We start from the raw sequence: 72,089 nt of genomic DNA, 5'->3' as shown, positions 1-72,089 counted from the left end.
CGTAATGGAATAAAACCTTCTGGTGAATCTTTCTTCTTTGTTCAAAACAGGGAAAGGTATGGTAGCTTAATATAGCATACTTACAGTTTCCGGAATTCATTTGATCGTAATTTTATCTTTGCTCCTCTCTTCTGGCAGTAAACTCCATTGCAGTGGTGTTGGCATTTTCTGTCTGTCCATTTTTGTTTATTTAAAAAAATAATTATTTTTTCATATTCTGTTGTTTGAGTTTTGCTGGAACTTTCTCTCGACCTGTGCAGGCTAGATCCATGTTGTACAAGAACATATCTGCTGGGTTTTGAGTGAAAATGGCTCCAGACTTGAATCAGGTGGCACTCACCTCTGGCAGATGTCTCCCAAAATGTGTTTCATTCCTTTACATTACTTTCACCAATCATATGCCTTTACGTGATGCCTTTGGTGTTGTTTTGCTGTATTGTGTTCTTCTGATGTCCATTGTATTTAAAACCCAGGAATGCTGAATCTCCCATCTGTCAAACAAATGTACCCTTGGTTACCAACAAAGAAACCTTGAAATTTTGAGGAAAATATCCATGGGTTTAAAAGAGGCAATTCTCTCCCTAATGGTCGGTATCTCCCAAAATGTTTGATGAAAACAGCTCTAGATTTGAGGCAGGTGGCTCTGGGTGCTCCAGTCTCCCATGAAAAGTCCTCCTTTTCAGAACTATCTTCTGTGTCCCAATCCCTTCACTGAAGATAGTGGGCATACTGTATGAAGGGGAAAATAAATAAAATGTACAATAGCCAAGCAGTAAGACAAATGAAGTGAATGTGACTGCTTCACTTCAATCTTCAAAATGCAAGTGAGACAAGTTAAACCAGAAATAACCCAGTAACACCCAGTGACCCAGATGTAACTCAGAACCTCAAACCACACCTAACATGCATTGTTTGACTAAGCTTAGTTTGTTTATCAGATGATTACACAACACGCAAAATCATGCTTCAGCGCACACTCTTATCCAGAGATGTTTTACCCTACAGTGTATCAGCGCGTGCATGCTTAAAGGTACAATAGGTAAGATTTTTGGTGTGAGTGATTTTTGAGTGTTTACAGAGAAAGGGGAGGGGATAAGCAGTGTGTTGTGGTTTGAGGGTGTTTGTTGAAGTCTGAAATTACCTACTGCACCTTAAAAAGCTGTGGTTTTCAGTGACTGACTGGCGGATATAACTGTCCATTTGCTTACATGAGAAATACTATATTACAGAATACAGTAGAGATTTATTGAATAGCAATTAAGTCCTTTTCTGCACTTCATAAAATGTTTGGCACTCCAGCAGAGTGAGAGGAAATGTTTATTTTTTTCTTTGATTTTTTCTCTCTTCCTACAAGGTTACATGGTCAACACTAAACAGGGACTTGTGCATGCACTGCCTGTGCCCAGAAACCTTTGTAGCCCTGGTTTTGAAAAGTGCCATGTAGATACTATTAGTGGCTGAGAAGCTTGTCTAAGATCTGGAAGGTTGGTGCTTAGAGCCCCAGTGTAGCCACAATAAGATCAGCTGTTGGGGCCCTTGAGCAAGGCCCTTAACCCCACAATGCTCCAGGGGTATTAGCCCCTGCTTAGTCTAATCAACTGTAAGTTGCTTTGGATAATGTTGGTGGCTTTCAGCTTTTGCCAATCGTCTGGGTCCCAGTCAAGTGACTTAGCCACTAGCCAGCATGCTGCCCCCAGTTACTCCAGAACATGCATTTCAGCCAATTTTGAAATAATACTATAATAATAATAATAATAATAATAATAATGTATTCGGCCTGAGTTATTTTGCTGCGCATCTTGTTAAAGGTACAATAGGTAATTTTGGACTTCTAACAGTCAAGAGAGGAACGTCTCTGTAAATGCGCTGACGTTGAAACGCTATTGGCTGTGGCAATAAGAACCAATTTTCAACCAATGAGCTTGAATTATTGTACAGTTATACAATGTTTTGGTACAGAATGTCGGGTTGTCTGTGTATATGTATATCTATGTATATTGTGATTTTTATTTTATAAACACAGGCAGAGGGTGAGTGAGTCAACATGTCAGTGAGCCTTTATTTTCAATGATAGGAAGGGATTTACAATGGTCTTGTGACAATGTTTTAACACAAAAATTGTGCCTATTGTACCTTTAAAGCAGCTCCCTAGAGCATCGTTTCTCAGTCTATGGGCCGCGGACCGGTGCCGGTCCGTGGAGAGGTCACTGCCGGCCCCTTCCTCCACTCAAAATTCCATTTCTTTTACTGTCTATGTATGCTGGGATAGGCTCCAGCCCCCTTGCAACCCTGATCACGATAAGCGGGTTCAGATAATGGATGGATGGATGGATGGATGGATGGACGGACTGACTACTGTCTATGATCGCGACTCTGCTCGGCACGCCCCCGTCCCTACGTCGCCCGTCCAACATTCTCGAACGTGAAGCGTTCCCGCTCGCGAGAGGTTACGTGCTCCGTTCTATCTCTGTCACTGTCACTCTGAACGTTCAATCGCAGGCATACACACACTACGTCTACGAGCTCAATATGGCATGCTCAAAGCAAGCTAGCATCAAGGGTTTCTTTAAAAGGCAACCTGCTACATCTACTAATGCTACACCTGATGTTCCCAATGAACCAGCGGCAAAAAAAAAACATCGCCCATTTACTCGAAATTATGACCAAAATTACATAAAATTCGGCTTTGTGTCCAACAATTCTTCTCCCCCCCCAACCCACCTGTGTTATTTGCCAGGCAGTGCTAAGCAACAAGGTAATGAAGCCATCGAAATTGCGCTGGCATTTAGAAACTCAACATCCCCACTTAAAAGACAAACCAGAAGATTTTTTTTTAAAGAAAGAGAGATGAATTGGCCAACCAAGCAACTGTGCTTAAAACAAATTTCACTGCAAAAAGCGTTTTACTTACTTTCACAACACATCTCAAAATGTCAGGCACGATGGGGGAGAAGCTAGTTATGCCATCCTTAGTCAGTGCTTGTGCTGAGGTCTTTGGTCCAGCTGCTGCAGCCAAAGTCAAAGAGAACCCCCTCTCAAATGACACTGTCTCACGGAGAATTGGTGACATGGCAGAGGACCTTGAAGCCCAGATTGTCGAGAGGGTTAGTTAGGGTGACCAGGTCAAAATTGTTCAGTCGCAGGACAGCAGAACTGCTTTTGCAGGACAATGGGAGAGGGGAAATAATAATAATAATAATTAGTGCTGGGCAAAACAATCGATACACCAATACATCGCTGTGAATCGATTCGGCAAATCCTAATATCGATACCTTGTTTTGATATATTTTGCAGCCAAAAATAGCACATAGAGACAGAGCACATTGAAGTCCCGCCCACACCTAGCGGGAAGCTTCCCTTCCGGTCCCCATTGACTTACAACATTGTGCGAAGGAGCTTCCTTGACTGTTCCATCTGATATCAAACAAAATAAAAATGCCTAAAAGCTGCTGTGTAGTGGGATGCACTAACAACAGGGGAAAGAACCCACAACTAAGTTTTTATAAGCTGCCGAACCAAAAAACGGAGCCTAAACGAAGACTCATAGCTGCGGCCATGCAAGCGTTCATACACCGACAGCCGAGATTCCAACGGGGATTTCTCGAAAACCGTAAACGTCACGACTTAGCGGATAACGCCGAATCCGTCACATGAGTGTTTCAACACTCTCAGCAAATTGGACCGAACTGATTTTATCTGTCAGCTTGTAACTGAATCAATGAAAAATGTAACCTCGATTGGAATTATTTGCCATATAGTATACTCAGCACAATATATGAAGACATAAGTTGGTCTGATTGCTTAAAATTCCTGGGATTTGAATGTGGGACGATTATTTTTTATAACCATAAATTTATGGCTTCATGTAGCTTTGAGGGTGAATTATCTTTCAATCGTGATAAAAAGTAAAATTAAGAGCAACTTGCATCTAATTAAGAACAATTAGCAGCTCATGACAATACATAGGTTTTTACGATGGTTGCAAAAACCAGCCTACACAGTGTATCCCAGGCACAAGGTTGAGAAACACTCAGTTTAAAACAGGAAGTTAAAACTTGAGAAACATATTTGTGAATCTAACATGAGGAAGTTTTCTAAGCCTTAAACAGTACATTCTGTTCCTGGTCTTTTTCAGAGCAGATATATTTCAAATATAAATATAACTACTAATGTGACACATTCATGAAAAGTACTTTTCCATTTCTGGCCACAGTGCAGATAACAACAACAAATTATTTTTAAGTTTTGGAACATTTGGGAACAATGAGTGTATATGCAAACACATATCATTAATGGTTGAATTTTCTGCAGAAAAAGAAAATGTTCATTTTTTTTTGTAAATGTATCACTAGGGAACGTTATGTGCACATAAGAATTTCTCTTTGTGGTCCACACATTAAAATATGTTTTTTAGACTTCTACTGCTGTAGCCTATCCACTTAGAGGTTTGATGCGTTTTGTATTATGTAAGAAACAAATTGTAGACACATGTATAGTATGTAGATACTGTATATGTGTCTACAATGTGTTTCTTACATAATCTTGCATTGCACCTAAGAAATCTGTTATCCAGCAGCTTTGCAGAGCTTGATGTTGCTATGAAGAATGAGGTGAGGTGTTTGTAGCCCAGTAGGGGGCTGTCTTCCCTCTGTACAAAAGTATACCTCAGTGCCATTGACATTGATAGGAGCTCTGGTGAAATTTTAAACCAAAATTCTGATTGAGAAGTTTAGTACCATTGTCATGTCTAGGAAACGACCAAACGAGTCCAAATCTTCAATTTGTCGAAAAACATCTTCGCGAGGGAAAAGACGACACCACGGCAGCAAGTTCTTCAGGAAGATCAGACTTTATTAGCAGCAGCGCATAAAGCCGGATCAGTTCTCCAGAACTAAACCCCGACTGTCCTTTTTACACCCATTTTATACACCGTTACTCCACCTACAACTCCTCCTCAAACCTCATTCTGGCAAATCGCCCACACTGTTCTTATCGTAACTCCTCCCAACGCTCCTCACACAACGTCATTGTGGCAAATTGCCAACAGTCCTTATGCTCTGCCAACTCTATACAAAGTTCAGGGTGTTCTGCCAACTATGAACAAAGTTCAGGACTCCCCCGGTCCTCACTTCACCCCGCACCTGCTCTCGGCAAACTACCAGACCTCATAAAGTTCTGGATGCCCCCCCCTCTAACACACACGTCATCCATACACGTCACTCTGTATCTTTCGCTTTTATAAGAGGAACTAAGCAGCAGTAATCATTGAAAATATACAGACAAACTAAACATTTCATTAATATTCACTTCTAATATACTTTTCTAATATACAGACATACTAAATATTTGATTAATTATTCTCTTCTAAGGGAGTAAATGAACATTGCATTCTTTGCTCTCATTTCAACAGTTTTCACAGTGGTTTCTTGCATTTTCATAAGCTCAGCTATAATTAATGTTCTAGGTCAAATAGATACACTTCTGGCATAAAACATTGAGAGTCCCAGAGAAATCAGCTGTACAGTCATATCTTGCTCTGCCCCTGTCCTTGACAGTTTGGTCTACACAGTTCAAGACAGCCCCCCCCCTCCCTGCCAGCTGGCTGATGTGTAATTCTAGCACAATTTAGCAGTTAATCAGTTTGAAACTATACAGGGTACATATCATACTTTAATACAGATATATTGATAAACTTTTAGTAGTGGGTAGCACTGCTGCCTCACAGCAAGGAGGTTCTGGGTTCGAATCCCGGTTGGACGGGGCCTCTCTGTGTGGAGTTTGCATGTGTGGAGTTTGCATGTTCTCAATCAGCCAGTCTCAGCCATCTTCCCCTCTGAGGCAACATCTGACTGTGTCCAGATATATCCAAAACGAGCAAAAAGCAGCACCAGGAGCACTAGCAGACCTGAAATCGTAATATTTAGTCATGAAATGTGTGCAGAGGCAATTATTGCTACAGTGCAACATATACTATGTTGACAAAATCCTTTTACCAGATGGTTTGATTCTAGAGGTGCCGGCTTTCACTTCAGTTGGTTCACCTGGGAAAAATGGAAAACAATGACATCTAGAGTATACATTTTCATACAGGAGACTGGAGTTCTCACCAAAACACACAAGGCACTTTAAATGGAAAAGAATAGTCTACTGATTTGGTGAAGCATCAACTTCATGGCCAAATGCTTCATCTGAACTGAGCCCAGGTTCGATGAAAATGTCTGCTATCGTAAGAATTTCATGGAGACCTTTGGCATTTCACCTGCAGGCCTGCATAGACCAGGTGGTTCTACTGCAGGTGTTTTATATGTTTCAGTGCCACATTGTGACCGAAACTTTTGTTTTGTTTCGTTCGTATATTGTTGAAGGAATGTGCCTGTTTTGTAATGGTTTCATTTCAAAAGCAGGATTAAGATGATGACCCTGTAAATGTATTGTTTTATACATAAACAGTAATGACGAGTTGAAACATTTAAATTAGCATAAAAGTAAATTAATTATGTATTATATGATGCTTTTGTGTGGGTATGTGTATAATTTACCAAATGATAAATGTCTTCACTTACCGTTTAGATCTTTTTCAGGAACTTCTAGAAAAAAGCAAAAAAAAAAAACCCACAAGTGCCCTTTCAAAGGGGACTCAGGGTTGCATATTAATTTTGATTATTATAGAGAAATATCAAATAAAGTAATCAAAATTTTTTTTTAAAGATCCTTAACTTGCTGTTATCTACGTTAATTTGTTATTGTTCATGAAGGTGTGTCTGGCAAGTTGTTATTTTATGGATTCTGGACTTGCATGTGATGTATTGTGTTTGAGGATATTTGCAATAAACTAAGTCTGTTAAGACTGACACTAGGACTTACCAAACGGTGTTCCTGATTAGCCTAGACTAATTGATTTCTGAACGGTTACAGGAAGTGTTGAACAGTGTTGGCCCACTTTAAGTGGAGCCTTTTACTTTATTTCTAAGAATAAAATTCTGCAACAGAAGCCTAATAAAAAATAAAGGCCTTCCTCGAATACAAGCCTGCCCCAAATAAAGGTCTGTGCTTTGTGCAGCCTAAGTAAATAAAAGGCCCCGGCCACAATTTGAGGATTTACGGTATATGGACTGTTAATCCACAATTGAAGAGTATTACTAGTATTGGAGTACCTGTGCAGTGACATGGCTTGTGGCCAATGCCTTTGCAGTCTAATTGTTCATCACATGGCTGAGTGATGTAGCTTCCATTAATACTGCTGTGTTCTGTTGGCTTAGTGGAGGTGCAAACAGGGGTTGCTAAACCCCTAGTTTGAAAACACTCAGTTACAGGAAATTCACATTTCTTTAGACAGGTCTTAGGGTCTGTAGCTGAAATACAGGAAAACAAGGTTAACACACACACACACACACACGCACACACACATACACGCATACACACACTCACACACACACACGCACAGCCATACACACACACACACACACATACACACACACGCACACACATACACATACACACACACTCACACATACACACACATACACGCATACACACACTTACACACACACACGCACACACATACACACACACATACACACGCACGCACACACACACACACACACACTCACGCACACACTCACACACACAAACACACACACACACACACACACATACACATAAACATACAAGCATACACAATTTATTGTTCAAAAATGTTTTCTAAGCAATTTTATGAAAGATGTTGTTTCCCATGTTTCGAGCATAAAATGTGCCCTTTTTAGTCCTTTTTGTCAAGGGCTGTGTTGTATTGTGCAATTCCATCAGAAGATATAGCATAAATTAAATAAAACTGAATCATTTGCATTGGCTTAAGGTTCATCTGGTTTATCGTAATCAAAGGTCATTTCTCATAAGCATACTACCTAGTTTATCAATTACAGTAATTCATATGTAATTCACAGGTGACATGTCTCATTTATGTATTACATTTTAGTTATAATTGCACACAAGCATTTTTTTGATACTGAGTTACAACGCTCCACACAGTTAGCATAACAGCAGTCTATGTGGACCAAACTATTTTTTTGAACTATTTATTTCTCACTCAGGCTCAACCACCAAATAAGTGGCGATTTGGTAGACAGATTTTATTTTCAGACTTGTTTGCAGTCTTTTGGTAGTTTTTGTTGTACTGTGCATGTCAGTGTAAAGAGTTGTATGAAGAGTTTAGAAAAAGTTAACTTGGCATAAATGTTTGTCAAAGGCCTAATTGAAAATTACAATGAATATCTGTGAAACAGGCAAAATGTTCTTATGGTTTCAATATAATTCCAGTCACTCAGAATCTTACAAATCTGAAAAATGAGCAATACCTGCAGAAAGCACAAGAAAGGATGACATAAGATAAGTTAAGAGCAGCATGTTCCTGTTAAAAAAGAGAGAATTTGTACAGAATTAGTTGAGTGAAAACACAAAGCTTTCTATGAGCAAGGTCATTTGTGATGGCATCCATCTTTTAATTATTTTATGTTACATGTATCTGTTCTGTAAATGTGTTTGCTCCTAATCACATTACACTCAAAAGTAAAAATAAATCTCATCGCGTCTCAAGAACTAGATCTTTGGAGTTTTTCCATGTGTTCCTACCACACAGCACTCATTTTAGGTCTGAAAACCTGCGTCCCTGCCTGCTTGTCTTTAAAATGGCGGTGGAACCACGAATGATTCAGCAATTTTCAGAAAATTACGTATCCTGTATACATTAGCTTTCCAGAATGACAAAAATCACTGACATAGGATGCTATGCTGTTGCTTTGTCTCCTATAAAAGTGAAGCAATGTGCAAATTACCTTTGCCCTGTAGTTGCTTCCTACACGCGCTGACACGGACCGCGTGTCCTTCGGGCTGCATGTGTGCATGTGCATTCAAACTGTACCTGCCCCCCCCCCTCGTTTCCGATATCCCTATCCCTCTTGTCTAACCCAAAAAATAATAATAATTTTAATTGAATTGCACTTATGACTATGTTGAGCACAGCGTGTATATTACTAGTTATGGATGTGTTGCTTTAACTTGTGGAAGAACCTATGCACTTGTAAATCGCTTTGGATTAAAAGCGTCTGCCAAATGACTAAAATTGAGACGGGTGCGTGGGAGTTGGACCCAAAATGCACGACTCAGAAACAATAATGGAATAAAGTCCCGTCAGGGCTTTATTTGGGACGTAGTCACAACAAGCAAAGTCCATACACGTAGATCCAGCCAAACAAACGATAAACAAACAAAAAGCACGGTGCCGAGGGAAGAGGCAAACTCGTAGTCGGTAAACGTGCAGGGAGGTCCGGTAGCAGGAGAGCTGTCAGCGGGGCAGATGTACAGGCGGACGGCAGGCAGAGTCGTAGTCGAGGGCGATGTGGAAGTCGAAACCATAAAACAATCAGCGAGGCAAAAGTACAAAGACGGTAGGCGAGGACGTGGTCAAAAACAAACGATGGTCAACGAAACAGAAATCAATAAACAATAGTCGGTAAACAGGCTTGGATCTAAACGTGAATCAATCAGAACTAATGCTCAAGAGTTGCGTAGTAAAACTAGAGGCAGACAATTTTGCAGTGAACAGTAGCGCGACTGGGATATAAATGCAGGTGTAGACAGGTGTAGACAATTAGTTAGAGCGTAGCAATGAAATGGAAAACAGGTGCGATGGATGACAAGTTTAACAAGGTGATTAGTAATCGTTAGTAATTAACCTATCCTGCCCTAGCATTAGTAAATTAGTAAATGACATGCACGAGAAACGTAAGGTAACATGAACACATGATTAGTTTGTTAGTTTCTACCCAATCCTGATCTAGCGTTAGTAGTTTTAGTAAATAGACAAATGGAAACAATTAGGGAGTGAATGTGAAAAGTGTATGTTTAAACAGTAACCAGTCTACGTAACAATAAACATAAATCAAAACATAACACAAAACGAAACTAAGACGATAACCATTCAACATAACAAGGTAATAAAATCGTAACGAAACATAACTAGACATGACGAGAAAATAAATCGTAACAAGAAATAAACTAAACAACATGACGAACCTAGACTAACATAATACATGATAAGACAATACAAGACTAAGACAAAATGAATAAACATAAAACATGGCGAGACAGACCTGAAACGTGACAAAAATGTAAAATGTAAATGTAAGTCATGCGTGTACATGTACGTAATGGAATAAAACCTTCTGGTGAATCTTTCTTCTTTGTTCAAAACAGGGCAAGGTATGTTAGCTTAATATAGCATACTTACAGTTTCTGGAATTCATTTGATCATAATTTTATCTTTGCTCCTCTCTTCTGGCAGTAAACTCCATTGCAGTGGTGTTGGCATTTTCTGTCTGTCCATTTTTGTTTATTGAAAAAAATAATTATTTTGTTGTTTTTTGTTTTTCTGTTGTTTGAGTTTTGCTGGAACTTTCTCTCGACCTGTGCAGGCTAGATCCATGTTGTACAAAAATATAACTGAAGGGTTTTGAGTGAAAATGGCTCCAGATTTGAATCAGGTGGCACTCACCTCTGGCAGAATGTGTTTCATGCCTTTACATTACTTTCACCAATCATATGCCTTTACGTGATGCCTTTGGTTTTGTTTTGCTGTATTGTGTTCTTCTGATGTCCATTGTATTTAAAACCCAGGAATGCTGAATCTCCCATCTGTCAAACAAATGTACCCTTGGTTACCAACAAAGAAACCTTGAAATTTCGAGGAAAATAACCATGGGTTTAAAAGAGGCAATTATCTCCAAATGGTCGGTATCTCCCAAAATGTTTGATGAAAACAGCTCCAGATTTGAAGCAGGTGGCTCTGGGTGCTGCAGTCTCCCATGAAAAGTCCTCCTTTTCCGAACTATCTTCTGTGTCCCAATCCCTTCACTGAAGATAGTGGGCATACTGTATGAAGGGGAAAATAAATAAAATGTACAATAGCCAGGCAGTATGACAAATGAAGTGAATGTGACTGCTTCACTTCAATCTTCAAAATGCAAGTGTGACCAGTGAAAGCAGAAATATTGCTGCACCCAGTGCACTCTTCCTCAAACCAAACCACCCATCACATGTTTTGTTTGGCTGAGCTTAGTTTGTTTGTTTTATCAGATGATAACACGACATGCAAAATCATACTGTTGGGAAGAATACATTTCCTGCTTCATTGTTCTTGGATGGTCACCTAACACCTCAATCGTACTGAATGATCAAGGGGGGTTAGAAAGCCCATACTGAATGATCAAGGGGGTTTCATTGTCTGTGTAAGGCCTTCTTGCCTTCTTCTTGGGACGGTACCATAAAACTTTACAACCGCACCTGGTTCCAAATCCAGGATTAGAATCTTTACTCTGCACTCTCATAGGAAGCGGGAAGGGTAATCAAGGAAGGAATCTGTTTTATTGAGAAGCTACCCCCTCTCTTGACTGATTTTCTAATCAGGCCTCCATCTGTAAAACTCGTTACGACAGGGGGCAACATCCTTTATGGCACGGGAAGGTTTCAGGAAGCATGACCTGTTGGGCTCAGACTATTCTCTTGGACACCCCTTCCTTACTCCCTCCCTCTCACGTCTCCCTCATTCCTCAGTTTTCCTGAAAGTATGCATAAAGCATCGGATGTTTCATGACAAAGTCAGTTTAGATAATATTCATGTTTGGTATTATTCTGATTGTTTCAGTGCAACTGGTGCAGTGGTTTCATTTCTGCAACAGCAAACCTCGGACATCATAACTAACCAGGACCCAAGGAGAAACTGTGTGGAGCTCTGCCCCAGTGAAAGCCACGTGCCTCAACCCCCCTGATCAAATCTTGTTTCCTGGGGCGGCCTGGCTCCAAATTCCAAATGGTTATAAAACGCCGGATTGATTGATTGCGGACCCATTTTTAGGGTCAAGAACAAAGGCCTGGATTTTGGATTTAAGGAGACCAAACCAACCAATCGGGGAGGATGCAATCAGACTCCCGTGCACACCGTGCACATCACTTCCATGTACAGGGTGTCTGTAGCCAGACTCCTGTATGTAGCTTTTATTACCAGGTATGACTTTTAAGACTCCGTAATTTGGTTTCCTTTCTAATGCTTTTATATTTTATTTGGAACTAGTGTGTAATTACATATGTAACCTGCCTGGTAAAATAAATTGTTAAAACTTTATCTGTGTGGTTTCGCTTACTGACACTCAATGTTACACAGGGAATGCTTGGTTACCCTCTCGAGTTGGTTTAGGGATGATGATCATTTACGCTTAATGTATCACAGCGTATACCACCCTTAGACCTCTGATGGTAAATCCCTCGCCTGTTATGTACGGCAATGAGGACCCAGACGCAGACCAGCGGATAATCCATTACTGGTTGAGGGGTGGGGTTGCTGCTAGACAGAGACCAAGGTACAAGAACACAAGGACATTTGTATCACAATCAGAAATCTTTCCTTCTGCTCAGGATCGTATGGAGTCTCGAGATGCTTGCCACAACTGTGGTAAGATTGGGCATTTTAAAAGGGACTGCTGGTCAAGGGGTGGGGGTGCTGCTAGACAGAGACCAAACACAGCAAAAAGTATAACACAGTCATAAATCTCTCATACAGTTCCAGCCATGACCTATGAGGACATGAATTTAATACTGCAGCAGCTTAAACAAGTTTTAGTGAAGTTTTATCTAAATTCTGCTGCTGCACATAACACAAAGGATATGACTGACAATACAAACTTCAAACCATAAGGGTGCAGAAGGGTTTGGGTGTCAATCGATAATGAAACTATTTCTGGCAATTGTACTGACAAAAATATGAAATAAGGTATTTGGGCATGTAAGAGATACTAATGGGAATGCAAACTGCCTGTAAAAATGTAACACATAGAATGCCATCACTGCTCCACTGTCATATACAGTGGGAGCAATAATTATTTGATCCTTTGCTGATTTTGTAGGTTTGCCCACTTACAAAGAATGGAACTATGTAGAATTTTAATCATAGGTACATTTTAACATTGAGAGACAGAATATCACAAAATAATCCACAATAACAACATCATACTTTTTTATACATTTTTTATCATAATTTCACATGAAATAAGTATGTGATCCATAGAACAATAGGACTTAATACTTGGTGGAGAAACCTGTGTTGGCAAGCACAGAGGTCAGACGTTTGTTGTAGTTTCTCACCAGGTTTGCACAGATCTTGGGAGGGATTTTGGTCCACTCCTCTTTGCAGATCCTCTCCAAATCCTTAAGGTTCCGAGGCTGTCGCTTGGCAACTCGAAGCATCAGCTCCCTCCACAGATTTTCGATGGGATTTAGGTCTGGAGACTGGCTAGGCCACTCCAGGACCTGAATATGCTTCTTTTTGAGCCACTCCTTTGTTGCCTTGGCCGTATGTTTTGGGTCATTGTCATGTTGGAAGACCCATCCACGACCCATTTTCAGTGCTCTCACTGAGGGAAGGAGGATGTCGTCCAAAATTTCCTGGTACATGGCCCCATTCATCCTCCCCTCGATACGGTGAAGTAATCCTGTCCCCTTAGCTGAGAAACACCCCCAAAGCATAAGGTTTCCACCTCCATGCTTCACAGTGGGGACGGTGTTCTTGGGGTTGTACTCAGCATTTATCTTCCTCCAAACACGGCGAGTCGATGCCAAATAGCTCTATTTTGGTCTCAGCTGACCACATCACCTTCTCCCAAGCCTCCTCTGGATCATCCTGGTGTTCTTTGGCAAACTTCTGACGGGCCTGTACATGTGCCTTCTTCAGCAGAGAAACCTTGCGCGCGCAGCAGGATTTTAATCCTTCACGGTGTAGTGCGTTACTGATGGTTCTCTTCGTTACTGTGGTCCCAACTGCCTTCAGGTCATTAACAAGCTCCTCCTGTGTAGTACTGGGCTGATCCCTGACCTTTCTCATGATCCCACGAGGCGAGATCTTGCGTGGAGCCCCAGACCGAGGGAGATTGGCGGTGACTTTGTGTTTCTTCCATTTTCTAATAATTGCTCCAACAGTTGTTAACTTCTTACCAAGCTGCTTGCTTATTTTCTTGTATCCCAGCCTTGTACAGGTCTACAATTTTGTCCCTCGTGTCCTTAGACAGCTCCTTTGTCTTGGCCATGGTGGAAACGTTGGAATCTGATTGATTGTGTGGACAGGTGTCTTTCATACAGCTACATAACGATGTAACGAGTTGACACAGGTGTTTTGGGTAATGCGTTGAGATTAGGAGTGCTTCTTAATAGAAAATTAACTGGTCTGTGGGAGCCAGAATTATTGCTGATTGGTAGGGGATCAAATACTTATTTCATGAAAAAATACGATAATAAATTTAGAAAATTTATATGATGTTGTTATTGTGTATTATGTTGTGGTATTCCGTCTCTCAATGTTAAAATGTACCTATGACATTTTTCTACACAGTTCCATTCTTTGTAAGTGGGCAAACTACAAAATCAGCAAGGGATCAAATAATTATTGCTCCCACTGTAACTATACAACACACACATTGATGTTTGTTATGGCCATACCTGTTTACACAGAAAAATGCAGATGAGAAGGGATTGATTCAGAGAATTCACAACTGTCTTAATGGGCCCTCAGGAATATAGGGGAACTACCAAGACACACACTGGGACCTGATTTTCAAGGGAGCCATGGCAGCATCAGTACTGGCTGTAACATATTTTGTCCACCAGATGCCAGTCATTCTCTACCAATGAATATATGTACCAGGAAATGTGATCCAAGTCTCACGAGACAAAACGTGACGGCGGAGTAAAGCAGTGAGTAAAACAGTAATCGGTCTGTAAGAGTCTTTATTTCCAATGTTTATTAATTACCTAAAGGCAAAACCATTACACTGGTGTTACTGGATGCATCGGCTCTGACTTGTTGCCTTCAGGTTTTAATAAAACAACACAAAATGGATGCTGAGTACAGGGAAAGGAATGCTGGAATGAATAAAGCCCGAACACAGCAGTCTATGTGTAGAGTCACCTAGTGCTACTGGGACTCCCCTCCCTTGGTACAGCTCCATTGTGGTTGTTCCCAGTATCCAGTGGTGTCAGACATATTTCCTTAAGTCCACTATGTGGTGAGCCTGTGGTCACTTTGATAAGGATGTGTTGTTCCTGAATTAAACCTTTCTGTCTTGTTTGCATACAGGTCAAGGTTTAAGGGGGGATTATGTAGGGAAGAATACATTTCCTGCTTCATTGTTCTTGGATGGTCACCTAACACCTCAATCATACTGAATGACCCAATCAGGGTCAAGTATCTGTATTTTACATCAGGAGGTTTTGGGGCATAAAAGCTCATTCCTTTCTAACATGAGTTTGTAATTGAACTGCCTTGCTTTTACCCGGTATGCTTCAAACTGTAATTAAAGACTATTTTTGCTATCTTAATAAATTGTTGCTCACCTGAATATTGGACTACTTGTTTTACTTCACAAAGGACCACAATTCCTACAATACACTCATGTACCAAGCAAACTGTTTAATTCTCTACTTTTACCACAATTCTCCTGAATGTAATTTATGGAATTCACATGGAAAGCACCACTAATCAAGATGCCGAACACAAAAGACCAATAGGCCACATTACCACAGGTATGCCCGCCTGTATTGGTGAACAAGGGCTGCCAATGCTGCAGTGAGAGGCAGAGTGAATGAGGCAGCCTTGCCCCCTATACAATACTGCAGTGAGAGGCAGAGTGAATGAGGCAACCTTGCCCCCTATACAATACTGCAGTGAGAGGCAGAGTGAATGAGGCAGCCTTGCCCCCTATACAATACTGCCCATCCCTCTCTCTCTTTTCTGTGCATCTCCAGGAGTCCTGCAGGGTGCGGTACCGCCTTCAAAGGCAAGCACCTGGCTGGAGGCTTATAACAGGTCACCTCGTGGCTTCATGGGGAGTCTTGCGCTCCCTTTTTCTTCTCCTCCCGTGCCAGGCCGGGCGGCTGGACCAGTCGTTCGTTCACCTGTTTGCCGGTATTTCACCCACGATTCACACCCCACGTTTCATTCTCACATCCACACACTTTACTTATGAATACGCTACACTCAACTGTTGCTTTTGTGTAGAATTAATTGCTTGTGGGTGGATAATTTGTTCAATAATTAAATGTAACAAGTGATTCATGAGGAAGAAAAAGTTTGACAATTTGCAGCACACAAAGAAATGAAAAGTGTTTCTGGTTTTGAGAGATGTGTTGGTCCTCTGAGAGCTGAAGTAATCATTTGGGAATGGTTTCCCATTTTGGTGTTTCTTTTTTGTGTGTGTTAGTATAAAAGAACACATTTGAGATTTCCAAATATTCAGTTTCCAAAAAATGTAATTTTACAAAGACATTTTTGTATTTAATGTATTTAATTTAAAGAAGTAACATATTACTGTAAGCAATTGACTACTTTTTACTTAAAAACTTGATCAAGGCTGTCTGAGATCAGAAGCAAGGAGCCAACCAAAGTCTGCAGAATAACTGTGGCAAGTTCTCCAACATGGCGGCACGGGTGGTGCAGTGGGTAGCACTGGCGCCTCACAGCAAGGAGGTCCTGGGTTCGGATCCCCGTTGGCAGGGGCCTCTCTGTGCGGAGTTTGCATGTTCTACCTGTGCCTGCGTGGGTTTCCTCCCACAGTCCAAAATCATGCAGGTTAGGCTGATTGAAGAGTCTAAATGGCCCATAGGTATGAGTGATTGAGTGAGTGAGTGAGTGAGTGAGTGAGTGAGTGAGTGAGTGAGTGTGTGTGTGTGAGTGAATGGTGTGTGTGCCCTGTGATGGACTGGCAACCTGTCCAGGGTGTGTTCCTGCCTTTCACCCAATGTATGCTGGGATAGGCTCCAGCCCCCCTGCAACCCTGTTCAGGATAAGCGGGTTAGGATAATGGATGGATGGATGGATGATTGTGTGATGGAATTACACAATACAGTTAATTTTTCAATCAATTTTTATTTGATTATTATTTAATATACTTTTTAGAGATATCAATAATTTTGGCACCTGCACCTGCAATTTTCTAGAAAAAATGAGAAAAACATTTAACATTAAACATTAAAGTTTATTTTTCCCAGTCTTCTGCACAGGACAATCAGACAGTCGGTGCAGCATACTCGCATACTCTCATCTCACTGTGTCCAGATATATCCAAAACGAGCAAAAAGCAGCACCAGGAGCACTAGCAGGCCTGAAATCACAATATTTAGTCATGAAATGTGTGCAGAGGCAATTATTGCTACAGTGCAACATATACTATGTTGACAAAATCCTTTTACCAGATGGTTTGATCCTGGAGGTGCCGGCTTTCACTTCAGTTGGTTCACCTGGGAAAAATGGAAAACAATGACATCTAGAGTATACATTTTCATACAGGAGACTGGAGTTCTCACCAAAACACACAAGGCACTTACATGGAAAAGAATAGTCTACTGATTTGGTGAAGCATCAACTTCATGGCCAAATGCTTCATCTGAACTGAGACCAGGTTTTATGAAAATGTCTGCTACTGTAAGAATTTGATGGAGACCTTTGGCATTTCACCTGCAGGCCTGCATAGACCAGGTGGTTCTACTGCAGGTGTTTTATATGTTTCAGTGCCACATTGTGACCGAAACTTTTGTTTTGTATTGTTTGTATATTGTTGAAGGAATGTGCCTGTTTTGTAATGGTTTCATTTCAAAAGCAGGATTACGATGATGACCCTGTGAATTTATTGTTTTATACATAAACAGTAATGATGAGTTGAAACATTTAAATTAGCATAAAAGTAAATTAATTATGTATTATATTATGCTTTTGTGTGGGTATGTGTATGAATTTACCAAATGATAAATGTCTTCACTTACCGTTTTGATCTTTTGCAGGAACATCTAGGAAAACGCAAAAAAAAAAAAACATAAGTGCCATTTCGAAGGGGACTCAGGGTTGCATATTAATTTTGATTTGAGAAATATCAAATAAAGTAATCAAAATTTCTCACAATAAAAAGCACTTTAGGAAAAAAGATCCTTAACTTGCTTTAATCTACGCAAATTTGTTATTGTTCATGAAGTTGGCAAGTTGTTATTTTATGGATTCTGGACTTGCATGTGATTTATTGTGTTTGAGGATATTTGCAATAAATTAAGTCTGTTAAGACTGACACTCTGACTTACCAAACAGTGTTCCTGATTAGCCTACACTAATTGATTTCTGAACAGTTACAGGAAGTGTTGAACAGTGTTGGCCCACTTTAAGTGTAGCCTTTTACTTTATTTCTAAGAATAAAATTCTGCAACAGAAGCCTAATAAAAAATAAAGGCCTTCCTCGAATACAAGCCTGCCCCAAATAAAGGCTTGTGCTTTGTGCAGCCTAAGTAAATAAAAGGCCCCGGCCACAATTTGAGGATTTACGGTATATGGACTGTTAATCCACAATTGAAGAGTATTACTAGTATTAGAGTACCTGTGCAGTGACATGGCTTTTGGCCAATGCCTTTGCAGTATAATTGTTCATCACATGGCTGAGTGATGTCGCGTCCATTAATACTGCAGTGTCCTGTTGGCTTAGTGGAGGTGCAAACAGGGGTTGCTAAACCCCTAGTTTGAAAACACTCAGTTACAAGAAATTCACATTTCTTTAGACAGGTCTTAGGGTCTGTAGCTGAAATACAGGAAAACAAGGTTAACACACACACACACGCACACATACACGCATACCCACACTCAAACACACACATGCACAGACATACACACACACACACATACACACACACGCACACACCTACACATACACACACACTCACACACACTCACACACACATACACGCATACACACACTTACACACACACACGCACACACGCACGCACACGCACACACGCACACGCACACGCACACGCACACGCACAATCACACACATACACATACACATACACATACAAACACACACTCACACACACACACGCACGCACACACACACGCCCACACACACACTCACGCACACACTCACACACACACACACACACACACATACACATACACGCATGCACAATTTATTGTTCAAAAATGTTTTCTAAGCAATTTTATGAAAGATGTTGTTTCCCATGTTTTGAGCATAAAATGTGCCCTTTTTAGTCCTTTTTGTCAAGGGCTTTATTGTATTGTACAATTCCATCAGAAGATATAGCATAAATGAAATAAAACTGAATCATTTGCATTGGCTTAAGGTTCATCTGGTTTATCATAATCAAAGGTCATTTCTCATAAGCATACTACCTAGTTTATCAATTAAAGTAATTCATATGTAATTCACAGGTGACATGTCTCATTAATGTAGTACATTTTAGTTATAATTGCACACAAGCATTTTTTAGATACTGAGTTACAACTCTCCACACAGTTAGCATAGCAGCAGTCTATGTGGACCAAACTATTTTTTTGAATCTATTTCTCACTCAGGCTCAACCACCAAATAAGTGGCGATTTGGAGACAGATTTTATTTTCAGACTTGTTTGCAGTCTTTTGGTAGTTTTTGTTGTACTGTGCATGTCAGTGTAAAGAGTTCTATGAAGCGTTTAGAAAAGGTTAACTTGGCATAAATGTTTGTCAGCAATTGTAATAAAAATACTGAATCAAAGGCCTAATTACAGTGAATATCTGTGAAACAGGCAAAATGTTCTTATGGTTTCAATATAATTCCAGTCACTCAGAATCTTACAAATCTGAAAAATGAGCAATACCTGCAGAAAGCACGAGAAAGAATGACATAAGATAAGTTAAGAGCAGCATGTTCCTGTTAAAAAAGAGAGAATTTGTACATAATTAGTTGAGCGAAAGCACAAAGCTTTCTATGAGCAAGGTCATTTGTGATGGCATCCATCTTAAAAAATTTTTGTGTTACATGTATCTGTTCGGTAAATGTGTTTGCTCCCAATCACATTACACTTAAAAGTAAAAATAAATCTCATCGCGTCTCAAGAACTGGATCTTTGGAGTTTTTCCATGTGTTCATACCACACGGATTGCACTCATTTTAGGTCTGAAAACCTGCGTCCCTGCCCGCTTGTCTTTAAAATGGCCGATTGATTGACCGATGATTCAGCAATTTTCAGAACATTACGTATCCTGTATACATTAGCTTTCCAGAATGACAAAAATCACTGACATAGGATGCTATGCTGTTGCTTTGTCTCCTATAAAAGTGAAGCAATGTGGAAATTACCTTTGGCCTGTAGTTGCTTCCTACACGAGCTGAATTGTGTCACCGCGTGTCCTTCGGGCTGCATGTGCGCATGTGCATTCAAACTGTACCTGTCGTTTCCGATATCCCTATCCCTGTCTAACCCAAAAACTAATAATAATTTTAATTGATTTGCACTTATGATGACTGTATGTTGAGCACAGCGTGTGTATTACTAGTTATGGATGTGTTGCTTTAACTTGTGGAAGAACCTATGCACTTGTAAATCGCTTTGGATTAAAAGCGTCTGTCAAATAACTGAAATGTAAAATGTAAATGTAAGTCATGCGTGTACATGTACGTAATAAAACCTTCTGGTGAATCTTTCTTCTTTGTTCAAAACAGTGCAAGGTATGGTAGCTTAATATAGCATACTTACAGTTTCCGGAATTCATTTGATCGTAATTTTATCTTTGCTCCTCTCTTCTGGCAGTAAACTCCATTGCAGTGGTGTTGGCATTTTATGTCTGTCCATTTTTGTTTATTTAAAAAAATAATTATGTTTTCATATTCTGTTGTTTGAGTTTTGCTGGAACTTTCTCTCGACCTGTGCAGGCTAGATCCATGTTGTACAAAAACATATCTGCTGGGTTTTGAGTGAAAATGGGTCCAGACTTGAATCAGGTGGCACTCACCTCTGGCAGATGTCTCCCAAAATGTGTTTAATTCCTTTACATTACTTTCACCAATCATATTCCTTTACGTGATGCCTTTGGTGTTGTTTTGCTGTATTGTGTTCTTCTGATGTCCATTGTATTTAAAACCCAGGAATGCTGAATCTCCCATCTGTCAAACAAATGTACCCTTGGTTAACAACAAAGAAACCTTGAAATTTTGAGGAAAATAACCATGGGTTTAAAAGAGGCAATTCTCTCCTAATGGTCGGTATCTCCAAAAATGTTTGATAAAAACAGCTCCAGATTTGAAACAGGTGGCTCTGGGTGCTGCAGTCTCCCATGAAAAGTCCTCCTTTTCCGAACTATCTTCTGTGTCCCAATCCCTTCACTGAAGATAGTGGGCATACTGTATGAAGGGGAAAATAAATAAAATGTACAATAGCCAAGCAGTGTGACAAATGAAGAGAATGTGACTGCTTCACTTCAATCTTCAAAATGCAAGTGAGACCAGTGAAACCAGAAATATTGCTGCACCCAGTACACTCTTCCTCAAACCAAACCACACATTACATGCCTTGTTTGGCTGAGCTTAGTTTGTTTGTTTTATCAGATGATAACACGACATGCAAAATCATACTGTAGGGAAGAATACATTTCCTGCTTCATTGTTCTTGGATGGTCACCTAACACCTCAATCGTACTGAATGATCAAGGGGGGTTAGAAAGCCCATACTGAATGATCAAGGGGGTTTCATTGTCTGTGTAAGGCCTTCTTGCCTTCTTCTTGGGACGGTACCATAAAACTTTACAACCGCACCTGGTTCCAAATCGAGGATTCGAATCTTTACTCTGCACTCTCATAGGAAGCGGGAAGGGTAATCAAGGAAGGCATCTATTTTCTTGAGAAGCTTCTCTTGTCTCAATTTCTAATCAGGCCTCCAGCTGTAAAACTCGTTACGACAGGGGGCAACATCCTTTACGGCACGGGAAGGTTTCAGGAAGCACGGCCTGTTGGGCCCAGACTATTCTCTTGGACACCCCTTCCTTACTCCCTCCCTCTCACATCTCCCTCATTCCTTAGTTTCCCTGAAAGTATGCATAAAGCATAAAGCATCGGATGTTTCATGACATATTCATGTTTAGTATTATTCTGATTGTTTCAGTGCAACTGGTGCAGTGGTTTCATTTCTGCAACAGCAAACCTCGGACATCATAACTAACCAGGAACCAAGGAGCAACTGTGTGGAGCTCTGCCCCAGTGAAAGCCATGTGCCTCAACCCCCCTCATCAAATCTCGTTTCCTGGGGAGGCCTGGCTCCAAATTACAAATGGTTATAAAACGCCTGATTGGTTGATTGCGGACCCATTTCTAGGGTCAAGAACAAAGGCCTGGATTTTGGATTTAAGGAGACCAAGCCAACCAATCGGGGAGGATGCAATCAGACTCCCGTGCACAGCGTGCACGTCACTTCCATGTACAGGGTGTCTGTAGCTTTTATTAACAGGTATGACTTTTAAGACTCCGTAATTTGGTTTCCTTTCTAATGCTTTTATATTTTATTTGGAACTAGTGTGTAATTACGTATGTAACCTGCCTGGTAAAATAAATTGTTAAAACTTCATCTGTGTGGTTTCGCTTACTGACACTCAATGTTACACAGGGAATGCTTGGTTACCCTCTCGAGTTGGTTTAGGGATGATGATCATTTACGCTTAATGTATCACAGCGTATAGCACCCGTAGACCTCTGATGGTAAATCCCTCGCCTGTTATGTACGGCACGGAGCACCCAGACGCAGACCAGCGGATAATCCATTACTGGTTGAGGGGTGGGGTTGCTGCTAGACAGAGACCAAGGTACAAGAACACAAGGACATTTGTATCACAGTCAGAAATCTTTCCTTCTGCTCAGGGTCGTAGGGAGTCTCGAGATGCTTGCCACAACTGTGGTAAGATTGGGCATTTTAAAAGGGACTGCTGGTCGAGGGGTGGGGGTGCTGCTAGACAGAGACCAAGGCTGAAAAACACAGCAAAAAGTATAAGTATAATAAGTATAAATCTCTCATACAGTTCCAGCCATGACCTATGAGGACAAGAATTTAATACTGCAGCAGCTTAAACAAGTTTTAGTGAAGTTTTATCTAAATTCTGCTGCTGCACATAACACAAAGGATATGACTGACAATACAAACTTCAAACCATAAGGGTGCAGAAGGGTTTGGGTGTCAATCGATAATGAAACTATTTCTGGCAATTGTACTGACAAAAATATGAAATAAGGTATTTGTGCATGTAAGAGATACAAATGGGAATGCAAACTGCCTGTAAAAATGTAACACATAGTTAAGAATGCCATCACTGCTCCACTGTCCTATACAGTGGGAGCAATAATTATTTGATCCTTTGCTGATTTTGTAGGTTTGCCCACTTACAAAGAATGGAACTATGTAGAATTTTTGTAGAATCATAGTTACATTTTAACATTGAGAGACAGAATATCACAAAATAATCCACAATAACAACATCATACTTTTTTATACATTTTTTATCATAATTTCACATGAAATAAGTATGTGATCCATAGAACAATAGGACTTAATACTTGGTGGAGAAACCTGTGTTGGCAAGCACAGAGGTCAGACGTTTGTTGTAGTTTCTCACCAGGTTTGCACAGATCTTGGGAGGGATTTTGGTCCACTCCTCTTTGCAGATCCTCTCCAAATCCTTAAGGTTCCGAGGCTGTCGCTTGGCAACTCGAAGCATCAGCTCCCTCCACAGATTTTCGATGGGATTTAGGTCTGGAGACTGGCTAGGCCACTCCAGGACCTGAATATGCTTCTTTTTGAGCCACTCCTTTGTTGCCTTGGCCGAATGTTTTGGGTCATTGTCATGTTGGAAGACCCATCCACGACTCATTTTCAGTGCTCTCACTGAGGGAAGGAGGATGTCGTCCAAAATTTCCTGGTACATGGCCCCATTCATCCTCCCCTCGATACAGTGAAGTCATCCTGTCCCCTTAGCTGAGAAACACACCCAAAGCATAAGGTTTCCACCTCCATGCTTCACAGTGGGGACGGTGTTCTTGGGGTTGTACTCAGCATTTCTCTTCCTCCAAACACGGCGAGTCGATGCCAAATAGCTCTATTTTGGTCTCAGCTGACCACATCACCTTCTCCCAAGCCTCCTCTGGATCATCCTGGTGTTCTTTGGCAAACTTCTGACGGGCCTGTACATGTGCCTTCTTCAGCAGAGAAACCTTGCGCGCGCAGCAGGATTTTAATCCTTCACGGTGTAGTGTGTTACTGATGGTTCTCTTTGTGACTGTGGTCCCAACTGCCTTCAGGTCATTAACAAGCTCCTCCTGTGTAGTACTGGGCTGATCCCTGACCTTTCTCATGATCCCACGAGGCGAGATCTTGCGTGGAGCCCCAGACCGAGGGAGATTGGCGGTGACTTTGTGTTTCTTCCATTTTCTAATAATTGCTCCAACAGTTGTTAACTTCTTACCAAGCTGCTTGCTTATTTTCTTGTAGCCCATCCCAGCCTTGTACAGGTCTACAATTTTGTCCCTCATGTCCTTAGACAGCTCCTTTGTCTTGGCCATGGTGGAAACGTTGGAATCTGATTGATTGTGTGGACAGGTGTCTTTCATACAGCTACATAACGATGTAACGAGTTGACACAGGTGTTTTGGGTAATGCGTTGAGATTAGGAGTGCTTCTTAATGGAAAATTAACTGGTCTGTGGGAGCCAGAATTATTGCTGATTGGTAGGGGATAAAATACTTATTTCATGAAAAAATACGATAATAAATGTAGAAAATTTATATGATGTTTTTATTGTGTATTATTGTGTGGTATTCCGTCTCTCAATGTTAAAATGTACCTATGACATTTTTCTACACAGTTCCATTCTTTGTAAGTGGGCAAACTACAAAATCAGCAAGGGATCAAATAATTATTGCTCCCACTGTAACTATACAACACACACATTGATGTTTGTTATGGCCATAGCTGTTTACACAGCAAAATGCTGATGAGAAGGGATTGATTCAGAGAATTCACAACTGTCTTAATGGGCCCTCAGGAATATAGGGGAACTACCAAGACACACACTGGGACCTGATTTTCAAGGGAGCCATGGCAGCATCAGTACTGGCTGTAACATATTTTGTCCACCAGATGCCAGTCATTCTCTACCAATGAATATATCCATCCATCCATCCATTATCTGAACCTGCTTATCCCGATCAGGGTCGCAGGGGGGCTGGAGCCTATCCCAGCATACATTGGGCGAAAGGCAGGAATACACCCTGGACAGGTCGCCAGTCCATCGCAGGGCACACGCACCATTCACTCACACACTCATGCCTACGGGCAATTTAGACTCTCCAATCGGCCTAACCTGCATGTCTTTGGACTGTGGGAGGAAACCGGAGTACCCGGAGGAAACCCACGCAGACACGGGGAGAACATGCAAACTCCGCACAGAGAGGCCCCGGCCGACGGGGATTCGAACCCAGGACCTCCTTGCTGTGAGGCGGCAGTGCTACCCACTGCACCATCCGTGCCGCCCCAATGAATATATGTACCAGGAAATGTGATCCAAGTCTCACGAGACAAAACGTGACGGCGGAGTAAAGCAGTGAGTAAAACAGTAATCGGTCTGTAAGAGTCTTTATTTCCAATGTTTATTAATTACCTAAAGGCAAAACCATTACACTGGCGTTACTGGATGCATCGGCTCTGACTTGTTGCCTTCAGGTTTTAATAAAACAACACAAAATGGATGCTGAGTACAGGGAAAGGAATGCTGGAATGAATAAAGCTCGAACACAGCAGTCTATGTGTAGAGTCACCTAGTGCTACTGGGACTCCCCTCCCTTGGTACAGCTCCATTGTGGTTGTTCCCAGTATCCAGTGGTGTCAGACATATCTCCTGAAGTCCACTATGTGGTGAGCCTGTGGTCACTTTGATAAGGATGTGTTGTTCCTGAATTAAATCTTTCTCTCTTGTTTGCATACAGGTCAAGGTTTAAGGGGGGATTATGTAGGGAAGAATACATTTCCTGCTTCATTGTTCTCGGATGGTCACCTAACACCTCAATCATACTGAATGATCAAGGGGGGTTAGGAAGCCCATACTGAATGATCAAGGGGGGTTCACAGGTACATGACCCAATCAGGGTCAAGTAACTGTATATTACATCAGGAGGTTTTGGGGCATAAAAGCTCATTCTTTTCTAACATGAGTTTGTAATTGAACTGCCTTGCTTTTACCCGGTATGCTTCAAACTGTAATTAAAGAGTATTTTTGCTATCTTAATAAATTGGTGCTAACCTGAATATTGGACTACTTGTTTTACTTCACAAAGGACCACAATTCCTACAATACACTCATGTACCAAACAAACTGTTTAATTCTCTACTTTTAGCAAAATTCTCCTTAATGTAATTTATGGAATTCACATGGAAAGCACTACTAATCAAGATGCCGAACACAAATGACCAATTGGCCACATTACCACGGGTATGCCCGCCTGTATTGGTGAACGAGGGCTGCCAATGCTGCAGTGAGAGGCAGAGTGAATGAGGCAGCCTCATTGCCCATCCCTCTCTCCCTTTTCTGTGCATCTCCAGGGGTCGTGCAGGGTGCACAATAGCAAGCACCTGGCTGGAGGCTTATAACAGGTCGCCCCGTGGCTTCATGGGGAGTCTTGTGCTCCCTTTTTCTTCTCCTCCCGTGCCAGGCCGGGCGCTTGACCAGTCGTTCGTTCACCTGTTTGCTGGCATTACACTGACGATTCACACCCCACGTTTCATTCTCACATCCACACACTTTACTTATGAATACGCTACACTCAACTGTTGCTTTTGTGTCAAATAAATTACTTGTTTTGTTCATTTGTTCAAGAATTAAATGTAACAAGTGATTCATGAGGGCATTCGTTTGTAGAGATTTGCAGAAAAAGTTTGACAATTTGCAGCACACAAACAAGTGAAAAGTGTTTCTGGTTTTGAGAGATGTGTTGGTCCTCAGAGAGCTGAAGTAATCATTTGGGAATGGTTTCCCATTTTGGTGTTTCTTTTTTTGTGTGTGTTAGTATAAAAGAACACATTTGAGATTTCCAAATATTCAGTTTCCAAAAGATAAATTTTTACAGAGACATTTTTGTATTTAATGTATTTAATTTAAAGAAGTAACATATTACTGTAAGCAATTGACTACTTTTTACTTAAAAACTTGATCAAGGCTGTCTGAGATCAGAAGCAAGGAGCCAACCAAAGTCTGCAGAATAACTGTGGCAGGTTCTCCAACATGGTGGCACGGGTGGTGCAGTGGGTAGCACTGCCGCCTCACAGCAAGGAGGTCCTGGGTTCGGATCCCCGTCAGCCAGGGCCTCTCTGTGTGGAGTTTGCATGTGCTCCCCGTGCCTGCGTGGGTTTCCTCCTGGTACTCCGGTTTCCTACCACAGTCCAAAAACATGCAGGTTAGGCTGATTGGAGAGGATGGATGGATGGATGGATGGATGGATGGATGGATGATTGTGTGACGGAATTACACAATATAGTTCATTTTACTTTATATTTACTACTTCATTATTTTATTGCCTTGACATATTTACTTTATTTTATTATTATTATTTAATATAATTGTTAGAGTTATCAATACTTTTGGCACCCGCACCTGCAATTTTCAGAAAAAATGAGAAAAACATTTAACATTAAACATTAAAGTTTATTTTTCCAATCTGTTTAAAGACATTAGTTCCAGTCTTACAATCAGACAGCCTCGGATGGTGCAGCATCCTCTCCGAGGCAACATCTCACGGTGCCCAGATATATCCAAAACAAGCAAAAAGCAGCACCAGGAGCACTAGCAGATCTGAAATCACAATATTTAGTCATGAAATGTGTGCAGAGGCAATTATTGCTACAGTGCAACATATACTATGTTGACAAAATCCTTTTACCAGATGGTTTGATCCTGGAGGTGCCGGCTTTCACTTCACTTGGTTCACCTGGGAAAAATGGAAAACAATGACATCTAGAGTATGCATTTTCATACAGGAGACTGGAGTTCTCACCAAAACGCACAAGGCACTTTAAATGGAAAAGAATAGTCTACTGATTTGGTGAAGCATCAAGATTCATGGCCAAATGCTTCATCTGAACTGAGCCCAGGTTCGATGAAAATGTCTGCTACAGTAAGAATTTGATGGAGACCTTTGGCATTTCACCTGCAGGCCTGCATAGACCAGGTGGTTCTACTGCAGGAGTTTTATAGGTTTCAGTACCACATTGTGAACTAAACTTTTGTTTTGTTCGTATATTGCTGAAGGAATGTGCCTGTTTTGTAAAAAAAGCAGGATTATGATGATGACCCTGTAAATGTATTGTTTTATACTGAAACAGTAATGACGAAACATTTAAATTAGCATAAAAGTAAATTAGTTGTGTATTATATGATGCTTTTGTGTGGGTATGTGTATGAATTTGCCAAATGATAAATGTCTTCACTTACCGTTTTGATCTTTTGCAGGAACAAATAGGAAAAAGCCAAAAAAAAAAACAATCATACTGAGAATGAGTGCCATTTCGAAGGCGACTCTGGGTTGCATATTAATTTTGATTATTACAAGAGAAATATCAAACAAAGGCTGAGATTCAAACAAAATTTCTTCTTCACTTTGAATTAAATTCAACACATTTTCTTAACCTCAGAAAGTGTGGAATTTCCCCCCAAAAAGGTCCTTTCATTCTTCCTCAAATGTACAAAGTACAAATGTTCATTCAATCCCAAAACCCATAAAAAACACATAATCCATACTGTTGCTGATCAGCAATATGATCAATGTTTTCATTGCCAGCACATTTTCTTCTCCCAATATAGGAGGACAACATGAATTAAATGATATGGACTCTTAACCCAGTACAATTGAAGAGCATTACTAGTATTAGAGTACCTGTGCAGTGACATGGCTGTTGGCCAATGCCTTTGCAGTATAATTGTTCATCACATGGCTGAGTGATGTAGCTTCCATTAATACTGCAGTGTTCTGTTGGCTTAGTGGAGGTGCAAACAGGGGTTGCTGGACCCATAATTTGAAAACACTCAGCTACAGCACATTCACATTTCTTTAGACAGGTCTTAGGGTCTGTAGCTGAAATACAGGAAAACAAGGTTAACATACATACACACACACACACACACACACACACACACACACACAAACAAATACACACACATACACACCTACACAATGTATTGTTCAAAAATGTTTTCTAAGCAATTTTATGAAAGATGTTGTTTCCCATTTTTCGAGCATAAAATGTGGCCATTTTAGTCCTTTTTATCAAGGGCTGTATTGTATTGTGCAATTCCATCAGAAGATATAGCATAAATTAAATAAAACTGAATTTGCATAGGCTTAAGGTTCCCCTGGTTTCTCATAATCAAAGGTAATGTCTCATAAGCATACTACCTAGTTTATCAATTACAGTAATTCAAATGTAATTCATAGGTGACCTGTCTCATTTATGTATTACATTTTTGTTATAATTGCACACAAGCATTGTTTTGATACTGAGTTACAACTCTCCACACAGTTAGCATAACAGCAGTCTATGTGGACCAAACTGTGAAAAAAATTTTTTTAATCAGTTTCTCACTCAGGCTCAACCACCAAACAAGTGGGTAGACAGATTTTATTTTCAGACTTGTTTGCAGTCTTTTGGTAGTTTTGGTGTACTGTGCATGCCAGTGTAGAGAGTTGTATGAAGAGTTTAGAAAAGGTTAACTTGGTTAACATCCAGTCACTCTAAATCTTACAAATCTGAATCAGCAATACCTCCACAAAGCACGAGAAACAATACGAGCCACATCTTCCTGTTAAAAAATAGATAATTTGTACATAATTAGTTGAGTGAAAGCACAAAGCTTTCTATGAGCAAGGTTATTTGTGATGGAATCCATCTTTTCATTTTTTTATGTTACATGTATCTGTTCTGTAAATGTGTTTGCTCCCAATCACATTACACTTAAAAGTAAAAATAAATGTCATCGCGTCTCAAGAACTGCATCTATGGAAGGTAGTTTTTCCATGTGTTCATACCACACAGATTGAACTCAGAACTAGCGTATTGGCGTTTCTTCTCTGAGTTTGAAAATGGCGACGGAACAATGGATGATTTTGCCCTCCTCAGAACATTACGTATACTGTATACATTAGCTTTCCAGAATGCCAAAAATCACTGTCATAGGATGCTATGCAGTTGCTTTGTCTCCTATAAAAGTGAAGCAATGCGGAGTAAAATGTTATACTGACCTTTAGTTGTTTCCTACTCGAGCTGAAAAGTCTGACCGCGTGTCCTTCGGGCTGCACGTGTGCGTATAAGTTCAAACTGTACCGTAGTCCTTCCTCCTGATTGACCCTCCCTTTCCGGTATCCCTCTTGTCTAACCCAAAAAAAGAAAAATTGGAATTGAATTGCACTTATGATGACTGTATGTTTAGCACAGCATGTGTATTTTACTAGTTATGGATGTGTTGCTTTAACTTGTGGAAGAAGATATGCACTTAAATGTAAATGACTAAAATGTAAAATGTAAATGTAAGTCATGCGTGTACATGTACGTAATGGAATAAAACCTTCTGGTGAATCTTTGTTCTTTGTTTAAAACAGTGCAAGGTATGGTAGCTTAATATAGCATACTTACAATTTCCGGAATTCATTTGATCGTAATTTTTTCTTTGCTCCTCTCTTCTGGCAGTCAACTCCATTGCAGTGGTGTTGGCATTTTCTGTCTGTCCATTTTTGTTTATTTAAAAAATAAATTATGTTTTCATATTCTGTTGTTTGAGTTTTGCTGGAACTTTCTCTCGACCTGTGCAGGTTAGATCCATGTTGTACAAGAACATATCTGCTGGGTTTTGAGTGAAAATGGCTCCAGACTTGAATCAGGTGGCACTCACCTCTGGCAGATGTCTCCCAAAATGTGTTTCATTCCTTTACATTACTTTCACCAATCATATGCCTTTACGTGATGCCTTTGGTGTTGTTTTGCTGTATTGTGTTCTTCTGAAGTCCATTGTATTTAAAACCCAGGAATGCTGAATCTCCCATCTGTCAAACAAATGTACCCTTGGTTACCAACAAAGAAACCTTGAAATTTTGAGGAAAATAACCATGGGTTTAAAAGAGGCAATTCTCTCCTAATGGTCGGTATCTCCAAAAATGTTTGATGAAAACAGCTCCAGATTTGAAGCAGGTGGCTCTGGGTGCTGCAGTCTCCCATGAAAAGTCCTCCTTTTCCGAACTATCTTCTGTGTCCCAATCCCTTCAATGAAGATAGTGGGCATACTGTATGAAGGGGAAAATAAATTAAATGTACAATAGCCAAGCAGTATGACAAATGAAGAGAATGTGACTGCTTCACTTCAATCTTCAAAATGCAAGTGAGACCAGTGAAACCAGAAATATTGCTGCACCCAGTACACTCTTCCTCAAACCAAACCACCCATTACATGCCTTGTTTGGCTGAGCTTAGTTTGTTTGTTTTATCAGATGATAACACGACATGCAAAATCATACTGTAGGGAAGAATACATTTCCTGCTTCATTGTTCTTGGATGGTCACCTAACACCTCAATCGTACTGAATGATCAAGGGGGGTTAGAAAGCCCATACTGAATGATCAAGGGGGTTTCATTGTCTGTGTAAGGCCTTCTTGCCTTCTTCTTGGGACGGTACCATAAAACTTTACAACCGCACCTGGTTCCAAATCCAGGATTAGAATCTTTACTCTGCACTCTCATAGGAAGTGGGAAGGGTAATCAAGGAAGGCATCTATTTTCTTGAGAAGCTTCTCGTCTCATTTTCTAATCAGGCCTCCAGCTGTAAAACTCATTACGACAGGGGGCAACATCCTTTACGGCACGGGAAGGTTTCAGGAAGCACGGCCTGTTGGGCCCAGACTATTCTCTTGGACACCCCTTCCTTACTCCCTCCCTCTCACATCTCCCTCATTCCTCAGTTTTCCTGAAAGTATGCATAAAGCATAAAGCATCGGATGTTTCATGACAAAGACAGTTCAGATCATATTCATGTTTAGTATGCAAACTGCCTGTAAAAATGTAACAGATAGTTAAGAATGCCATCACTGCTCCACTGTCATATACAGTGGGAGCAATAATTATTTGATCCCTTGCTGATTTTGTAGGTTTGCCCACTTACAAAGAATGGAACGGTGTAGAATTTTAATCATAGGTACATTTTAACACTGAGAGACAGAATATCACAAAATATCATATTTTCACAGGAAATAAGTATGTGACCCATAGAACAATAGGACTGAATACTTAGTGGAGAAACCTGTGTTGGCAAGCACAGAGGTCAGACGTTTGTTGTAGTTTCTCACCAGGTTTGCACAGATCTTGGGAGGGATTTTGGTCCACTCCTCTTTGCAGATCCTCTCCAAATCCTTAAGGTTCTGAGGCTGTCGCTTGGCAACTCGAAGCATCAGCTCCCTCCACAGATTTTCGATGGGATTTAGGTCTGGAGACTGGCTAGGCCACTCCAGGACCTGAATATGCTTCTTTTTGAGCCACTCCTTTGTTGCCTTGGCCGTATGTTTTGAGTCATTGTCATGTTGGAAGACCCATCCACGACCCATTTTCAGTGCTGTCCCTGAGGGAAGGAGGTTATCGCCCAAAATTTCCTGGTACATGGCCCCATTCATCCTCCCCTCGATATGGTGAAGTCAAGCCCTTAGCTGAGAAACACGCCCAAAGCTTAAGGTTTCCACCTCCATGCTTCACAGTGGGCACGGTGTTCTTGGGGTTGTACTCAGCATTTCTCTTCCTCCAAACACGGCGAGTCGATGCCAAATAGCTCTATTTTGGTCTCATCTGACCACATCACCTTCTCCCAAGCCTCCTCTGGATCATCCAGGTGTTCCTTGGCAAACTTCCGACGGGCCTGTGCATGTGCCTTCTTCAGCAGAGAAACCTTGCGTGCGCAGCAGGATTTTAATCCTTCACGGTGTAGTGTGTTACTGATGGTTCTCTTCGTGACTGTGGTCCCAACTGCCTTCAGGTCATTAACAAGCTCCTCCTGTGTAGTACTGGGCTGATCCCTGACCTTTCGCATGATCCCGCAAGGCGAGATCTTGGATGGTCACCTAACACCTCAATCATACTGAATGACCCAATCAGGGTCAAGTATCTGTATTTTACATCAGGAGGTTTTGGGGCATAAAAGCTCATTCCTTTCTAACATGAGTTTGTAATTGAACTGCCTTGCTTTTGCCTGGTATGCTTCAAACTGTAATTAAAGACTATTTTTGCTATCTTAATAAATTGTTGCTAACCTGAATATTGGACTACTTGTTTTACTTCACAAAGGACCACAATTCCTACAATACACTCATGTACCAAGCAAACTGTTTAATTCTCGACTTTTAGCACAATTCTCCTGAATGTAATTTATGGTATTCACATGGAAAGCACCACTAATCAAGATGCCGAACACAAATGACCAATTGGCCACATTACCACGGGTATGCCCGCCTGTATTGGTGAACGAGGGCTGCCAATGCTGCAGTGAGAGGCAGAGTGAATGAGGCAGCCTTGCTCCCTATACAATACTGCAGTGAGAGGCAGAGTGAATGAGGCAGCCTTGCCTCCTATACAATACTGCAGTGAGAGGCAGAGTGAATGAGGCAACCTTGCCCCCTATACAATACTGCAATGAGGGGCAGAGTGAATGAGGCAGCCTTGCCCCCTATACAATACTGCAGTGATAGGCAGAGTGAATGAGGCAGCCTTGCCCCCTATACAATACTGCCCATCCCTCTCTCCCTTTTCTGTGTATCTCCAGGAGTCGTGCAGGGTGCGGTACCGCCTGCAATGGCAAGCACCTGGCTGGAGGCTTATAACAGGTCGCCTTGTGGCTTCATGGGGAGTCTTACGCTCCCTTTTTCTTCTCCTCCCGTGCCAGGCCGGGCGGGTGGACCAGTCGTTCATTCACCTGTTTGCCGGTATTACACCGACGATTCACACCCCATGTTTCATTCTCACATCCACACACTTTACTTTACACTTTACGCTACACTCAACTGTTGCTTTTGTGTCAAATATATTACTTGTGGGTGGATAATTTGTTCAATAATTAAATGTAACAAGTGATTCATGAGGGCATTCGTTTATAGAGATTTGCAGAAAAAGTTCGACAATTTGCAGCACACAAGTGAAAAGTGTTGGTCCTCAGAGAGCTGAAGTAATCATTTGGGAATGGTTTCCCATTTTGGTGTTTCTTTTTTGTGTGTGTTAGTATAAAAGAACACATTTGAGATTGCCAAATATTCAGTTTCCAAAAGATTACATTTTACAGAGACATTTTTGTATTTAATGTATTTAATTTAATGAAGTAACATATTACTGTAAGCAATTGACTACTTTTTACTTAAAAACTTGATCAAGGCTGTCTGAGATCAGAAGCAAGGAGCCAACCAAAGTCTGCAGAATAACTGTGGCAAGTTCTCCAACATGGCGGCACGGGTGGTGCAGTGGGTAGCACTGCCGCCTCACAGCAAGGAGGTCCTGGGTTCGGATCCCTGTTGGCAGGGGCCTCTCTGTGCGGAGTTCGCATGTTCTCCCTGTGTCTGCGTGGGTTTCCTCCAGGTACTCCGGTGTCCTCCCACAGTCCAAAAACATGCAGGTTAGGCTGATTGGAGAGTCTAAATTGCCCATAGGTGTGAGTGTGTGAGTGTGTGAGTGAGTGAGTGAGTGAGTGAGTGTGTGAGTGTGTGAGTGAGTGTGTGAGTGAGTGAGTGAGTGTGTGAGTGAGTGTGTGTGTGAGTGTGTGTGTGAGTGAGTGAGTGAGTGTGTGAGTGAGTGAGTGAGTGTGTGAGTGAGTGAGTGAGTGTGTGAGTGAGTGAGTGAGTGAGTGTGTGAGTGAGTGAGTGAATGAGTGAATGAGTGAATGAGTGTGTGAGTGAATGGTGTGTGTGCCCTGTGATGGACTGGCAACCTGTCCAGGGTGTATTCCTGTCTTTCACCCAATGTATGGTGGGATAGGCTCCAGCCCCCCTGCAACTCTGTTCAGGATAAGCGGGTTAGGATAATGGATGGATGGATGGATGGATGGATGATTGTGTGACGGAATTACACAATATAGTTCATTTTTCAATCAATTTTTATTTGATTATTATTTAATATAAGTGTTAGAGATATCAATAATTTTGGCACCTGCACCTGCAATTTTCAGAAAAAATGTAAAAAACATTTAACATTAAACATTAAAGTTTATTTTTCCCAGTCTTCTGCACAGGACAATCAGACAGTCGGTGCAGCCTACTCGCATACTCTCATCTCACTGTGTCCAGATATATCCAAAACGAGCAAAAAGCAGCACCAGGAGCACTAGCAGGCCTGAAATCACAATATTTAGTCATGAAATGCAACAGTGCAACATATACTATGTTGACAAAATCCTTTTACCAGATGGTTTGATTCTAGAGGTGCCGGCTTTCACTTCAGTTGGTTCACCTGGGAAAAATGGAAAACAATGACATCTAGAGTATGCATTTTCATACAGGAGACTGGAGTTCTCACCAAAACGCACAAGGCACTTTAAATGGAAAAGAATAGTCTTCTGATTTGGTGAAGCATCAAGATTCATGGCCAAATGCTTCATCTGCACTGAGCCCAGGTTCGATGAAAATGTCTGCTACAGTAAGAATTTGATGGAGACCTTTGGCATTTCACCTGCAGACCTGCATAGACCAGGTCCTTCTACTGCAGGTGTTGTATATGTTTCAGTGCCACATTGTGACCGAAACTTTTGTTTTGTTTTGTTTGTATATTGTTGAAGGAATGTGCCTGTTTTGTAATGGTTTCATTTCAAAAGCAGGATTACGATGATGACCCTGTAAATTTATTGTTTTATACATAAACAGTAATGACGAGTTGAAAGATTTAAATTAGCATAAAAGTAAATTAATTATGTATTATATTATGCTTTTGTGTGGGTATGTGTATGAATTTACCAAATGATAAATGTCTTCACTTACCGTTTTGATCTTTTGCAGGAACATCTAGGAAAAAGCAAAAAAAAAAAAAAACATAAGTGCCATTTCGAAGGGGACTCAGGGTTGCATATTAATTTTGATTTGAGAAATTTCAAATAAAGTAATCAAAATTTCTCACAATAAAAAGCACTTTAGGAAAAAAGATCCTTAACTTGCTTTTATCTACGCAAATTTGTTATTGTTCATGAAGTTGGCAAGTTGTTATTTTATGGATTCTGGACTTGCATGTGATTTATTGTGTTTGAGGATATTTGCAATAAATTAAGTCTGTTAAGACTGATACTCTGACTTACCAAACAGTGTTCCTGATTAGCCTACACTAATTGATTTCTGAACAGTTACAGGAAGTGTTGAACAGTGTTGGCCCACTTTGAGTGTAGCCTTTTACTTTATTTCTAAGAATAAAATTCTGCAACAGAAGCCTAATAATAAAAAATAAAGGCCTTCCTCAAATACAAGCCTGCCCCAAATAAAGGCTTGTGCTTTGTGCAGCCTAAGTAAATAAAAGGCCCCGGCCACAATTTGAGGATTTACAGTATATGGACTGTTAATCCACAATTGAAGAGTATTACTAGTATTAGAGTACCTGTGCAGTGACATGGCTTTTGGCCAATGCCTTTGCAGTCTAATTGTTCATCACATGGCTGAGTGATGTAGCGTCCATTAATACTGCTGTGTTCTGTTGGCTTAGTGGAGGTGCAAACAGGGGTTGCTAAACCCCTAGTTTGAAAACACTCAGTTACAAGAAATTCACATTTCTTTAGACAGGTCTTAGGGTCTGTAGCTGAAATACAGGAAAACAAGGTTAACACACACACACACGCACACATACACGCATACCCACACTCACACACACACATGCACAGACATACACACACACACATACACACACACACACACACATACACACACACGCACACACATACACATACACACACACTCACACACACTCACACACACATACACGCATACACACACTTACACACACACACGCACACACATACACACACACATACACACTCACACACGCATACACACGCACACACACACGCACATGCACACACATACACATATACACACATAAACACACACATACACACACACACACACACACATATACACACACACGCACACACACACACGCACACGCACACGCACACACACACACACACGCACACACACACGCACACGCACACGCACACGCACACGCACACGCACTCGCACACGCACACGCACACGCACACGCACAATCACACACATACACATACACATACAAACACACACTCACACACACACGCACGCACACACACACGCCCACACACACACTCACGCACACACTCACACACACACACACACACACACACATACACATACACGCATGCACAATTTATTGTTCAAAAATGTTTTCTAAGCAATTTTATGAAAGATGTTGTTTCCCATGTTTCGAGCATAAAATGTGCCCTTTTTAGTCCTTTTTGTCAAGGGTTTTGTACAATTCCATCAGAAGATATAGCATAAATGAAATAAAACTGAATCATTTGCATTGGCTTAAGGTTCATCTGGTTTATCATAATCAAAGGTCATTTCTCATAAGCATACTACCTAGTTTATCAATTAAAGTAATTCATATGTAATTCACAGGTGACATGTCTCATTAATGTAGTACATTTTAGTTATAATTGCACACAAGCATTTTTTAGATACTGAGTTACAACTCTCCACACAGTTAGCATAGCAGCAGTCTATGTGGACCAAACTATTTTTTTAAATTTGGAGACAGATTTTATTTTCAGACTTGTTTGCAGTCTTTTGGTAGTTTTTGTTGTACTGTGCATGTCAATGTAAAGAGTTGTATGAAGAGTTTAGAAAAAGTTAACTTGGCATAAATGTTTGTCAGCAATTGTAATAAAAATACTGAATCAAAGGCCTAATTGAAAATTACAGTGAATATCTGTGAAACAGGCAAAATGTTCTTATGGTTTCAATATAATTCCAGTAACTCAGAATCTTACAAATCTGAAAAATGAGCAATACCTGCAGAAAGCACGAGAAAGAATGACATAAGATAAGTTAAGAGCAGCATATTCCTGTTAAAAAAGAGAGAATTTGTACATAATTAGTTGAGTGAAAGCACAAAGCTTTCTATCAGCAAGGTCATTTGTGATGGCATCCATCTTTAAATTTTTTTGTGTTACATGTATCTGTTCGGTAAATGTGTTTGCTCCCAATCACATTACACTTAAAAGTAAAAATAAATCTCATCGCGTCTCAAGAACTGAATCTTTGGAGTTTTTCCATGTGTTCATACCACACGAATTGCACTCATTTTAGGTCTGAAAACCTGCGTCCCTGCCCGCTTGTCTTTAAAATGGCCGATTGATTGACCGATGATTCAGTAATTTTCAGAACATTACGTATCCTGTATACATTAGCTTTCCAGAATGACAAAAATCACAGACATAGGATGCTATGCTGTTGCTTTGTCTCCTATAAAAGTGAAGCAATGTGGAAATTACCTTTGGCCTGTAGTTGCTTCCTACGCAAGCTGAATTGTGTCACCGCGTGTCCTTCGGGCTGCATGTGTGCATGTGCATTCAAACTGTACCTGCCCCCCCCCCCCCACCCTCGTTTCCGATATCCCTATCCCTGTCTAACCCAAAAACTAATAATAATTTTAATTGAATTGCACTTATGATGACTGTATGTTGAGCACAGCGTGTGTATTACTAGTTATGGATGTGTTGCTTTAACTTGTGGAAGAACCTATGCACTTGTAAATCGCTTTGGATTAAAAGCGTCTGTCAAATGACTAAAATGTAAAATGTAAATGTAAGTCATGCGTGTACATGTACGTAATGGAATAAAACCTTCTGGTGAATCCTTCTTCTTTGTTCAAAACAGTGCAAGGTATGGTAGCTTAATATAGCATACTTACAGTTTCTGGAATTCATTTGATCGTAATTTTATCTTTGCTCCTCTCTTCTGGCAGTCAACTCCATTGCAGTGGTGTTGGCATTTTCTGTCTGTCCATTTTTGTTTATTTAAAAAAATAATTATTTTATTGTTTTTTGTTTTTCTGTTGTTTGAGTTTTGCTGGAACTTTCTCTCGACCTGTGCAGGCTAGATCCATATTGTACAAGAACATATCTGCTGGGTTTTGAGTGAAAATGGCTCCAGACTTGAATCAGGTGGCACTCACCTCTGGCAGATGTCTCCCAAAATGTGTTTCATGCCTTTACATTACTTTCACCAATCATATGCCTTTACGTGATGCCTTTGGTGTTGTTTTGCTGTATTGTGTTCTTCTGATGTCCATTGTATTTAAAACCCAGGAATGCTGAATCTCCCATCTGTCAAACAAATGTACCCTTGGTTACCAACAAAGAAACCTTGAAATTTTGAGTAAAATAACCATGGGTTTAAAAGAGGCAATTCTCTCCTAATGGTCGGTATCTCCAAAAATGTTTGATGAAAACAGCTCCAGATTTGAAGCAGGTGGCTCTGGGTGCTGCAGTCTCCCATGAAAAGTCCTCCTTTTCCGAACTATCTTCTGTGTCCCAATCCCTTCACTGAAGATAGTGGGCATACTGTATGAATGGGAAAATAAATTAAATGTGCAATAGGCAAGCAGTATGACAAATGAAGAGAATGTGACTGCTTCACTTCAATCTTCAAAATGCAAGTGAGACCAGTGAAACCAGAAATATTGCTGCACCCAGTACACTCTTCCTCAAACCAAACCACCCATTACATGCCTAGTTTGTTTGTTTTATCAGATGATAACACGACACGCAAAATCATACTGTAGGGAAGAATACATTTCCTGCTTCATTGTTCTTGGATGGTCACCTAACACCTCAATCGTACTGAATGATCAAGGGGGGTTAGAAAGCCCATACTGAATGATCAAGGGGGTTTCATTGTCTGTGTAAGGCCTTCTTGCCTTCTTCTTGGGACGGTACCATAAAACTTTACAACCGCACCTGGTTCCAAATCCAGGATTAGAATCTTTACTCTGCACTCTCATAGGAAGCGGGAAGGGTAATCAAGGAAGGCATCTGTTTTCTTGAGAAGCTTCTCTTGTCTCATTTTCTAATCAGGCCTCCAGCTGTAAAACTCGTTACGACAGGGGGCAACATCCTTTACGGCTCGGGAAGGTTTCAGGAAGCACGACCTCTTGGGCCCAGACTATTCTCTTGGACCCCCCTTCCTTACTCCCTCCCTCTCACATCTCCCTCATTTATCAATTTTCCTGAAAGTATGCATAAGGCATAAAGCATTGGATGTTTCATGACAAAGTCAGTTTAGAAAATATTCATGTTTGGTATTATTCTGATTGTTTCAGTGCAACTGGTGCAGTGGTTTCATTTCTGCAACAGCAAACCTTGGACATCATAACTAACCAGGACCCAAGGAGAAACTGTGTGGAGCTCTGCCCCAGTGAAAGCCATGTGCCTCAACCCCCCTCATCAAATTTTGTTTCCTTGGGAGGCCTGGCTCCAAATTCCAAATGGTTATAAAACGCCAGATTGGTTCATTGCGGACCCATTTTTAGGGTCAAGAACAAAGGCCTGGATTTTGGATTTAAGGAGACCAAACCAACCAATCGGGGAGGATGCAATCAGACTCCCGTGCACACCGTGCACATCACTTCCATGTACAGGGTGTCTGTAGCTTTTATTAACAGGTATGACTTTTAAGACTCCGTAATTTGGTTTCCTTTCTAATGCTTTTATATTTTATTTGGAACTAGTGTGTAATTACATATGTACCCTGCCTGGTAAAATAAATTGTTAAAACTTCATCTGTGTGGTTTCGTTTACTGACACTCAATGTTACACAGGGAATGCTTGGTTACCCTCTCGAGTTGGTTTAGGGATGATGATCATTTACGCTGAATGTATCACAGCGTATAGCACCCGTAGACCTCTGATGGTAAATCCCTCGCCTGTTATGTACGGCACGGAGCACCCAGACGCAGACCAGCGGATAATCCATTACTGGTTGAGGGGTGGGGTTGCTGCTAGACAGAGACCAAGGTACAAGAACACAAGGACATTTGTATCACAGTCAGAAATCTTTCCTTCTGCTCAGGGTCGTAGGGAGTCTCGAGATGTTTGCCACAACTGTGGTAAGATTGGGCATTTTAAAAGGGTCGAGGGGTGGGGGTGCTGCTAGACAGAGACCAAGGCTGAAAAACACAGCAAAAAGTATAACACAGTCAGAAATCTCTCATACAGTTCCAGCCATGCTGCTGCTGCACATAACACAAAGGATATGACTGACAATACATTACATTACATTACAATACAAACTTCAAACCATAAGGGTGCAGAAGGGTTTGGGTGTCAATCGAGAATGAAACTATTTCTGGCAATTGTACTGACAAAAATATGAAATAAGGTATTTGTGCTTGTAAGAGATACAAATGGGAATGCAACCTCCCAAATGTAACACATAGTTAAGAATGCCATCACTGCTCCACTGTCATATACAGTGGGAGCAATAATTATTTGATCCCTTGCTGATTTTTTAGGTTTGCCCACTTACAAAGAATGGAACGGTGTAGATTTTTAATCATAGGTACATTTTAACACTGAGAGACAGAATCACAAAATAATCCACAATAACAACATCATATATTTTTTATACATTTTTTATCATATTTTCACATGAAATAAGTATGTGATCCATAGAACAATAGGACTTAATACTTGGTGGAGAAACCTGTGTTGGCAAGCACAGAGGTCAGACGTTTGTTGTAGTTTCTCACCAGGTTTGCACAGATCTTGGGAGGGATTTTGGTCCACTCCTCTTTGCAGATCCTCTCCAAATCCTTAAGGTTCCGAGGCTGTCGCTTGGCAACTCGAAGCATCAGCTCCCTCCACAGATTTTCGATGGGATTTAGGTCTGGAGACTGGCTAGGCCACTCCAGGACCTGAATATGCTTCTTTTTGAGCCACTCCTTTGTTGCCTTGGCCGTATGTTTTGAGTCATTGTCATGTTGGAAGACCCATCCACGACCCATTTTCAGTGCTCTCACTGAGGGAAGGAGGTTATCGCCCAAAATTTCATGGTACATGGCCCCATTCATCCTCCCCTCGATACGGTGAAGTCATCCTGTCCCCTTAGCTGAGAAACACACCCAAAGCATAAGGTTTCCACCTCCATGCTTCACAGTGGGGACGGTGTTCTTGGGGTTGTACTCAGCATTTCTCTTCCTCCAAACACGGCGAGTCGATGCCAAATAGCTCTATTTTGGTCTCAGCTGACCACATCACCTTCTCCCAAGCCTCCTCTGGATCATCCTGGTGTTCTTTGGCAAACTTCTGACGGGCCTGTACATGTGCCTTCTTCAGCAGAGAAACCTTGCGCGCGCAGCAGGATTTTAATCCTTCACGGTGTAGTGCGTTACTGATGGTTCTCTTCGTTACTGTGGTCCCAACTGCCTTCAGGTCATTAACAAGCTCCTCCTGTGTAGTACTGGGCTGATCCCTGACCTTTCTCATGATCCCACGAGGCGAGATCTTGCGTGGAGCCCCAGACCGAGGGAGATTGGCGGTGACTTTGTGTTTCTTCCATTTTCTAATAATTGCTCCAACAGTTGTTAACTTCTCACCAAGCTGCTTGCTTATTTTCTTGTAGCCCATCCCAGCCTTGTACAGGTCTACAATTTTGTCCCTCATGTCCATAGACAGCTCCTTTGTCTTGGAAACGTTGGAATCTGATTGATTGTGTGGACAGGTGTCTTTCATACAGCTACATAATGATGTAATGAGTTGACACGGGTGTTTTGGGTAATGAGTTGAGATTAGGAGTGCTTCTTAATTGAAAATTAACTGGTCTGTGGGAGCCAGAATTATTGCTGATTGGTAGGGGATCAAATACTTATTTCATGAAAAAATACGATAATAAATTTATAAAATTTATATGATGTTATTGTGTATTATTTTGTGATATTCCGTCTCTCAATGTTAAGATGTACCTATGACATTTTTCTACACAGTTCCATTCTTTGTAAGGGGGCAAACTACAAAATCAGCAAGGGATCAAATAATTATTGCTCCCACTGTAACCATACAACACACACATTGATGTTTGTTATGGCCATACCTGTTTACACAGAAAAATGCAGATGAGAAGGTGAGATTGATTCAGAGAATTCACAACTGTCTTAATGGGCCCTCAGGAATATAGGGGAACTACCAAGACACACACTGGGACCTGATTTTCAAGAGAGCCATGGCAGCATCAGTACTGGCTGTAACATATTTTGTCCACCAGATGTCAGTCATTCTCTACCAATGAATATATGTACCAGGAAATGTGATCCAAGTCTCACGGACAAAACGTGATGGCGGAGTAAAGCAGTGAGTAAAACAGTAATCGGTCTGCAAGAGTCTTTATTTACGATGTTTATTAATTACCTAAAGGCAAAACCATTACACTGGCGTTACTGGATGCATCGGCTCTGACTTGTTGCCTTCAGGTTTTAATAAAACAACACAAAATGGATGCTGAGTACAGGGAAAGGAATGCTGGAATGAATAAAGCCCGAACACAGCAGTCTATGTGTAGAGTCACCTAGTGCTACTGGGACTCCCCTCCCTTGGTACAGCTCCATTGTGGTTGTTCCCAGTATCCAGTGGTGTCAGACATATTTCCTTAAGTCCACTATGTGGTGAGCCTGTGGTCACTTTGATAAGGATGTGTTGTTCCTGAATTAAACCTTTCTGTCTTGTTTGCATACAGGTCAAGGTTTAAGGGGGGATTATGTAGGGAAGAATACATTTCCTGCTTCATTGTTCTTGGATGGTCACCTAACACCTCAATCATACTGAATGACCCAATCAGGGTCAAGTATCTGTATTTTACATCAGGAGGTTTTGGGGCATAAAAGCTCATTCCTTTCTAACATGAGTTTGTAATTGAACTGCCTTGCTTTTACCCGGTATGCTTCAAACTGTAATTAAAGACTATTTTTGCTATCTTAATACATTGTTGCTCACCTGAATATTGGACTACTTCTTTTACTTCACAAAGGACCACAATTCCTACAATACACTCATGTACCAAGCAAACTGTTTAATTCTCTACTTTTACCACAATTCTCGTGAATGTAATTTATGGAATTCACATGGAAAGCACCACTAATCAAGATGCCGAACACAGAAGACCAAATGGCCACATTACCACGGGTATGCCCGCCTGTATTGGTGAACAAGGGCTGCCAATGCTGCAGTGAGAGGCAGAGTGAATGAGGCAACCTTGCCCCCTATACAATACTGCAGTGAGAGGCAGAGTGAATGAGGCAGCCTTGCCCCCTATACAATACTGCCCATCCCTCTCTCTCTTTTCTGTGCATCTCCAGGAGTCCTGCAGGGTGCGGTACCCCCTTCAAAGGCAAGCACCTGGCTGGAGGCTTATAACAGGTCACCTCGTGGCTTCATGGGGAGTCTTGTGCTCCCTTTTTCTTCTCCTCCCGTGCCAGGCCGGGCGCTTGACCAGTCGTTCGTTCACCTGTTTGCTGGCATTACACTGACGATTCACACCCCACGTTTCATTCTCACATCCACACACTTTACTTATGAATACGCTACACTCAACTGTTGCTTTTGTGTCAAATAAATTACTTGTTTTGTTAATTTGTTCAAGAATTAAATGTAACAAGTGATTCATGAGGGCATTCGTTTGTAGAGATTTGCAGAAAAAGTTTGACAATTTGCAGCACACAAACAAGTGAAAAGTGTTTCTGGTTTTGAGAGATGTGTTGGTCCTCAGAGAGCTGAAGTAATCATTTGGGAATGGTTTCCCATGTTGGTGTTTCTTTTTTTGTGTGTGTTAGTATAAAAGAACACATTTGAGATTTCCAAATATTCAGTTTCCAAAAGATAAATTTTTACAGAGACATTTTTGTATTTAATGTATTTAATTTAAAGAAGTAACATATTACTGTAAGCAATTGACTACTTTTTACTTAAAAACTTGATCAAGGCTGTCTGAGATCAGAAGCAAGGAGCCAACCAAAGTCTGCAGAATAACTGTGGCAGGTTCTCCAACATGGTGGCACGGGTGGTGCAGTGGGTAGCACTGCCGCCTCACAGCAAGGAGGTCCTGGGTTCGGATCCCCATCAGCCAGGGCCTCTCTGTGTGGAGTTTGCATGTGCGCCCCGTGCCTGCGTGGGTTTCCTCCTGGTACTCCGGTTTCCTACCACAGTCCAAAAACATGCAGGTTAGGCTGATTGGAGAGTCTAAATTGCGAGTGTGTGTGTGAGTGAATGGTGTGTGTGCCCTGTGATGGACTGGCAACCTGTCCAGGGTGTATTCCTGCCTTTTGCCCAATGTATGCTGGGATAGGCTCCAGCCCCCCTGCAACCCTGTTCAGGATAAGCGGGTTAGGATCATGGATGGATGGATGGATGGATGATTGTGTGACGGAATTACACAATATAGTTAATTTTACTTTATATTTACTACTTCATTATTTTATTGCATTGACATATTTACTTTATTTTATTATTATTATTTAATATAATTGTTAGAGTTATCAATACTTTTGGCACCCGCACCTGCAATTTTCAGAAATTTTTTTTAACATTTAAAACATCCATCCATCCATCCATCGTCACCCGCTTATCCGGAGTCGGGTCGCGGGGGCAGTAGGCAAAGCCGGGCACCCCAGGCATCCCTCTCCCCAGCAACGCATTCTAGCTCCTCCTGGGGGATCCCGAGGCGTTCCCTGGCCAGGAGAGATATATAATCTCTCCAGCGGGCTCTGGGTCTCCCTCGGGGTCTCCGCCCAGTTGGACGAGCCCGGAAAACCTCCAAAGGGAGGCGCCCGGGAGGCATCCTGATGAGATGCCCAAACCACCTCAATTGGCTCCTTTCGATGCGAAGGAGCAGCGGCTCTACTCCGAGCTCCCTCCGGATGTCCGAGCTCCTCACCCTATCTCTAAGGCTGAGCCCGGCCACCCTACGGAGGAAGCTCATTTCGGCCGCTTGTATACGCGATCTCGTTCTTTCGGTCACTACCCAAAGCTCGTGACCATAGGTGAGGGTTGGGACGTAGATCGACCAGTAAATCGAGAGCTTCGCCTTCCGGCTCAGCTCCTTCTTCACCACAACGGTCCGGTGCAACGCCCGCATTACTGCTGACGCTGCACCGATCCGCCTGTCGATCTCACGCTCCCTTCTACCCTCACTCGTGAACAAGACCCCGAGATACTTGAACTCCTTCACTTGGGGCAAAGACTCGTTCCCAACCCGGAGGGAGCAATCCACCGTTTTCCGGCAGAGAACCATGGCCTCGGACTTGGAGGTGCTGACTCTCATCCCGGCCGCTTCACACTCGGCTGCAAACCGCTCCAGTGCGTGCTGAAGGTCACGGTCCGATGAAGCCAGCAGAACCACATCATCCGCAAAAAGCAGAGATGCGATTTTTAAAACATTTAACATTAAACATTAAAGTTTATTTTTCCCATCTGTTTAAAGACATTAGTTCCAGTCTTACAATCAGACAGCCTCGGATGGTGCAGCATCCTCTCCGAGGCAACAGCTCACTGTGCCCAGATATATCCAAGACAGGCAAAAAGCAGCACCAGGAGCACTAGCAGATCTGAAATCACAATATTTAGTCATGAAATGTGTGCAGAGGAAATTATTGCTACAGTGCAACATATACTATGTTGACAAAATCCTTTTACCAGATGGTTTGATCCTGGAGGTGCCGGCTTTCACTTCACTTGGTTCACCTGGGAAAAATGGAAAACAATGACATCTAGAGTATGCATTTTCATACAGGAGACTGGAGTTCTCACCAAAACGCACAAGGCACTTTAAATGGAAAAGAATAGTCTACTGTTTTGGTGAAGCCAAATGCTTTGTCTGAACTGAGCCCAGGTTTGATGAAAATGTCTGCTACAGTAAGAATTTGATGGAGACCTTTGGCATTTCACCTGCAGGTCTGCATAGACCAGGTGGTTCTACTGCAGGTGTTTTATATGTTTCAGTGCCACATTGTGAACTAAACTTTTGTTTTGTTTGTATATTTCTGAAGGAATGTGCCTGTTTTGTAATGGTTTCATTTCAAAAGCAGGATTATGATGATGACCCTGAACATTTTTTGTTTTATACATAAACAGAAATGACGCATTGAAACATTTAAATTAGCATAAAAGTGAAATAGTTGTGTATTATATTATGCTTTTGTGTGGGTATGTGTATGAATTTGCCAAATGATTAATGTCTTCACATACCGTTTTGATCTTTTGCAGGAACATCTAGGAAAAAGCCAAAAAAAAAAACAATCATACTGAGAATAAGTGCCATTTCGAAGGTAACTCTGGGTTGCATATTAATTTTGATTATTACAAGAGAAATATCAAATAAAGGCTGAGATTCAAACAAAATTTCTTCTTAACTTTGAATTAAATTCAACACATTTTCTTAACCTCAGAATGTGTTGAATTTTCCCCAAAAAAGGTCCTTTCATTCTTCCTCAAAGTTAAGTACAAATGTTCATTCAATCCCAAAACCCATAAAAAACATATAATCCATACTGTTACTGATCAGCAATATGATCAATGTTTTCATTGCCAGCACATTTTCTTCTCCCAATATAGGAGGCCAACATGAATTAAATGATATGGACTCTTAACACAGGACAATTGAAGAGTATTACTAGTATTAGAGTACCTGTCAAGGGACAATTGCAGTCTAATTGTTCATCACATGGCTGAGTGATGTAGCTTCCATTAATACTGCAGTGTTCTGTTGGCTTAGTGGAGGTGCAAACAGGGGTTGCTGAACCCATAATTTGAAAACACTCAGTTACAGGAAATTCACATTTCTTTCGACAGGTCTTAGGGTCTGTAGCTGAAATACAGGAAAACAAGGTTAACACACACACACACACACACATTGTTCAAAAATGTTTTCTAAGCAATTTTAAGAAAGATGTTGTTTCCCATTTTTCGAGCATAAAATGTGGCCATTTTAGTCCTTTTTGTCAAGGGCTGTATTGTATTGTGCAATTCCATCAGAAGATATAGCATAAATTAAATAAAACTGAATCATTTGCAGAGGCTTAAGGTTCACCTGGTTTCTCATAATCAAAGGTAATTTCTCATAAGCATACTACCTAGTTTATCAATTACAGTAATTCATATGTAATTCACAGGTGACATGTCTCATTTATGTCTTACATTTTTGTTATAATTGCACACAAGCATTTTTTTGATACTGAGTTCCAACTCTCCACACAGTTAGCATAACAGCAGTCTATGTGGACCAAACATTTTTTTGAATCTATTTCTTACTCAGGCTCAACCACCAAATAAGTGCCGTTTTGGTAGACAGATTTTATTTTCAGACTTGTTTGCAGTCTTTTGGTAGTTTTTGGTGTACTGTGCATGTCAGTGTAGAGAGTTGTATTAGAAAAAGTGAACTTGGCATAAATGTTTGTCAGCATTTGTAATAAAAATATTGAATCAAAGGCCTAATTGAAAATTACAGTGAATATCTGTGAAACTTGCAAAATGTTCTCATGGTTTCAATATAATTCCAGTCTCTCTGAATCTTACAAATCTCAAAAATGAGCAATACCTGCAGAAAGCATGAGAAAGGATGGCATGAGATAAGTTAAGAGCAGCATGTTCCTGTTAAAAAAGATAGAATTTTTACATAATTAGTTGAGTGAAAGTACAAAGCTTTCTATGAGCAAGATCATTTGTGATGGCATCCATCTTTTAATTTTTTTTATGTTACATGTTTACTCCCAATCACATTACACTTAAAAGTAAAAATAAATCTCATCGCGTCTCAAGAACTGAATCTTTTCCATGTGTTCATACCACACAGATTGCACTCATTTTTGGTCCTAAACTCAGAACTAGTTTATTGGTGTCGATATTTTCGCCTGCTTGCCTGCCCGCTTCTTAAAATGGCGACGGACAGTGCATGATTTAGCATTTTTTGCCCTCCTCAGAACATTACGTATACTGTATACATTAGCTTTCCAGAATGACAAAAATCACTGACAAAGGATGCTATGCAGTTGCTTTGTCTCCTATAAAAGTGAAACAATGTGGAGTAAAATGTTACACTGACCTGAGGTTGTTTCCTACTCGAGCTGAAAAGTCTGACCGCGTGTCCTTCGGGCTGCATGTGTGCATGTGCGTGTGTAAGTTCAAACTGTACCTTAGTCCTACCTCCTGATTCACCCTCCCTTTCCAGTATCCCTATCCCTCTTGTCTCACCCAAAAAAAAGAAATTGGAATTGAATTGCACTTATGATGACTGTATGTTTAGCACAGCATGTGTATTTTACTAGTTATGGATGTGTTGCTTTAACTTGTGGAAGAAGCTATGAACTTAAATGTAAATGACTAAAATGTAAAATGTAAATGTAAGTCATGCGTGTACATGTACGTAATGGAATAAAACCTTCTGGTGAATCTTTCTTCTTTGTTCAAAACAGGGCAAGGTATGGTAGCTTAATATAGCATACTTACAGTTTCCGGAATTCATTTGATCGTAATTTTATCTTTGCTCCTCTCTTCTGGCAGTAAACTCCATTGCAGTGGTGTTGGCATTTTCTGTCTGTCCATTTTTGTTTATTTAAAAAAATAATTATTTTTTCATATTCTGTTGTTTGAGTTTTGCTGGAACTTTCTCTCGACCTGTGCAGGCTAGATCCATGTTGTACAAGAACATATCTGCTGGGTTTTGAGTGAAAAAGGCTCCAGACTTGAATCAGGTGGCACTCACCTCTGGCAGATGTCTCCCAAAATGTGTTTCATGCCTTTACATTACTTTCACCAATCATATGCCTTTACGTGATGCCTTTGGTGTTGTTTTGCTGTATTGTGTTCTTCTAATGTCCATTGTATTTAAAACCCAGGAATGCTAAATCTCCCATCTGTCAAACAAATGTACCCTTGTTTACCGATAAAGAAACCTTGAAATTTTGAGGAAAATAACCATGGGTTTAAAAGAGGCAATTCTCTCCAAATGGTCGGTATCTCCAAAAATGTTTGATGAAAACAGCTCCAGATTTGGGTGCGGCAGTCTCCCATGAAAAGTCCTCCTTTTCAGAACTGTCTTCTGTGTCCCAATCCCTTCACTGAAGATAGTGGGCATACTGTATGAAGGGGAAAATAAATAAAATGTACAATAGCCAGGCAGTAAGACAAATGAAGTGAATGTGACTGCTTCACTTCAATCTTCAAAATGCAAGTGAGACAAGTTAAACCAGAAATAACCCAGTAACACCCAGTGACCCAGATGTAACTCAGAACCTCAAACCACACCTAACATGCATTGTTTGACTAAGCTTAGTTTGTTTATCAGATGATTACACAACACGCAAAATCATGCTTCAGCGCACACTCTTATCCAGAGATGTTTTACCCTACAGTGTATCAGCGCGTGCATGCTTAAAGGTACAATAGGTAAGATTTTTGGTGTGAGTGATTTTTGAGTGTTTACAGAGAAAGGGGAGGGGATAAGCAGTGTGTTGTGGTTTGAGGGTGTTTGTGGAAGTCTGAAATTACCTACTGCACCTTAAAAAGCTGTGGTTTTCAGTGACTGACTGGCGGATATAACTGTCCATTTGCTTACATGAGAAATACTATATTACAGAATACAGTAGAGATTTATTGAATAGCAATTAAGTCCTTTTCTGCACTTCATAAAATGTTTGGCACTCCAGCAGAGTGAGACGAAATGTTTATTTTTTTCTTTGATTTTTTCTCTCTTCCTACAAGGTTACATGGTCAACACTAAACAGGGACTTGTGCATGCACTGCCTGTGCCCAGAAACCTTTGTAGCCCTGGTTTTGAAAAGTGCCATGTAGATACTATTAGTGGCTGAGAAGCTTGTCTAAGATCTGGAAGGTTGGTGCTTAGAGCCCCAGTGTAGCCGCAATAAGATCAGCTGTTGGGGCCCTTGAGCAAGGCCCTTAACCCCACATTGCTCCAGGGGTATTAGCCCCTGCTTAGTCTAATCAACTGTAAGTCGCTTTGGATAATGTTGGTGGCTTTCAGCTTTCGCCAATCATCTGGGTCCCAGTCAAGTGACTTAGCCACTAGCCAGCATGCTGCCCCCAGTTACTCCAGAACATGCATTTCAGCCAATTTTGAAATAATACTATAATAATAATAATAATAATAATAACAATAATAATAATAATAATAATAATAATAATAATAATAATAACAATGTATTCGGCCTGAGTTATTTTGCTGCGCATCTTGTTAAAGGTACAATAGGTAATTTTGGACTTCTAACAGTCAAGAGAGGAACGTCTCTGTAAATGCGCTGACGTTGAAACGCTATTGGCTGTGGCAGTAAGAACCAATTTTCAACCAATGAGCTTGAATTATTGTACAGTTATACAATGTTTTGGTACAGAATGTCGGGTTGTCTGTGTATATGTATATCTATGTATATTGTGATTTTTATTTTATAAACACAGGCAGAGGGTGAGTGAGTCAACATGTCAGTGAGCCTTTTTTTCAATGATAGGAAGGGATTTACAATGGTCTTGTGACAATGTTTTAACACAAAAATTGTGCCTATTGTACCTTTAAAGCAGCTCCCTAGAGCATCGTTTCTCAGTCTATGGGCCGCGGACCGGTGCCGGTCCGTGGAGAGGTCACTGCCGGTCCCTTCCTCCACTCAAAATTCCATTTCTTTTACTGTCTATGTATGCTGGGATAGGCTCCAGCCCCCTTGCAACCCTGATCAGGATAAGCAGGTTCAGATAATGGATGGATGGATGGATGGATGGATGGATTACTGTCTATGATTGCGACTCTGCTCGGCACGCCCCCGTCCCTACGTCGCCCGTCCAACATTCTCGAACGTGAAGCGTTCCCGCTCGCGAGATTTACGAAGTTACGTGCTCTGTTCTATCTCTGTCACTGTCACTCTGAACGTTCAATCGCAGGCATACACACACTACGTCTACGAGCTCAATATGGCATGCTCAAAGCAAGCTAGCATCAAGGGTTTCTTTAAAAGGCAACCTGCTACATCTACTAATGCTACACCTGATGTTCCCAATGAACCAGCGGCAAAAAAAAACATCGCCCATTTACTCGAAATTATGACCAAAATTACATAAAATTCGGCTTTGTGTCCAACAATTCTTCTCCCCCCCCCCAACCCATCTGTGTTATTTGCCAGGCAATGCTAAGCAACAAGGTAATGAAGCCATCGAAATTGCGCTGGCATTTAGAAAGTCAACATCCCCACTTAAAAGACAAACCAGAAGATTTTTTTTCAAAGAAAGAGAGATGAATTGGGGGCGGCACGGATGGTGCAGTGGGTAGCACTGCCGCCTCACAGCAAGGAGGTCCTGGGTTCGAATCCCCGTCGGCCGGGGCCTCTCTGTGCGGAGTTTGCATGTTCTCCCCGTGTCTGCGTAGGTTTCCTCCGGGTACTCCGGTTTCCTCCCACAGTCCAAAGACATGCAGGTTAGGCCGATTGGAGAGTCTAAATTACCCGTAGGCATGAGTGTGTGAGTGAATGGTGTGTGAGTGAATGGTGCGTGTGCCCTGCGATGGACTGGCGACCTGTCCAGGGTGTATTCCTGCCTTTCGCCCAATGTATGCTGGGATAGGCTCCAGCCCCCCTGCGACCCTGATCGGGATAAGCGGGTTCAGATAATGGATGGATGGATGGAGATGAATTGGCCAACCAAGCAACTGTGCAAGAACAAATTTCACTGCAAAAAGCGTTTTACTTACTTTCACAACACATCTCAAAATGTCAGGCACGATGGGGGAAAAGCTAGTTATGCCATGCTTAGTCAGTGCTTGTGCTGAGGTCTTTGGTCCAGCTGCTGCAGCCAAAGTCAAAGAGAACCCCCTCTCAAATGACACTGTCTCACGGAGAATTGGTGACATGGCAGAGGACCTTGAAGCCCAGATTGTCGAGAGGGTTAGATAGGGTGACCAGGTCAAAATTGTTCAGTCGCAGGACAGCAGAACTGCTTTTGCAGGACAATGCGGGACACATGGGAGAGGGGAAATAATAATAATAATAATTAGTGCTGGGCAAAAAAATCGATACACCAATACATCGCTGTGAATCGATTTGGCAAATCCTAATATCGATACCTTGTTTTGATATATTTTGCAGCCAAAAATAGCACATAGAGACAGAGCGCATTTAAGTCCCGCCCACACCTAGCGGGAAGCTTCCCTTCCGGTCCCCATTGACTTACAACATTGTGCGAAGGAGCTTCCTTGACTGTTCCGTCTGATATCAAACAAAATAAAAATGCCTAAAAGCTGCTGTGTAGTGGGATGCACTAACAACAGGGGAAAGAACCCACAACTGAGTTTTTATAAGCTGCCGAACCAAAAAACGGAGCCTAAACGAAGACTCATATCTGCGGCCAAGCAAGCGTTCATACACCGACAGCCGAGATTCAAACGGGGATTTCTCGAAAACCGTAAACGTCACGACTTAGCGGATAACGCCGAATCCGTCACACGTTTCAACACTCAGCAAATTGGACCGAACTGATTTTATCTGTCAGCTTGTAACTGAATCAATGAAAAATGTAACCTCGATTGGAATTATTTGCCATATAGTATGCTCAGCACAATATATGAAGACATCAGTTGGTCTGATTGCTTAAAATTCCTGGGATTTGAATGTGGGACGATTATTTTTTATAACCATAAATTTATGGCTTAATGTAGCTTTGAGGGTGAATTGTCTTTCAATCGTGATAAAAAGTCAAATTAAGAGCAACTTGCATCTAATTAAGAACAATTAGCAGCTCATGACAATACATAGGTTTTTACGATGGTTGCAAAAACCAGCCTACACAGTGTATCCCAGGCACAAGGTTGAGAAACACTCAGTTTAAAACAGGAAGTTAAAACTTGAGAAACATATTTGTGAATCTAACATGAGGAAGTTTTCTAAGCCTTAAACAGTACATTCTGTTCCTGGTCTTTTTCAGAGCAGATATATTCCAAATATAAATATAACTACTAATGTGACACATTCATGAAAAGTACTTTTCCATTTCTGGGCACAGTGCAGATAACAACAACAAATTATTTTTAAGTTTTGGAACATTTGGGACTAATGAGTGTATATGCAAACACATATCATTAATGGTTGAATTTTCTGCAGAAAAAGAAAATGTTCATTTTTTTTTGTAAATGTATCACTAGGGAACGTTATGTGCACATAAGAATTTCTCTTTGTGGTCCACACATTAAAATATGTTTTTTAGACTTCTACTGCTGTAGCCTATCCACTTAGAGGTTTGATGCGTTTTGTATTATGTAAGAAACAAATTGTAGACACATGTATAGTATGTAGATACTGTATATGTGTCTACAATGTGTTTCTTACATAATCTTGCATTGCATCTAAGAAATCTGTTGTCCAGCAGCTTCGCAGAGCTTGATGTTGCTATGAAGAATGAGGTGAGGTGTTTGTAGCCCAGTAGGGGGCTGTCTTCCCTCTGTACAAAAGTATACCTCAGTGCCATTGACATTGATAGGAGCTCTGGTGAAATTTCAAACCAAAATTCTGATTAGTACCATTGTCATGTCTAGGAAACGACAGAGTCCAAATCTTCAATTTGTCGAAAAACATCTTCGCGAGGGAAAAGACGACACCACGGCAGCAAGTTCTTCAGGAAAATCAGACTTTATTAGCAGCAGCGCATAAAGCCAGATCAGTTCTCCAGAACTGAACCCCGACTGTCCTTTTTACACCCATTTTATACACCGTTACTCCACCTACAACTCCTCCTCAAACCTCATTCTGGCAAATCGCCCACACTGTTCTTATCGTAACTCCTCCCAACGCTCCTCCCACAACGTCACTGTGGCAAATTGCCAACGGTCCTTAGCTCTGCCAACTCTGTACAAAGTTCAGGGTGTTCTGCCAACTATGAACAAAGTTCAGGACTCCCCCGGTCCTCACTTCACCCCGCACCTGCTCTCGGCAAACTACCAGACCTCATAAAGTTCTGGATGCCCCCCCCTCTAACACACACGTCATCCATACACGTCACTCTGTATCTTTCGCTTTTATAAGAGGAACTAAGCAGCAGTAATCATTGAAAATGTACAGACAAACTAAACATTTCATTAATATTCACTTCTAATATACTTTTCTAATATACAGACATACTAAATATTTGATTAATTATTCTCTTCTAAGGGAGTAAATGAACATTGCATTCTTTGCTCTCATTTCAACAGTTTTCACAGTGGTTTCTTGCATTTTCATAAGCTCAGCTATAATTAATGTTCTAGGTCAAATAGATACACTTCTGGCATAAAACATTGAGAGTCCCAGAGAAATCAGCTGTACAGTCATATCTTGCTCTGCCCCTGTCCTTGACAGTTTGGTCTACACAGTTCAAGACAGCCCCCCCCCCCCCCCCCCCTGCCAGCTGGCTGATGTGTAATTCTAGCACAATTTAGCAGTTAATCAGTTTGAAACTATACAGGGTACATATCATACTTTAATACAGATATATTGATAAACTTTTAGTAGTGGGTAGCACTGCTGCCTCACAGCAAGGAGGTCCTGGGTTCGAATCCCGGTTGGATGGGGCCTCTCTGTGTGGATTTTGCATGTGTGGAGTTTGCATGTTCTCAATCAGCCAGTCTCAGCCATCTTCCCCTCTGAGGCAACATCTGACTGTGTCCAGATATATCCAAAACGAGCAAAAAGCAGCACCAGGAGCACTAGCAGGCCTGAAATCACAATATTTTGTCATGAAATGTGTGCAGAGGCAATTATTGCTACAGTGCAACATATACTATGTTGACAAAATCCTTTTACCAGATGGTTTGATTCTAGAGGTGCCGGCTTTCACTTCAGTTGGTTCACCTGGGAAAAATGGAAAACAATGACATCTAGAATATACATTTTCATACAGGAGACTGGAGTTCTCACCAAAACGCACAAGGCACTTTAAATGGAAAAGAATAGTCTACTGATTTGGTGAAGCATCAACTTCATGGCCAAATGCTTCATCTGAACTGAGCCCAGGTTCGATGAAAATGTCTGCTACCGTAAGAATCTGATGGAGACCTTTGGCATTTCACCTGCAGGCCTGCATAGACCAGGTGGTTCTACTGCAGGTGTTTTATATGTTTCAGTGCCACATTGTGACCGAAACTTTTGTTTTGTTTTGTTCGTATATTGTTGAAGGAATGTGCCTGTTTTGTAATGGTTTCATTTCAAAAGCAGGATTAAGATGATGACCCTGTAAATGTATTGTTTTATACAGAAACAGTAATGACGAGTTGAAACATTTAAATTAGCATAAAAGTAAATTAATTATGTATTATATGATGCTTTTGTGTGGGTATGTGTATAATTTACCAAATGATAAATGTCTTCACTTACCGTTTTGATCTTTTGCAGGAACATCTAGGAAAAAGCAAAAAAAAAAACCCATAAGTGCCATTTCAAAGGGGACTCAGGGTTGCATATTAATTTTGATTATTACAAGAGAAATATCAAATAAAGTAATCAAAATTTCTCACAATAAAACGCACTTTAGGAAAAAAAGATCCTTAACTTGCTGTTATCTACGCTAATTTGTTATTGTTCATGAAGGCATGTCTGGCAAGTTGTTATTTTATGGATTCTGGACTTGCATGTGATTTATTGTGTTTGAGGATATTTGCAATAAACTAAGTCTGTTAAGACTGACACTATGACTTAACAAACGGTGTTTCTGATTAGCCAAGACTAATTGATTTCTGAACGGTTACAGGAAGTGTTGAACAGTGTTGGCCCACTTTAAGTGGAGCCTTTTACTTTATTTCTAAGAATAAAATTCTGCAACAGAAGCCTAATAAAAAATAAAGGCCTTCCTCGAATACAAGCCTGCCCCAAATAAAGGTCTGTGCTTTGTGCAGCCTAAGTAAATAAAAGGCCCCGGCCACAATTTGAGGATTTACGGTATATGGACTGTTAATCCCCAATTGAAGAGTATTACTAGTATTAGAGTACCTGTGCAGTGACATGGCTTGTGGCCAATGCCTTTGCAGTCTAATTGTTCATCACATGGCTGAGTGATGTAGCTTCCATTAATACTGCTGTGTTCTGTTGGCTTAGTGGAGGTGCAAACAGGGGTTGCTAAACCCCTAGTTTGAAAACACTCAGTTACAGGAAATTCACATTTCTTTAGACAGATCTTAGGGTCTGTAGCTGAAATACAGGAAAACAAGGTTAACACACACACACACACACATACACGCATACACACACTCACACACACACACGCACAGCCATACACACACACACACATACACACACACGCACACACATACACATACACACACACTCACACATACACACACATACACGCATACACACACTTACACACACACACGCACTCACATACACACACACATACACACTCACACACGCATACACACACGCACACCCACACACACATGCACACATACACACACATACACACACACGCACACACGCACACACATACACACACACACGCACACACTCACACACACAAACACACACACACACACACACACATACACATACACATACACAATTTATTGTTCAAAAATGTTTTCTAAGCAATTTCATGAAAGATGTTGTTTCCCATGTTTCGAGCATAAAATGTGCCCTTTTTAGTCCTTTTTGTCAAGGGCTGTATTGTATTGTGCAATTCCATCAGAAGATATAGCATAAATGAAATAAAACTGAATCATTTGCATTGGCTTAAGGTTCATCTGGTTTATCGTAATCAAAGGTAATTTCTCAGAAGCATACTACCTAGTTTATCAATTACAGTAATTCATATGTAATTCACAGGTGACATGTCTCTTTTGTGTATTACATTTTAGTTATAATTGCACACAAGCATTTTTTTGATACTGAGTTACAACGCTCCACACAGTTAGCATAACAGCAGTCTATGTGGACCAAACTATTTTTTTGAACTATTTATTTCTCACTCAGGCTCAACCACCAAATAAGTGGCGATTTGGAGACAGATTTTATTTTCAGACTTGTTTGCAATCTTTTGGTAGTTTTTGTTGTACTGTGCATGTCAGTGTAAAGAGTTGTATGAAGAGTTTAGAAAAAGTGAACTTGGCATAAATGTTTGTCTGAAAAATGAGCAATACCTGCAGAAAGCACGAGAAAGGATGACATAAGATAAGTTAAGAGCAGCATGTTCCTGTTAAAAAAGAGAGAATTTGTACATAATTAGTTGAGTGAAAACACAAAGCTTTCTATGAGCAAGGTCATTTGTGATGGCATCCATCTTTTAATTCTTTTATGTTACATGTATCTGTTCTGTAAATGTGTTTGCTCCCAATCACATTACACTCAAAAGTAAAAATAAATCTCATCGCGTCTCAAGAACTAGATCTTTGGAGTTTTTCCATGTGTTCCTACCACACAGATTGCACTCATTTTAGGTCTGAAAACCTGCGTCCCTGCCCGCTTGTCTTTAAAATGGCGGCGGAACCACAAATGATTCAGCAATTTTCAGAAAATTACGTATCCTGTATACATTAGCTTTCCAGAATCACAAAAATCACTGACATAGGATGCTATGCTGTTGCTTTGTCTCCTATAAAAGTGAAGCAATGTGCAAATTACCTTTGCCCTGTAGTTGCTTCCTACACGAGCTGACACGGACCGCGTGTCCTTCGGGCTGCATGTGTGCATGTGCATTCAAACTGTACCTGCCCCCCCCCCATTTCCGATATCCCTATCCCTCTTGTCCAACCCAAAAAAAAAAAATTTTTAATTGAATTGCACTTATGACTATGTTGAGCACAGTGTGTATATTACTAGTTATGGATGTGTTGCTTTAACTTGTGGAAGAACCTATGCACTTGTAAATCGCTTTGGATTAAAAGCGTCTGCCAAATGACTAAAATTGAGATGGGTGCGTGGGAGTTGGACCCAAAATGCACGACTCAGAAACAATAATGGAATAAAGTCCCCACAGGGCTTTATTTGGGACGAATCCCAGGAGCGTAGTCACAACAAGCAAAGTCCATACACGTAGATCCAGCCAAACAAACGATAAACAAACAAAAAGTACGGTGCCGAGGGAAGAGGCAAAGTCGTAGTCGGTAAACGTGCAGGGAGGTCCGGTAGCAGGAGAGCTGTCAGCGGGGCAGATGTACAGGCGGACGGCAGGCAGAGTCGTAGTCGAGGGCGATGTGGAAGTCGAAACCATAAAACAATCAGCGAGGCGAAAGTACAAAGACGGTAGGCGAGGACGTGGTCAAAAACAAACGATGGTCAACGAAACAGAAATCAATAAACAATAGTCGGTAAACAGGCTTGGCTCTAAACGTGAATCAATCAGAACTAATGCTCAAGAGTTGCGTAGTAAAACTAGAGGCAGACAATTTCGCAGTGAACAGTAGCGCGACTGGGATATAAATGCAGGTGTAGACAGGTGTAGACAATTAGTTAGAGCGTAGCAAGGAAATGGAAAACAGGTGCGATGGATGACAAGTTTAACAAGGTGATTAGTAATCGTTAGTAATAAACCTATCCTGCCCTAGCATTAGTAAATTAGTAAATGACATGCACGAGAAACGTAAGGTAACATGAACTCATGATTAGTTTGTTAGTTTCTACCCAATCCTGATCTAGCGTTAGTAGTTTTAGTAAATAGACAAATGGAAACAATTAGGGAGTGAATGTGAAAAGTGTATGTTTAAACAGTAACCAGTCTACGTAACAATAATATTTGATAAATCAAAACATAACACAAAACGAAACTAAGACGATAACCATTCAACATAACAAGGTAATATAATCGTAACGAAACATAACTAGACATGACGAGAAAATAAATCGTAACAAGAAATAAACTAAACAACATGACGAACCTAGACTAACATAATACATGATAAGACAATACAAGACTAAGACAAAATGAATAAACATAAAACATGGCGAGACAGACCTGAAACGTGACAAAAATGTAAAATGTAAATGTAAGTCATGCGTGTACATGTACGTAATGGAATAAAACCTTCTGGTGAATCTTTCTTCTTTGTTCAAAACAGGGCAAGGTATGGTAGCTTAATATAGCATACTTACAGTTTCTGGAATTCATTTGATCATAATTTTATCTTTGCTCCTCTCTTCTGGCAGTAAACTCCATTGCAGTGGTGTTGGCATTTTCTGTCTGTCCATTTTTGTTGATTTAAAAAAATTATTATTTTGTTGTTTTTTGTTTTTCTGTTGTTTGAGTTTTGCTGGAACTTTCTCTCGACCTGTGCAGACTAGATCCATGTTGTACACGAACATATCTGCAGGGTTTTGAGTGACAATGGCTCCAGACTTCAATCAGGTGGCACTCACCTCTGGCAGATGTCTCCCAAAATGTGTTTCATTCCTTTACATTACTTTCACCAATCTATGTATGCCTTTACATGGTGCCTTTGGTGTTGTTTTGCTGTATTGTGTTCTTCTGATGTCCATTGTATTTAAAACCCAGAAATGCTGAGTCTCCCATCTGTCAAGCAAATGTACCCTTGGTTACCACTAATCAAGATGCCGAACACAAATGACCAATTGGCCACATTACCACGGGTATGCCCGCTTGTATTGGTGAACGAGGGCTGCCAATGCTGCAGTGAGAGGCAGAGTGAATGAGGCAGCCTTGCCCCCTATACAATACTGCAGTGAGGGGCAGAGTGAATGAGGCAGCCTTGCCCCCTATACAATACTGCCCATCCCTCTCTCCCTTTTCTGTGCATCTCCAGGAGTCGTGCAGGGTGCGGTAATGCCTTCAATGGCAAGCACCTGGCTGGAGACTTATAACAGGTCACCTCGTGGCTTCATGGGGAGTCTTGTGCTCCCTTTTTCTTCTCCGCCCGTGCCAGGCCGGGCGCTTGATCAGTCGTTCATTCACCTGTTTGCCGGTATTACACCGACAATTCACACCCCACGTTTTATTCTCACATCCACACACTTTACTTATACGTCCACACTTTACTTATACATCCACACACTTTACTTATACGTTACACTCAACTTTTGCTTTTGTGTCGAATAAATTACTTGTGGGTGGATAATTTGTTCAATAATTAAATGTAACAAGTTATTCATGAGGGCATTCGTTTGTAGAGATTTGCAGAAAACGTTTGACAATTTGCAGCACACAAGTGAAAAGTGTTTCTGGTTTTGAGAGATGTGTTGGTCCTCAGAGAGCTGAAGTAATCATTTGGGAATGGTTTCCCATTTTGGTGTTTCTTTTTTTGTGTGTGTTAGTATAAAAGAACACATTTGAGATTTCCAAATATTCACTTTCCAAAAGATAAAATTTTGGAGACATTTTTGTATTTAATGTAATTAATTTAAAGAAGTAACATATTACTGTAAGCAATTGACTACTTTTTACTTGAAAAATTGATCAAGGCTATCTGAGATCAGAAGCAAGGAGCCAACCAAAGTCTGCAGAATAACTGTGGCAAGTTCTCCAACATCGCAGAACGGGTGGTGCAGTGGGTAGCACTGCCGCCTCACAGCAAGGATGTCCTGGGTTCGGATCCCGGTCGGCCGGGGCCTCTCAGTGCGGAGTTTGCATGTTCTCCCCGTGTCTGCGTGGGTTTCCTCCGGGTACTCCGGTTTCCTCCCACAGTCCAAAAACATGCAGGTTAGGCTGATTGGAGAGTCTAAATTGCCCCTGGGTATGAGTGTGAGAGTGTGTAAGTGTGAGAGTGTGAGAGTGTGTGAGTGAATGAGTGTGAGAGTGTGAGAGTGTGAGAGTGTGTGAGCCCTGTGATGGACTGGCAACCTGTCCAGGGTGTATTCCTGCCTTTCACCCAATGTATGCTGGGATAGGCTCCAGCCCCCCTGCAACCCTGTTCAGGATAAGTGGGTTAGGATAATGGATGGATGGATGGATGGATGGATGGATGGATGATTGTGTGACGGAATTACACAATATAGTTGATTTTACTTTATATTTATTACTTCCATCCATCCATCTATTATCTGAACCCGCTTATCCCGATCAGGGTCGCAGGGGCGCTGGAGCCTATCCCAGCATACACTGGGCGAAAGGCAGGAATACACCCTGGACAGGTCGCCAGTCCATCGCAGGGCACACGCACCATTCACTCACACACTCATGCCTACGGGCAATTTAGACTCTCCAATCGGCCTAACCTGCATGTCTTTGGACTGTGGGAGGAAACCGGAGTACCCGGAGGAAACCCACGCAGACACAGGGAGAACATGCAAACTCCGCACAGAGAGGCCCCGGCCGACAGGGATTCGAACCCAGGACCTCCTTGCTGTGAAGCGGCAGTGCTACCCACTACACCATCCGTGCCGCCTTATATTTATTACTTGCATTATTTAATTGCATTGACAGATTTACTTTATTTGATTATTATTATTCAATATAATTGTTAGAGATATCAATAATTTTAGCACCTGCACCTGCAATTTTCAGAAAAAATGAGAAAAACATTTAACGTTAAACATTAAAGTTTATTTTCTGTTTAAAGACATTAGTTCCAGTCTTACAATCAGACAGCCTCGGATGGTGCAGCATCCTCTCCGAGGCAACAGCTCACTGTGCCCAGATATATCCAAAATGAGCAAAAAAGCAGCACCAGGAGCACTAGCAGACCTGAAATCACAATATTTAGTCACAAAATGTGTGCAGAGGCAATTATTGCTACAGTGCAACATATACTATGTTGACAAAATCCTTTTACCAGATGGTTTGATCCTGGAGGTGCCGGCTTTCACTTCACTTGGTTCACCTGGGAAAAATGGAAAACAATGACATCTAGATTATGCATTTTCATACAGGAGACTGGAGTTCTCACCAAAACGCACAAGGCACTTTAAATGGAAAAGAATAGTCTACTGATTTGGTGAAGCATCAAGATTCATGGCCAAATGCTTCATCTGAACTGAGCCCAGGTTCGATGAAAATGTCTGCTACAGTAAGAATTTGATGGAGACCTTTGGCATTTCACCTGCAGGCCTGCATAGACCAGGTGGTTCTACTGCAGGTGTTTTATATGTTTCAGTGCCACATTGTGAACTAAACTTTTGTTTTATTCGTATATTGCTGAAGGAATGTGCCTGTTTTGTAATGGTCTCATTTCAAAAGCAGGATTATGATGATGACCCTGTAAATGTATTGTTTTATACTGAAACAGTAATGACGAGTTGAAACATTTAAATTAGCATAAAAGTAAATTAGTTGTGTATTATATGATGCTTTTGTGTGGGTATGTGTATGAATTTGCCAAATGATAAATGTCTTCACTTACCGTTTTGATCTTTTGCAGGAACATCTAGGAAAAAGCCAAAAAAAAAACAATCATACTGAGAATGAGTGCCATTTTGAAGGGGACTCTGGGTTGCATATTAATTTTGATTATTACAAGAGAAATATCAAACAAAGGCTGAGATTCAAACAAAATTTCTTCTTCACTTTGAATTAAATTCAACACATTTTCTTAACCTCAGAAAGTGTGGAATTTCCCCCCAAAAAGGTCCTTTCATTCTTCCTCAAATGTACAAAGTACAAATGTTCATTCAATCCCAAAACCCATAAAAAACACATAATCCATACTGTTGCTGATCAGCAATATGATCAATGTTTTCATTGCCAGCACATTTTCTTCTCCCAATATAGGAGGACAACATGAATTAAATGATATGGACTCTTAACCCAGCACAATTGAAGAGCATTACTAGTATTAGAGTACCTGTGCAGTGACATGGCTGTTGGCCAATGCCTTTGCAGTCTAATTGTTCATCACATGGCTGAGTGATGTAGCTTCCATTAATACTGCAGTGTTCTGTTGGCTTAGTGGAGGTGCAAACAGGGGTTGCTGGACCCATAATTTGAAAACACTCAGCTACAGCACATTCACATTTCTTTAGACAGGTCTTAGGGTCTGTAGCTGAAATACAGGAAAACAAGGTTAACATACATACACACACACACACACACACACACACACACACACAAATACACACACATACACACATACACAATTTATTGTTCAAAAATGTTTTCTAAGCAATTTTATGAAAGATGTTGTTTCCCATTTTTCGAGCATAAAATGTGGCCATTTTAGTCCTTTTTATCAAGGGCTGTATTGTATTGTGCAATTCCATCAGAAGATATAGCATAAATTAAATAAAACTGAATCATTTGCATAGGCTTAAGGTTCCCCTGGTTTCTCATAATCAAAGGTAATGTCTCATAAGCATACTACCTAGTTTATCAATTACAGTAATTCATATGTAATTCATAGGTGACCTGTCTCATTTATGTATTACATTTTTGTTATAATTGCACACAAGCATTGTTTTGATACTGAGTTACAACTCTCCACACAGTTAGCATAACAGCAGTCTATGTGGACCAAACTGTGAAAACATTTTTTTGAATCAGTTTCTCACTCAGGCTCAACCACCAAACAAGTGGGTAGACAGATTTTATTTTCAGACTTGTTTGCAGTCTTTTGGTAGTTTTGGTGTACTGCGCATGCCAGTGTAGAGAGTTGTATGAAGAGTTTAGAAAAAGTTAACTTGGTTAACATCCAGTCACTCTAAATCTTACAAATCTGAATCAGCAATACCTCCACAAAGCACGAGAAACAATACGAGCCACATCTTCCTGTTAAAAAATAGATAATTTGTACATAATTAGTTGAGTGAAAGCACAACTAAGCTTTCAATGAGCAAGATCATTTGTGATGGAATCCATCTTTTCATTTTTTTATGTTACATGTATCTGTTCTGTAAATGTGTTTGCTCCCAATCACATTACACTTAAAAGTAAAAATAAATGTCATCGCGTCTCAAGAACTGCATCTATGGAATGTAGTTTTTCCATGTGTTCATACCACACAGATTGAACTCAGAACTAGTTTATTGGCGTTTCTTCTCTGAGTTTGAAAATGGCGACGGAACAATGGATGATTTTGCCCTCCTCAGAACATTACGTATCCTGTATACATTAGCTTTCCAGAATGACAAAAATCACTGACATAGGATCCTATGCAGTTGCTTTGTCTCCTATAAAAGTGAAGCAATGAGGAGTAAAATGTTATACTGACCTGTAGTTTTTTCCTACTCGAGCTGAAAAGTCTGACCGCGTGTCCTTCGGGCTGCACGTGTGCGTATAAGTTCAAACTGTACCGTAGTCCCTCCCTTTCCCTCCCTTATCCCTCTTGTCTAACCCAAAAAAAAAAAAATTGGAATTGAATTGCACTTATGATGACTGTATGTTTAGCACAGCATGTGTATTTTACTAGTTATGGATGTGTTGCTTTAACTTGTGGAAGAAGATATGCACTTAAATGTAAATGACTAAAATGTAAAATGTAAATGTAAGTCATGCGTGTACATGTACGTAATGGAATAAAACCTTCTGGTGAATCTTTGTTCTTTGTTTAAAACAGTGCAAGGTATGGTAGCTTAATATAGCATACTTACAGTTTCTGGAATTCATTTGATCATAATTTTTTCTTTGCTTCTCTCTTCTGGCAGTAAACTCCATTACAGTGGTGTTGGCATTTTCTGTCTGTCCATTTCTGTTTATTTAAAAAAATATATATTTTTTCATATTCTGTTGTTTGAGTTTTGCTGGAACTTTCTCTCGACCTGTGCAGGTTAGATCCATGTTGTACAAGAACATATCTGCTGGGTTTTGAGTGAAAATGGCTTGAATCAGGTGGCACTCACCTCTGGCAGATGTCTCCCAAAATGTGTTTCGTTCCTTTACATTACTTTCACCAATCATATGCCTTTACCTGATGCCTTTGGTGTTGTTTTGCTGTATTGTGTTCTTCTGATGTCCATTGTATTTAAAACCCAGGAATGCTGAATCTCCCATCTGTCAAACAAATGTACCCTTGGTTACCAATAAAGAAACCTTGAAATTTTGAGGAAAATAACCATGGGTTTAAAAGAGGCAATTCTCTCCTAATGGTCGGTATCTCCCAAAATGTTTGATGAAAACAGCTCCAGATTTGAAGCAGGTGGCTCTGGGTGCTGCAGTCTCCCATGAAAAGTCCTCCTTTTCAGAACTATCTTCTGTGTCCCAATCCCTTCACTGAAGATAGTGGGCATACTGTATGAAGGGGAAAATAAATAAAATGTACAATAGCCAGGCAGTAAGACAAATGAAGTGAATGTGACTGCTTCACTTCAATCTTCAAAATGCAAGTGAGACAAGTTAAACCAGAAATAACCCAGTAACACCCAGTGACTCAGATGTAACTCAGATGCAAACTTCAAACCACACCTAACATGCATTGTTTGACTAAGCTTAGTTTGTTTGTCAGATGATTACACAACATGCAAAATCATGCACTCATGAGCCAAGCAAACTGTTTAATTCTCTACTTCTAGCACAACTCTCATTAATGCAATTCATGGTATTCAAATGGAAAGCACTACTAATCAAGATGCCGAACACAATTGACCAATTGGCTGAGCTTAGTTTGTTTGTTTTATCAGATGATAACACGACATGCAAAATCATACTGTAGGGAAGAATACATTTCCTGCTTCATTGTTCTTGGATGGTCACCTAACACCTCAATCGTACTGAATGATCAAGGGGGGTTAGAAAGCCCATACTGAATGATCAAGGGGGTTTCATTGTCTGTGTAAGGCCTTCTTGCCTTCTTCTTGGGACGGTACCATAAAACTTTACAATCGCACCTGGTTCCAAATCTGGATTAGAATTAGAATCTTTACTCTGCACTCTCATAGGAAGCAGGAAGGGTAATCAAGGAAGGCATCTGTTTTCTTGAGAAGCTACCCCCTCTCTTGACTCATTTTCTAATCAGGCCTCCAGCTGTAAAACTCGTTACGACAGGGGGCAACATCCTTTACGGCACGGGAAGGTTTCAGGAAGCACGACCTGTTGGGCCCAGACTATTGTCTTGGACACCCCTTCCTTACTCCCTCCCTCTCACATCTCCCTCATTCCTCAGTTTTCCTGAAAGTATGCATAAAGCATCGGATGTTTCCTGACAAAGTCAGTTTAGATAATATTCATGTTTGGTATTATTCTGATTGTTTCAGTGCAACTGGTGCAGCGGTTTCATTTCTGCAACAGCAAACCTCGAACATCATAACTAACCAGGACCCAAGGAGAAACTGTGTGGAGCTCTGCCCCAGTGAAAGCCACGTGCCTCAACCCCCCTGATCAAATCTTGTTTCCTGGGGAGGCCTGGCTCCAAATTCCAAATGGTTATAAAACGTCGGATTGGTTGATTGCGGACCCATTTTTTGGGTCAAGAACAAAGGCCTGGATTTTGGATTTAAGGAGACCAAACCAACCAATCGAGGAGGATGCAATCAGACTCCCGTGCACACCGTGCACGTCACTTCCATGTACAGGGTGTCTGTAGCCAGACTCCTGTAGGTAGCTTTTATTACCAGGTATGACTTTTAAGACTCCGTAATTTGGTTTCCTTTCTAATGCTTTTATATTTTATTTGGAACTAGTGTGTAATTACATATGTAACCTGCCTGGTAAAATAAATTGTTAAAACTTTATCTGTGTGGTTTCGCTTACTGACACTCAATGTTACACAGGGAATGCTTGGTTACCCTCTCGAGTTGGTTTAGGGATGATGATCATTTACGCTTAATGTATCACAGCGTATAGCACCCTTAGACCTCTGATGGTAAATCCCTCGCCTGTTATGTACGGCAATGAGGACCCAGACGCAGACCAGCGGATAATCCATTACTGGTTGAGGGGTGGGGTTGCTGCTAGACAGAGACCAAGGTACAAGAACACAAGGACATTTGTATCACAATCAGAAATCTTTCCTTCTGCTCAGGATCGTATGGAGTCTCGAGATGCTTGCCACAACTGTGGTAAGATTGGGCATTTTAAAAGGGACTGCTGGTCAAGGGGTGGGGGTGCTGCTAGACAGAGACCAAACACAGCAAAAAGTATAACACAGTCAGAAATCTCTCATACAGTTCCAGCCATGACCTATGAGGACATGAATTTAATACTGCAGCAGCTTAAACAAGTTTTAGTGAAGTTTTATCTAAATTCTGCTGCTGCACATAACACAAAGGATATGACTGACAATACAAACTTCAAACCATAAGGGTGCAGAAGGGTTTGGGTGTCAATCGATAATGAAACTATTTCTGGCAATTGTACTGACAAAAATATGAAATAAGGTATTTGTGCATGTAAGAGATACAAATGGGAATGCAAACTGCCTGTAAAAATGTAACACATAGAATGCCATCACTGCTCCACTGTCATATACAGTGGGAGCAATAATGATTTGATCCTTTGCTGATTTTGTAGGTTTGCCCACTTACAAAGAATGGAACTATGTAGAATTTTAATCATAGGTACATTTTAACATTGAGAGACAGAATATCACAAAATAATCCACAATAACAACATAATACTTTTTAATACATTTTTTATCATATTTTCACATGAAATAAGTATGTGATCCATAGAACAATAGGACTTAATACTTGGTGGAGAAACCTGTGTTGGCAAGCACAGAGGTCAGACGTTTGTTGTAGTTTCTCACCAGGTTTGCACAGATCTTGGGAGGGATTTTGGTCCACTCCAAATCCTTAAGGTTCCGAGGCTGTCGCTTGGCAACTCAAAGCATCAGCTCCCTCCACAGATTTTCGATGGGATTTAGGTCTGGAGACTGGCTAGGCCACTCCAGGACCTGAATATGCTTCTTTTTGAGCCACTCCTTTGTTGCCTTGGCCGTATGTTTTGGGTCATTGTCATGTTGGAAGACCCATCCACGACCCATTTTCAGTGCTCTCACTGAGGGAAGGAGGATGTCGTCCAAAATTTCCTGGTACATGGCCCCATTCATCCTCCCCTCGATACGGTGAAGTCATCCTGTCCCCTTAGCTGAGAAACACCCCCAAAGCATAAGGTTTCCACCTCCATGCTTCACAGTGGGGACGGTGTTCTTGGGGTTGTACTCAGCATTTCTCTTCCTCCAAACACGGCGAGTCGATGCCAAATAGCTCTATTTTGGTCTCAGCTGACCACATCACCTTCTCCCAAGCCTCCTCTGGATCATCCTGGTGTTCTTTGGCAAACTTCTGACGGGCCTGTACATGTGCCTTCTTCAGCAGAGAAACCTTGCGCGCGCAGCAGGATTTTAATCCTTCACGGTGTAGTGCGTTTCTGATGGTTCTCTTCGTTACTGTGGTCCCAACTGCCTTCAGGTCATTAACAAGCTCCTCCTGTGTAGTACTGGGCTGATCCCTGACCTTTCTCATGATCCCACGAGGCGAGATCTTGCGTGGAGCCCCAGACCGAGGGAGATTGGCGGTGACTTTGTGTTTCTTCCATTTTCTAATAATTGCTCCAACAGTTGTTAACTTCTTACCAAGCTGCTTGCTTATTTTCATGTATCCCAGCCTTGTACAGGTCTACAATTTTGTCCCTCGTGTCCTTAGACAGCTCCTTTGTCTTGGCCATGGTGGAAACGTTGGAATCTGATTGATTGTGTGGACAGGTGTCTTTCATACAGCTACATAACGATGTAACGAGTTGACACAGGTGTTTTGGGTAATGCGTTGAGATTAGGAGTGCTTCTGAATGGAAAATTAACTGGTCTGTGGGAGCCAGAATTATTGCTGATTGGTAGGGGATCAAATACTTATTTCATGAAAAAATACGATAATAAATTTAGAAAATGTATATGATGTTGTTATTGTGTAGTATGTTGTGGTATTCCGTCTCTCAATGTTAAAATGTACCTATGACATTTTTCTACACAGTTCCATTCTTTGTAAGTGGGCAAACTACAAAATCAGCAAGGGATCAAATAATTATTGCTCCCACTGTAACTATACAACACACACATTGATGTTTGTTATGGCCATACCTGTTTACACAGAAAAATGCAGATGAGAAGGGATTGATTCAGAGAATTCACAACTGTCTTAATGGGCCCTCAGGAATATAGGGGAACTACCAAGACACACACTGGGACCTGATTTTCAAGGGAGCCATGGCAGCATCAGTACTGGCTGTAACATATTTTGTCCACCGGATGCCAGTCATTCTCTACCAATGAATATATGTACCAGGAAATGTGATCCAAGTCTCACGAGACAAAACGTGATGGCGGAGTAAAGCAGTGAGTAAAACAGTAATCGGTCTGTAAGAGTCTTTATTTCCAATGTTTATTAATTACCTAAAGGCAAAACCATTACACTGGCGTTACTGGATGCATCGGCTCTGACTTGTTGCCTTCAGGTTTTAACAAAACAACACAAAATGGATGCTGAGTACAGGGAAAGGAATGCTGGAATGAATAAAGCCCGAACACAGCAGTCTATGTGTAGAGTCACCTAGTGCTACTGGGACTCCCCTCCCTTGGTACAGCTCCATTGTGGTTGTTCCCAGTATCCAGTGGTGTCAGACATATCTCCTGAAGTCCACTATGTGGTGAGCCTGTGGTCACTTTGATAAGGATGTGTTGTTCCTGAATTAAATCTTTCTCTCTTGTTTGCATACAGGTCAAGGTTTAAGGGGGGATTATGTAGGGAAGAAGGTACTTGACCCAATCAGGGTCAAGTACCTGTATATTACATCAGGAGGTTTTGGGGCATAAAAGCTCATTCCTTTCTAACATGAGTTTGTAATTGAACTGCCTTGCTTTTACCCGGTATGCTTCAAACTGTAATTAAAGAGTATTTTTGCTATCTTAATAAATTGTTGCTAACCTGAATATTGGACTACTTATTTTACTTCACAAAGGACCACAATTCCTACAATACACTCATGTACCAAACAAACTGTTTAATTATCTACTTTTAGCACAATTCTCCTTAATGTAATTTATGGAATTCACATGGAAAGCACTACTAATCAAGATGCCGAACACAAATGACCAATTGGCCACATTACCACGGGTATGCCCGCCTGTATTGGTGAACGTGGGCTGCCAATGCTGCAGTGAGAGGCAGAGTGAATGAGGCAGCCTCATTGCCCATCCCTCTCTCCCTTTTCTGTGCATCTCCAGGGGTCGTGCAGGGTGCACAATAGCAAGCACCTGGCTGGAGGCTTATAACAGGTCGCCCCGTGGCTTCATGGGGAGTCTTGTGCTCCCTTTTTCTTCTCCTCCCGTGCCAGGCCGGGCGCATGACCAGTCGTTCGTTCACCTGTTTGCTGGCATTACACTGACGAATCACACCCCACGTTTCATTCTCACATCCACACTTTACTTATGAATACGCTACACTCAACTGTTGCTTTTGTGTCAAATAAATTACTTGTTTTGTTAATTTGTTCAAGAATTAAATGTAACAAGTGATTCATGAGGGCATTCGTTTGTAGAGATTTGCAGAAAAAGTTTGACAATTTGCAGCACACAAACAATTGAAAAGTGTTTCTGGTTTTGAGAGATGTGTTGGTCCTCAGAGAGCTGAAGTAATCATTTGGGAATGGTTTCCCATTTTGGTGTTTCTTTTTTTGTGTGTGTTAGTATAAAAGAACACATTTGAGATTTCCAAATATTCCGTTTCCAAAAGATACATTTTTACAGAGACATTTTTGTATTTAATGTATTTAATTTAAAGAAGTAACATATTACTGTAAGCAATTGACTACTTTTTACTTAAAAACTTGATCAAGGCTGTCTGAGATCAGAAGCAAGGAGCCAACCAAAGTCTGCAGAATAACTGTGGCAAGTTCTCCAACATGGCGGCACGGGTGGTGCAGTGGGTAGCACTGCCGCCTCACAGCAAGGAGGTCCTGGGTTCGGATCCCCGTCAGCCAGGGCCTCTCTGTGTGGAGTTTGCATGTTCTCCCCGTGCCTGCGTGGGTTTCCTCCTTGTACTCCGGTTTCCTACCACAGTCCAAAAACATGCAGGTTAGGCTGATTGGAGAGTCTAAATTGCGAGTGTGTGTGTGTGTGTGTGTGTGTGTGTGTGTGTGTGTGTGTGTGTGTGTGTGTGAATGGTGTGTGTGCCCTGTGATGGACTGGCAACCTGTCCAGGGTGTATTCCTGCCTTTTGCCCAATGTATGCTGGGATAGGCTCCAGCCCCCCTGCAACCCTGTTCAGGATAAGCAGGTTAGGATCATGGATGGACGGATGGATGGATGATTGTGTGACGGAAT

At 41.0% G+C, this 72,089-nt stretch overlaps 3 long non-coding RNA genes across 4 annotated transcripts; all 3 read right to left on the bottom strand.

Annotated features, from left to right (window-relative positions):
• Positions 1 to 17,051: 17,051 nt before the first annotated feature.
• LOC133128665 (uncharacterized) lies at positions 17,052 to 30,812 on the bottom strand. 2 transcript variants are annotated; one of them, XR_009708771.1, is made up of 6 exons: positions 30,567 to 30,812; positions 30,176 to 30,305; positions 28,814 to 29,736; positions 17,857 to 17,880; positions 17,287 to 17,334; positions 17,052 to 17,198 (listed from the first exon to the last, which is right to left on the bottom strand). It is a non-coding gene; the product is annotated as an uncharacterized LOC133128665 (long non-coding RNA). The 2 variants fall into 2 exon arrangements; XR_009708770.1 differs by having other exon boundaries at positions 28,814 to 30,305.
• On the bottom strand, positions 27,109 to 28,037 carry LOC133128698 (uncharacterized). The gene is made up of 3 exons (XR_009708780.1): positions 27,821 to 28,037; positions 27,628 to 27,732; positions 27,109 to 27,313 (listed from the first exon to the last, which is right to left on the bottom strand). It is a non-coding gene; the product is annotated as an uncharacterized LOC133128698 (long non-coding RNA).
• A 3,927-nt stretch (positions 30,813 to 34,739) lies between the features above and the next one.
• On the bottom strand, positions 34,740 to 37,032 carry LOC133128710 (uncharacterized). The gene is made up of 3 exons (XR_009708782.1): positions 36,526 to 37,032; positions 35,922 to 35,945; positions 34,740 to 35,397 (listed from the first exon to the last, which is right to left on the bottom strand). It is a non-coding gene; the product is annotated as an uncharacterized LOC133128710 (long non-coding RNA).
• Between the last annotated feature and the right edge of the window lie 35,057 nt (positions 37,033 to 72,089).

Source organism: Conger conger, chromosome 1 (genome assembly GCF_963514075.1).
Source record: "Conger conger chromosome 1, fConCon1.1, whole genome shotgun sequence".
Classification (NCBI taxonomy): Eukaryota; Metazoa; Chordata; class Actinopteri; order Anguilliformes; family Congridae; genus Conger; species Conger conger.
This window is presented reverse-complemented; position numbering and strand designations above follow the sequence as displayed.